At 48.7% G+C, this 60,948-nt stretch overlaps 1 long non-coding RNA gene across 2 annotated transcripts; it reads right to left on the bottom strand.

The window, feature by feature from the left end:
* Positions 1 to 14,175: 14,175 nt before the first annotated feature.
* On the bottom strand, positions 14,176 to 54,495 carry LOC134947922 (uncharacterized). Of its 2 annotated transcripts, XR_010182859.1 has the most exons (4): positions 54,283 to 54,495; positions 46,529 to 46,607; positions 45,881 to 45,916; positions 14,176 to 14,650 (listed from the first exon to the last, which is right to left on the bottom strand). It is a non-coding gene; the product is annotated as an uncharacterized LOC134947922 (long non-coding RNA). The 2 variants fall into 2 exon arrangements; XR_010182860.1 differs by lacking the exon at positions 45,881 to 45,916.
* Positions 54,496 to 60,948: the final 6,453 nt, after the last annotated feature.

The following is a 60,948-nucleotide window of genomic DNA, read 5'->3' as shown; positions in this document are numbered from 1 at the left end:
ACATAAAATTTGTACGCACATTTATTCTTTAACATCTTTAAATTGTTTTGGAGGCAGAAAATGTTGATGGAGCTGCACATACATGTTTGCAGGAAGTAACCAGAACACTTGATTTTTTTTCTAATCATTACTCTTTCTAGATTCCAATCATTCTCATATCCTGCAGCCAATCCAAATTACAATGTGATTGTTCACTATTTTACCTTTCTTCTCTATACAACATTACAAGAATAAGACAATTGAGTTGCGTAAAAAACTTTTAATATGTTGGCATTGAATTGAGATAATTCATTGCCAAAATGACTGTCATTATTATTGGGACATGTTTGTGTGTGTTAAAAAATATTAATACTGTTATTACACGATGCATAAACAAAAAAAAAATTATTTAACACAAAAAAATGTGTATAATAATTTATATTTGTGGCAAACTGTGTATTTACTTACAAATCAGCAAGTTTACTGCAGCAAACATTACGAAATAAATTATTTTTGATGAGAGTAAGTTTGTGTCCCTTAAATATGATGGAGCATCACACATAGGGACACATGTATTCCTCAAGGCTAACATATTATATGTTGAGGAGTGTTTATTTAGAACACAGGTTCTCAAACTCGGCCATCAGGACCCCACACAGTGCATGTTTTGCAGGTCTCCTCTCAGAATCACAAGTGACATAATTAACTCCACCTATGAACCTTTTAAAATGTGTCTGAGTAATTCATACACCTGTGCTTCTACTGGGTTACCTGCAAAACATGCACTGTGTGGGGTCCTGAGGGCCGGGTTTGAGAACTTGTGCATTAGGACGTTACACACAATCATAAAGTAAAATAGTAAATAAATTACTATGTGGATTATGTGTGCTTGTAATAAATTTTAAGTGCAAGTTTAGGAACAGTTATCCAGACTTAATGCATGCCACTCATAATCTGTTGTTTTGTTTTTTAAAATAAAAACAATACACAAGCGACATTTGTTTTGCATAAAGCGAGGGTATGTTTGTATGTCTCAAGAAGACAGACACATTCTGAGTAATGGCTTTTACAAAAAAATGGCCAAACATCTATTTATGATTACACAACAAATGAAAAAAGCAAAGCAAACTTACCTTAGAAATAGCGAGTGATGAGCTCTTGCCTAACCTGCCTCCCTACATCTGTACTCCAAGTATCACCAGATGTCTCTAATTCCTCTGCTTGCTGGCTGCTTTCTTCATCCTCCTCCTCAACATGTGGCAGATGCTGTTGCAAACACATGTTATGAAGAAAGCAGCAGCAGAACACAATTTAAGTCACCTTCGAGGGACTATACAACAAAAGCCCACCAGACTTATCCAGACACCGAAACCTAGATTTCAGCACACCAAAACATCTTTCTATCACATTCCGCGTGGACTTATGTGCATGATTGTAATTGTGTTCAGCAGGGGTATCAGGTTGGGACAATGGAGTTAGAAGCCAAGAGAAACAGCCATATCCTCCATCACCTAAAAGACAGATATAGTAACGTGATTCATGTTTAGATACAGCAACACATAAGTAACACTGTGGGACAGATGTATTAACCTGTAGAAGGCATAAGGCGTGATAAACCAGTGATATGTGCAAGGTAATAAAGGCAGCGGACAATCTGTTCCTAAATAATCATTTACATATTGGAGCTGATTGGCTGGTGCCTTTATCACCTTGCACATATCAGTGGTTTCTCACTTCCTTATGCCTTCTACAGGTTAATACATCTGCCCCTGTATTTGGACAAAGTATACACAGGCCTACACATATCAAATTACATACCAAGCAGCCATCCATCTGGCATTTGTCCGTCCTCAAACTTGTCAAAGAGGGATGACTGACTGAGGATGAAGGAGTCATGGCAGCCCCCAGGGTAACCAGCAACAACACTCATTATTTTGAGATTTGCATCACAAACTTCCCGCACATTTGTGGAGTGCTCTAGATGTCTATTTGTGTAGATGTGCTGCCTGCCCCTAGGTGGTCTCAGCTCAATGTGTGTGCAATCTATGGCTCCAAGCACATTGGGCATGCAAGCCAGCTCATCGAAATCTACCCTGATGGCATGCCACTGAGACTCCTGGGTAGGGAAGCAGATTGAGGCATCGATGTGGGGCTGCAAAACAGCCAGCACCTGTGTGTATATTTGATAGAAAATTATACATGAGATTTTAGCACAGAACTGGCCACCAAGTAATTAAATCCAAGCAAAAACAGAGTGGGTAGTTAGGTATACATCACCTGGGTTAAGATTCTGGAAAATGAGGGCTGTGAGATTCCTATGACATCCCCAGACACAGCCTGAAAGCTGCCAGTAGCCAGAAAGTGCAACACAGCCAGGAGTTTGTGCAGGCCTGAGACAGAGCAAGAGCGTGCTGTCTCAGGGTCTAGGCCCAGTTTGACAAGGTCATACAGACGGAAAATGTTGTTACGATTTAGACGGAGCATCTGTATGACCTTATCATCGGACAATGCGTTCAAGTTTAAACGCCCCCTAAAAAAATGAGGCCTGCGCAGCCTCCGCGGAACCTGTACAATCTGCTGACCATGTTCAGTTTCTTGGCCCTGGTTACTTACAGGCTGATGTCTGAGTCTGAGGAATCCCACAGCAAACAAAATATCACTGGCCCACAGTCCTGCTGCCATTTCTGAGTGTAGGTGGAGTGAAATGGGCCTAAGATCCTTTTATAGGCATCCTAAATGAGGTGTGAGTGATTTTTTTTTGCAACACATGTAAACACGCCTGAAAAAGCAGGTCTATTTTTTTGCCGCTTTTTTTAACGAATCGCAAAAAAATACGACCGCATTTGAGCACTCAGAAACTAACACCCAAATACGAATGAATAGTGAATTACCGTATTCTATGAAATAACAGCCGCGTTTGACCGATGGTCTATTCATTTGTATTTCTGAACGTTGTCATTCAAACCATTACGAATAGTCCAAACACTGCCGAGATTTGTGCTTAATGAATTCCCGGATTGGGACTTAGAAAAAAAAACACAAATCGGACAAACTCGGATTTTTAGTAAATACTGGCCCTGGTCGGGTGTAAAAGAATTGCCCAAACTCCATCTGGTCAACATACAGAGAATGGTGGAGGATTATTTTTAATGGCAACATATAAATAGTCCCTTTGACTACCGGCAGGAAAAAAAATTGGAACCCTTGTACAAGCTCGCTTTGCATTACTTAAGATGCCCACCCTCCAGTGTGTGCTCAAAAAAGAATTTTTAGCACAGCTGGGAATCTTGTCAGCGATTGGTGTTGGAGGCTACTTCCTCAAAATATGGTAAAGACGATGTTCATCAAAATGAACTCCAATTTACATGAGGAAGACCTTTACCGGCAATTACATGAAAGTATAGAGACTTTGATGTAATTCATCCCCACTGTAATGGTGGATTCCAGTGGGGATGAATTAATATTGTGTGAGGATGATGTAAACGCTGATGAGGTGAGGATGATGATGATGACATTTTGCCACTAGAGATCATTGACAACAGTGTTTGCTTAGCTGCCTTAAGCACATTGGTAGCTTGTTTCCCCCCCCCAAACAAACCAAGCACTTCAGCCACAAAAGTGGCAGTCCTTGTCGCTGAAGTGTTTGATTTGTTAAACTGTGCATGTCCTTTTTAATATCCAACATAAGGGTGGGTAGGAGGGCCCAAGGACAATTCCATCTTGCATCACTTTTCTTTTCTGCCACTGCTGGGTGGCAATATTTCATATATGTGCTATAAACTGCCATGTGTTTGTGCCACTGCTCTGTCGTTTAGTAACCAGCCAGCTTGCTGCTGCGTTTGGCCTAAACTGGATGAAAACAATATCGTGAGCTGTGAGGTGGTCAAAATTGACTGGAAATTAATGTTATTGAGATTAGTAATACTGTAGGAACAAAAAAAAGAATAAGTTATGTGACTTTAGCCACTTTTATCAAATTTGGCAAAAATAAAACACAGGTAATACAGATACAATTCCAAACATGGGGGTTGGTGCACATCTTCAGTTTTTGATGTGGAAGCCTTTGTTATGAACCACAAGCAGTGGTTCATTCCTGTTTGCTTTCTGTTCATGAATTGTATGTTATCTTTCTGTTTGCATGCCAGGATTTCTCTTGTACTTGTTTAGAAGACTCTTGTTGGCCACCTGTGGTGAGTCTGTGTAACTGCAGCCTGTTTTCTATGTGTTAAGTCTCACCTGTCAGATAATTTGGTCATTATGTGGTGAGTCTGTATACTGCAGTCTGGCTCTTGTCTGTGTAGCTTCACTTGCCAGTATTTTGGCCATTACCTTGTGCCTGGCTTCCAGCCATCCTGATTGGGGTGTGCTTCCCTTATTACCCAGCTAGCCCTGCAGTCCAGCACCGGTGATAGAAGTTTGTTGTTGTACCTGTATGTTCCAGTTCTTGGTTAGCTTCCTGCAAGCTTGTTCCTGGTCCCTGTCAGCAGCTTCCCATGGGGCATATCTTCCTGCCTCTGGTGTGTTCCTGCATCCAGCTTGTGTACTCCAGTGTCCTGTGTCCAGTTTCCTGAGTCCTGTCTGAGGAATCGTTTCCTGCCGTCCTCCGAGTTGCCTTCCAGTAAAGTGGTCTGGTATCCGAAGCTTCTGGGTTCCGGTCGTTTCCTGCACACACCTGTCATGGTGTCATTAGTAGTGGCTTTGACGCACTTTATGGCTGAAGCCATATTGTCTTTATCTATTTTTGGTTCTGTAATTTTTGCAGAGGTTTCCGCATTGCTGTCCTCGCCTTATTATGATGGGTTTATATTTGGCAGTTAGGTTGCATTACTTGATTTGCTGTTGTTCCAGGTGGCCGAGCCGCACATAAACTACTTTGTTATTTTTTTGTATCCTTCTCTGTTTTAGTTGTGTCAGTCTTAGTTAGTTTTCCCCTTGTTCTCCATGGTCTCGGTTAAAGCCTTGTCTCCTATTAAGACGGGGGGGGGGGGGGGCATCGAAGTCTGGGCGGACCTAATTCGCCCATTCAAATGTGGCTGCCGTGGGCACAAGCAACCGTAGTCTTGCAGGCATTAATCGACCACTGGGAAGGACAACGGAGTTACGGATTTTTGTTAGGGGAAGCTGCGTATCGCAGCTTCACGTATCTGTACTCGGAACCCTTCTATTGCCACCCAATCTCTTGAGTTCCAAGTACGTTGAACATAACATTATCAATGGCCATACAACAAAAAAACAAAACTACACAGAGTAGTTTTCTTTTTTGGTAGAATCCAGTCCAGTCCAGAATCCAGTCCTTTCTTGTCCAGTCCAGAATCCAGTCCTGTCTTGTCCAGTCCAGAATCCAGTCCTGTCTTGTACAGTCCAGAATCCAGTTCTGTCTTGTACAGTCCAGAATCCAGTCCTATCTTGTCAAGTCCAGAGTCCTGTCTTGTCTTGTCCAGTTCAGAATCCAGCTTCGTCTTGTTCAGTTCAGAATCCAGGCTTGTCTTGTCCAGTCCAGTCTGTCTAGGCTGGAATCCACCTGTGCCAACTACGAAAGCCTTGCAGGCATCTCAGCCCTAAACTCTGCTTTCAGTGCCTTGAAATTTGAGCGGCTGGAAGTTTTGCAGCAATCCTTAAAGCAACTGCAAAACGTTCTGACCAAAATTTTGCTTATCCTGCCCGAATTTGTTGAGAGTTCATCTATCTCTAAAGAGACTCTTGCTCACAATATTGTGACAAGAGAATCCTCAGATTTGGTGGGAGAGAAAAGGTTTAAAAGTTTTCTGCAGCCCAAGCTCTCAGAATAGGAGCATCGGCATCACAGAAACTTAAATTTATGCCTATATTGTGGGGTTTCAGGCCAGTTTCTGCATACCTGTGATTTGTGCAGGCCAAAATGTGGCGACAAGTCCTGCCCTCTGGCCGAGTTGAGTCAGGATTCAAGACCTATTCCTTTCTCAACTGTGGTAGAGGTACTTGTCACAAAACCCACACAAAAAAACACTCTGTCCTATAATTGGGGTCCTTGGGCTAGGGAGCCCCATTATAGATTCAGGAATTAAAGGGGAATGTTTTTCTCATCTTTTCCCTTTCCTGTTAAATCAGAGTTGCAACCCCAGTAGGGGAATCTCAGGGTCTAGGAGCGGTGCCCAATGCTCAGGGTCTAGGAGTGGTGCCCGATGCTCAGGGTCCAGGAGCAGTGCCCGATGCTCAAGGTCCAGGAGCAGTGCCCGATGCTCAAGGTCCAGGAGCAGTGCCCGATGCTCAGGGTCCAAGAGCAGTGCCCGATGCTCAGGGTCCAAGAGCAGTGCCCGATGCTCAGGGTCCAGGAGGGGCATCGGATATATGACTCATTGTCAGTCCCAGAGGTGGTCTCAGATGCTGTTACCCCAGGTAGGGACATGAAAGTCGCAACCCCAGAAAGAGTATCTAAAGCCATAGCTTCAGAAGGGAACTCGAGAAGCAAAACCCCAGAAGGGATCTTTGAAGCAGTATCCCCAGGTGGGTTCTTGAGAGGCACAGCCCCAGGAGGGGTTCTAGATATTGCTTCCCCAGGAAAGGACTCAAGAGGCATAGCTTTAGTGGAGGTTCTGAAGGTCATAGCTTCAGCAAAAGTCCCGGAGGCCATAACCCCGGTAGAAGTCTCGATAATTATTGACCCAGAGAGGGAGTCCGATGGTCCGGTCCCATAGAGGGAGTCCGATGGTCCGGTCCCAGAGAGGGAGTCCGATGGTCCGGTCCCAGAGAAGGAGTCCGATGGTCCGGTCCCAGAGAGGGAGTCCGATGGTCCGGTCCCAGAGAGGGAGTCCGATGGTCCGGTCCCAGAGAGGGAGTACGATGGTCCAATCCCAGAGAAGGAGTCTGATGGTCCGGTCCCAGAGAGGGAGTCCAATGGTCCGGTCCCAGAGAGGGAGTCTGATGGTGCGGTCCCAGAGAGGGAGTCCGATGGTCCAGTCCCAGAGAGGGAGTCCGATGGTCCAGTCCCAGAGAGGGAGTCCGATGGTCTGGTCCCAGAGAGGGAGTCTCTGTGAGAAAGTCAGACGATCCGGTCCCAGCGAGAGAGTCCGGAGATTCGGTCCCAGCGAGAGAGTCCGAGGTGCCGACCCCAGTGGAAGAGTCCGAGGTGCCGACCCCAGGAAGAGACTCGAAGGCCACTGCCCCAGAGGGGTTCCCGGAGGCCACTGCCCCAGAGGGGTTTCCGGAGGCCACTGTCCCAGAGGGGTTTCCGGAGCTCACTACCCCAGAGAGGGTCCCGAAGGCCACAGCCTCGAGTAAGGTCGGTAGTGACCTGGTCCCAGCAATGCACTCCAGTCAGCCAGATGGGAATGATGCGGATCCTGATGCTTTTTATGATATCTCTAAATCTATAGTCTTTAATGGGGACTTAGCCCAATTTCTTGAGCTCATCAAACACTATGTTACCATTATGAAGTCTAGACCATCTTTGGGCATCACTTCGGAGAACTTTGTGCTCTATCTGATTTATTCCTTTAGAGGAGAGCCTTTTGAATGGGCATCCAACTTAATTAAAACCGAAGATCCCATTATTCAGGATGCCCGGGCATTCAGTGATGCTGTCATTAAGAAATATGGTCAGAAAGAGATTAGTTCAGGATCCTCTAAGTCACCTGTCTTATCTGCTGAAAGTCCACCGAATATTATAAAATCGGCACAAAAATCTCAGCCTATTGTATTGACTGCGGGATGTGCTTTTCTGTCTTCTTCTTGCAGCACTTCTGAAAGTTCAGCCCCAAAGGTTAGAAAACCAATCTCGGGATTGAACCCAGCCTTGCTAGACGGTACCATCAACTCAGACAATGTTGGGGGAATTACCTTGGTCAGACCTCAAAAACCATGTAAAAAAAAGAAGAAGAGAAAGAAATAATTGCTGACTCTTGCCTTGTTTAAAAAATAAAATAAAAAATTAAAATTCCTGTCTTGTGTCCAGTGGCCACCGTCAAAGGGAGGGGGAAGCTTGTTTTTGTCTTCTTGCCATTGTCTGTTTATACAAGTGTGTCAGGTTTTTTTAAATGTATCCCTTGTTTTGGAAAACATGGATTTTGGGGTCCTTTGACCCCTCCTCAAGAGGAGGGGGGGTACTGTTATGAGCCGCTGCAGTGGCTCATTCCCCATTGCAATCTGTTTATGTATTTTATGTTATACTTCTGTTTCTGTTCCCCTTGGCTTTTATGGGGTGTCCGGAGTCCACCTTTAAGGAGGGAGTACTGTTATGAACCACAAGCAGTGGTTCATTCCTGTTTGCTTTCTGTTCATGAATTTTATGTTATATTTCTGTTTGCATGCCAGGATTTCTCTTGTACTTGTTTAGAAGACTCTTGTTGGCCGCCTGTGGTGAGTCTGTTTAACTGCAGCCTGTTTTCTATGTGTTAAGCCTCACCTGTCAGATAATTTGGTCATTAGGGGTCATTCCGAGTCGTTCGTTGCATAGTGATCAGTGAAAAAAAGGCTAATCTGCGCATGCGTATGCACCGCAATGCGCACGCGCGTCGTATGGGTAAAAAGTTATTTGTGGTTTTGCACTGGTTCTAGTGACGATTACAAACGCACAGCTGATCGCACGGAGATTGACATGAAGTGGGCGTTTCTGGGTGTCAACTGACTGTTTTCAGGGAGTGCTTAGAAAACGCAGGCATGGCAGAAAAAATGCAGGTGTGGCTGGGCGTTCGCTGGGTGGGTGTGTGACGTCAAAAGCCATCCCTCCGTCATTAGAATCAACACACAAGAAGAGTAACTACAGGGTTGGTCTTGTTTTGCACAAAATTATTTTGCAGCTCTGCTGTACAAATGTTCTCACTTCTGCAAAGCGAAAATACACTCCCCAGTCGGCGGCGACAATGCGTTTGCACGGCTGGTAAAAACAGCTAGCGAGCGATCATCTCAGAATGAGGGCCTTTATGTGGTGAGTCTGTATACTGCAGTCTGGCTCTTGTCTGTGTAGCCTCACCTGCCAGTATTTTGGCCATTACCTTGTGCCTGGCTTCAAGCCATCCTGATTGGGGCGTGCTTCCCTTATTACCAGGTACCCTGCAGTCCATCGCCAGTGATAGAAGTTTGTTGTTGTACCTGTATGTTCCAGTTCTTGGTTAGCTTCCTGCAAGCTTGTTCCTGGTCCCTGTCAGCGGCTTCCTGTGGAGCCTGTCTTCCTGCCTCTGGTGTGTTCCTGCGTCCAGCTTGTGTACTCCAGTGTCCTGTGTCCAGTTTCCTGAGTCCTGTTTGAGGGATCGTTTCCTGCTGTCCTCCGAGTTGCCTTCCAGTAAAGTGGTCTGGTATCCGAAGCTTCTGGGTTCCGGTCGTTTCCTGCACACACCTGTCTCGGTGTCATTAGTAGTGGCTTTGACGCACTTTATGGCTGAAGCCGTATTGTCTTTATCTATTTTTGGTTCTGTAATTTTTTGCGGAGGTTTCCGCATTGCTGTCCTCGCCTTATTACGACGGGTTCGTATTTGGCAGTTAGGTTGCATTACTTGATTCGCTGTTGTTCCAGGTGGCCGCTCCGCAAATAAACTACTTTGTTATTTTTTTGTATCATTCTCTGTTTTAAAAGAAGAAGAGAAAGAAATAATTGCTGACTCTTGCCTTGTTGTTTAAAAAATAAAATAAAAAATTAAAATTCCTGTCTTGTGTCCAGTGGCCACCGTCAAAGGGAGGGGGAAGTGGTGGTGGTGGGGGGGGGGGGGGGCACTGTTACAAGCTGTTGCCACAGCTTGTTTTTGTCTTCTTGCCATTGTCTGTTTATACAAGTGTGTCAGGTTTTTTTAAATGTATCCCTTGTTTTGGAAAACATGGATTTTGGGGTCCTTTGACCCCTCCTCAAGAGGAGGGGGGGTACTGTTATGAGCCGCTGCAGTGGCTCATTCCCCATTGCAATCTGTTTATGTATTTTATGTTATACTTCTGTTTCTGTTCCCCTTGGCTTTTATGGGGTGTCCGGAGTCCACCTTTAAGGAGGGAGTACTGTTATGAACCACAAGCAGTGGTTCATTCCTGTTTGCTTTCTGTTCATGAATTTTATGTTATATTTCTGTTTGCATGCCAGGATTTCTCTTGTACTTGTTTAGAAGACTCTTGTTGGCCGCCTGTGGTGAGTCTGTTTAACTGCAGCCTGTTTTCTATGTGTTAAGCCTCACCTGTCAGATAATTTGGTCATTAGGGGTCATTCCGAGTCGTTCGTTGCATAGTGATCAGTGAAAAAAAGGCTAATCTGTGCATGCGTATGCCCCGCAATGCGCACGCGCGTCGTATGGGTAAGAAGTTATTTGTGGTTTTGCACTGCTTCTAGTGACAAATACAAACGCACAGCTGATCGCACAGAGATTGACATGAAGTGGGCGTTTCTGGGTGTCAACTGTTTTCAGGGAGTGCTTAGAAAACGCAGGCATGGCAGAAAAAACGCAGGTGTGGCTGGGCGTTCGCTGGGTGGGTGTGTGACGTCAAAAGCCATCCCTCCGTCATTAGAATCAACACACAAGAAGAGTAACTACAGGGCTGGTCTTGTTTTGCACAAAATGATTTTGCAGGAGCTCTGCTGTACAAACGTTCGCACTTCTGCAAAGCAAAAATACACTCCCCAGTGGGCGGCGACAATGCGTTTGCACGGCTGCTAAAAACAGCTAGCGAGCGATCATCTCAGAATGAGGGCCTTTATGTGGTGAGTCTGTATACTGCAGTCTGGCTCTTGTCTGTGTAGCCTCACCTGCCAGTAATTTGGCCATTACCTTGTGCCTGGCTTCAAGCCATCCTGATTGGGGCGTGCTTCCCTTATTACCCAGCTACCCTGCAGTCCAGCGCCAGTGATAGAAGTTTGTTGTTGTACCTGTATGTTCCAGTTCTTGGTTAGCTTCCTGCAAGCTTGTTCTTGGTCCCTGTCAGCAGCTTCCTGTGGAGCCTGTCTTCCTGCCTCTGGTGTGTTCCTGCGTCCAGCTTGTGTACTTAAGTGTCCTGTGTCCAGTTTCCTGAGTCCTGTTTGAGGGATCGTTTCCTGCTGTCCTCCGAGTTGCCTTCCAGTAAAGTGGTCTGGTATCCAAAGCTTCTGGGTTCCGGTCGTTTCCTGCGCACACCTGTCGTGGTATCATTAGTAGTGGCTTTGACGCACTTTATGGCTGAAGCCGTATTGTCTTTATCTCTTTTTGGTTCTGTAATTTTTGCGGAGGTTTCCGCATTGCTGTCCTCGCCTTATTACGACGGGTTCGTATTTGACAGTTAGGTTGCATTACTTGATTTGCTGTTGTTCCAGGTGGCCGCGCCGCACATAAACTACTTTGTTATTTTTTTGTATCATTCTCTGTTTTAGTCAGGTCAGTCTTAGTTAGTTTTCCCCTTGTTTTCCTTTGTCTCAGTTAACGCCTTGTCTCCTATTAAGACCGGGGGGCATCGGAGTCTGGGCGGTCCTAATTCGCCCATTCAAACGTGGCTGCCATGGGCACAAGAAACCATAGTCTTGTAGGCATTAATCGACCACTGGGAAGAACAACGGAGTCAGGGATTTTTGTTAGGGGAAGCTGCGTATCTCAGTTCTATCGCAGCTTCACGTATCTGTACTCGGAACCCTTCTATTGCCACCCAATCTCTTGGGTTCCAAGTACATTGAACATAACAGCCTTTTGGGATGTTCATCATCTTCAACATCCTCAAGACTGTCACTAAATCCTTTGTGCCATTCAAACAGATGTGTATGTGACACGCAACCTGCCCATGAGCCTCGGTTAGCATATGGAAAGATTTTGTGGGAATATTGTTAAATTTAACAAAAAAATCTTAAGTTAACACATTGCTCTACTTTTGAACTAAGCATTTTTACGATGCACAGGAGAAACAACTTCTACGAACGCTGTGTGACAGCAAACTACGCTATCTGTGCGGGAAGAGTTAAACTTGCAAAACCATCTTGGGATAGTCCAAGGTCAATGTTCGCCCACTCCCTTTTAACTCACGCAGTATGGCTTATTTTTTTTATAAGTACAGTCTCGTTACTTAATAGCCACACCTCATGCATATGCAAAATGTTCATCTATCCTGTTGGTCTCTAAATAATTTGCATAATGACTTATGCAGTATGTAATAAGGGCTGGCTGTAGAGCTTGTGGCGCCCAGGGCAAAAGTTTCCTTTGCCCCCCCTCCCCCCCTCTGACAGGGAAGGTATAGTTAGTGCGCACCTAATGAGCACATAAAAAATAGGGGCGTGGCTTCATAGGAAAGGAGCGTGGCCACAGAATAGTACCAATTTACATTACACCGCACAGTAGTGTCCGTCAGTCACATTACACCACACATTAGTGTCTGTCAGTCACATTACACCACACAGTAGTACCCCTTATACCATGTTAGAGCCCCTTACACACATTACACCACAGTAGAGCAGAGCCCCTTATACACGTTATGCCAGGTAGCCCCTTGCACACATTGTACCAGGTAGCCCCCTATACACATTGTACCAGGTAGCCCCTTATACACATTGCACTTATTAAGTGCCCCCTATGCAATGCCCTTATTAGTAGTGCCCCCAGTAGTAATGCCCCCAGTGTAGATATGCCCACAGTGTAGATATGCCCCCAGTGTAGCTATGCCCCTGTGTAGCTATGCCCCCAGTAGAGATGGCCCCCATAGTGATGCTACCTGTAGAGATGCCCCCAGTAGAGATGGTCTCAATAGAGATGTCCCCAGTAGTGATGCCCTCTGTAGTGATGACCCTGTGGAGATGCCCCCTGTAGAGATGACCTCAGTAGAGTGGGCCCCAGTAGAGATGCCCCCTGTAGTGATGTGCCCTCTAGAGATGCCCCCTGTAATGATGTCCCCAGTAGTGATGTCCCCAGTAGAGATGCCCCCTGTAGTGACGTCGCCAGTGGAGATGCCCCTTGTAGTGGTATCCCCAGTGGAGATGCCCCCTGTAGTGATGCTCCCTTCAGTGATGCCCTCTGTAGAGACGCCACCTGTAGTTACGCCCCCAACAGAGACGCCCCCAGTAGAGACGCCCCCTGTAGTGATGTCCCCAGTAGAGATACCCCCTAGTAGCATCACTTACACACACACACACACACACACACACACACACACACACACACACACACACACACACACACACATACAAAAAAACAACAACACAATACTCACCAGCCCCGCTCCTGTTTCCAGACCACTGCTGCCCTCTGCCTGGCGCCCGCTCCGGCCACCGGCGACTGCCGCTGAGTCGAAGGTGTCGGCTGCAGCGGGTGCCCACAGAGCCCATGGTGCCATGACTCAGGCCACAGCGCTCAGGGCACCTGACCAGCCTGCCCGTGCCTAGAACCGCTCCTGTGTAATATTACTTTTTACTTTTTGCGTAGTATAAATCGCACAATTGTTCTGCAGAAGCAGTGCCGCCACCTTTTATTTTCAAAGTTTTATACAACGTTTAGTTGACTGAATTTGTATGATCATGGGGGAACGGAGTGTGAGGATTAAGAGGCTGCAAGTTAATTCTATTCCTTTAACTCCTCTACAGCTGTATGTGACCAGAAGACTAGATATCGTGAGAATGAAGCTGGATCATGAGGGTTTTTCTTGTGCAGTAGGAAAGCTGTGGTACTTTGAGTGTGTTATCTAAGAACTGTAAATTCTTTCCACAAATGATAAGTAATTATCGCTGTATCACAGATTCAACATTATCTTACTTAGGCTGAAACCAGATCACAAAATATATTTACAAAACAGAGGGAAGAGAGAGAATGGTGGGAATTCAACTGGGTGCAGGTTTTAGCGAGGTAAAACCCTTGCATACCTTTCGCCAAATTGTGGATTAATGTGGGTATGCACATTCCCGATACCCGCAGTATTCAATTAAAAAAAATGTTTGCAGGGTTTTCAGTGCTGAAAACCCAGCAGCGCAAGTTTAAAAAAAATTAGACTCACCCCTTCGGTGGGCTCTGAGGCTCCTGGTAGTCTCCCCTCCATCTTTGCACTTGACAAGGGGCTGCTGGGAGGCTCCGGGCACTGCTGGGAGGTACGAGGGATGCCTCGGGGGGGGGGATACACTACAGTGGTGGGGTGGTCACGCACACTCATGCAGACCACACTCACTCATACACACTCACACACACTACATGGGGTTACATAGGAAACAATTTGGACATAAGTAACACATTGAATAATGAGACCACTACATCAGGTGTGTGTGTAAATTGATGCAATATTGCTCTACACAGTGGTGAATTTCACACTTACTAATTGCACTTCAATGTATATACTAAAAATACCACAACATATTGCACATTAAAAAGCAGTGCTCGAAGCTGATCTGTGCAACAGATATGGATTTAAAATCATGTATACAGTTTTTATTGAAAAATAAAAAAAAGGAAAAAAAACAGGTTTCTGTGTAATACATTGTATACTGTGTAACACCGGTATACTGTGTAACACCGGCTTCTCTGGCTGGGACTCTGGACCCAGGGTCCGCATGTCCAATGTGGTGTCTAATGTGCATGACCAATAATATGCTTATGTGGTGTTGTCAGGGTCTTCACTGGCCAGCACTTGCGACGATGGCGGTCTCGCTTGACTGCGTTTTGGCGTTGCTGCCTGTTATGATGCTCTCATTGAGGACAAGGCAATAGGGTTCAACAGGGGGGTGGGGGGGTTTGAGTTTCCAAAAACAGCATTGCAGACAGAACGCAGGTGGATTCAGACAGAAAATCTGCAGGATTAGAAAGAAACACGTTATCAGTCTTAGTAGCATTACCAGTCCAGTCTCAAGATAAATATGAGAATGTATAATGTAAACCAACAGACACTAAGTCATTAAGTGACAGTCAGGAAGTAGGGGGCCCGTGTGCAGTCTCTGTCCGGGCCCCCTCTTCTCCGGCAGAGCAGTAGACTTTGGGCACTAGGGTCACAGCATGGCATTTCCTCCCCCACATTAGAGGAGTGGCATGACATTTCCACCCCACCCACATTACTGCAGCAGCACAGCAGTCCCCACCACTTCCTTCATCAGAGCAGCGGAGCAGCATGGCATTCCCCGCTCCTGCCGCAGCATCAGAGCAGCAGCTGATGGAGGGCGGACAGATAGGCGGGTCGGGAAGAATGGGTGGTGGGGGGGAGCTTTGGATGTTCGGCGGACGATATCATTGTGTTTGTGGGGGGAGGGGGAGTCGCTGCTTCCTTCCATGTAGTAAAAAATACAGATTTGCACAGAAGTGTGCATGTGCAATACGTGCATCTTTTGTGCTGTACCCTAAAAAGAATGTATGATGGCTTATTGTTTTATAGAAGTAATACTGTTAATGCCTAATATCGAATGTGTTTTATTGCTAACTTAAATTGAATAGAAATGCAATAAATGTTTAAAAACATGTGACAAAAGTGAATGTGACACATACCTCGAGTGCAGCAGCTGTATGTGCTGTTTCTGCCAACTGACTTACACAGTGATGGAAGTTGTGAGTGGTGGTACCAGGTGCCAGGGCCGGATCTAGGGGGGGGCGAAGTGGGCGACCTCCCCCCCTGACACAGTCATAGCCACGCCCACTTTTGAGCAGAAGAGAGCTCTCCTGGGAGAGCCTGAGGCAGAACGATGTGCTGCAGCTTATACCACAGCAGCACAGAGGAGCCAGGAGAGCAAGGGTTACAGAACATTTGCCCCTCACTTGCTGGTGTGTGGGTACTAGGGCTAATAAATACAATTACCCCATAGCACAGTCACATGTACATAGAACAATCACAAAGATCTATCTCAGTCTTACTCAAAAAGTTCAGTCAGAATTGAGAGAGGAGGAGTTAGGATTGCAGATGGGAGGAGTTGGGACTGTAGAAGGAGGAGTCAAGATTGAACAGTAAACCGTCCCCCCTAAAGAAAAGTCTAGATCCGTCCCTGCCAGGTGCATAAATATAATGTGGGCCCCCCTGGTCCACACCAACCCAAGTTCACAATATGCCACGGCAGTGGGTGACAGAGAGAGCGGGAGGGTGACAGTGTAAGGCAGGGGAGGCAGAGGGTGACAACAGGAGGCAGAGGGTGACAGCTGAATGCACTGGGAGGCAGGGGGTGACGGGGAGGCAGTGGGTGACAGGGAGAGGCAGTGTATGACAGTGGTACAAGCACAATGGGCCTAATTCAGACCCGATCGCTGCTGTGCCTTTTTGCGCAGCGGGCGATTGGGTCTGAACTGCACATGGTATGCACCGTAATGTGCAGGCGTGTCGGTCTGCAGCAACGGGGAGCATCGGGCAGCGACGGGATGGTGCGAGAAAAACGATCGCAAGGTGACTGACAGGAAGAAGCCGTTTGTGGGTGGCAACTGACTGTTTTTAAGGAGTGTTCGGAGAAATGCAGGAGGGACCAGGCGTTTGAAGGGAGGGTTTCTGACATCAGTGCCGGGGGCGATCATTGCAGTGGCTGAGTAAGTCCTGGGCTGTGCAGAGACTGCACAAACTTTTGTTTTTTGCAGCTCTCTGCACATGCGATCGCACCCCTGCACAGCGATTTTCCCCTCCGCCTGTAGGCGGCGATTACCTGATCGCAGAGATGCAAAAAACGCACCCTAGCAATCAGGTCTGAATTAGGCCCAATGTTCCATACCTCCCAACTGTCCTGATTTTCGCGGGACTGTCTGGCTGTCCCACCCACGGGCCGCAGTGTCCCACGGTGGGGGGCGGCTGTTGGGAGGCTCCTCTCAGCGGTGAATAGACACTGTGCGCATGTGCATAGCGTCTATTCAATGACGACAAAAGGACTGGGGGCATGCCAGCAGCTCACGGAGCGCTGGTCATGCCCCCTTTAGTGACGGTAAATGGGGGCATGACTCGCGATAGCGGCACTGCCACGAGGCCGTGCCCCCTTTCATTTAAGTCACGCCCCCTTTTTCAGGCACGTGGGAGTCCCTCTTCTGGGTCCTACAATTTTGGTAGGTATGATGTTCTGTATGGTGTGGAGAACAGGAGGCATGTACCTTGGTGGAGTAGGGACACAGCAACCTCTGCTCTGTCTGTGACAGGAACCCCGCCCCTTGTGCTTTCCACAGTTTGGCATTGGTCAGGCAGACTCTGACAGCGCCAGTTACACCAGTTGTGGCTGCCTTTAATTCCCAGACAGCAGTGAATCAGAACAGATGTATAGGTGTCATGTATAGGAGGCAGAATGTGGCTGTGATCATTAGCGCGGATAGGTGGCAAGACTCTATCAGTTCAGCACACACTTGGTCAGTCCTACCTCTCCCTAAGGTAATGAGCAGGTCCCTCAGGCACTGTGCCATTCATCTGGCATTGCTCAAAAAGGTCTACTAGGGAGGATTCGGGGGATAATACATTGATGGTCTGGGCCCTTATTCCTCAGCAGCCCCGATGCAATGCACCTGCTGCACCAATGGAAGGTCTACCTCTGGACTCACATCTCAAGATGTTTTCCACTTTGTGTATGGATGTCACCGCACACCACATAGAAGTCTGCAGCTGGTAACTTAGCCATGTGACTGTACCGTATTCCGCTGTGATGTCCGCAGCTGAATGGTGATTAGAACTGAATCCCATCCCCTATGTGCGGTACATTTTTTCTTATCGTGATCACAAATTTATAGTCTGGTCCTACAGATAAGATGGCATCTGCCCAGGGCACGTGATGGAAACAAGGAACAGATTGCTTTTGCTGTAGTGGGTGTTGTGTGTTTCCTGTGATCACATCAATATATCCAGAGTATATAAAGGACGAGCTAAGTTGTGATCACAACTCAATATCAGAGAGTCTGCTGACAGCACAGGTGAGAGGGTCTGAGGGACAGACTCATCTGATTCTTACCGCTGGTTTCTATGTAAGACCATATAATAATTGGTTACAGACTCTTAGTAATGTATGTCTCATATTGCAGATCTGGTCTGTCGCTCACAGGATACAAGAACTGATACGGAAGGTATGTAGGGAAAAGCTTAATTGGCGGGCACTAGTAAAACTGTGTATAATTACAAACAAGTGGTCTATTTACTAAGCCTTGTACGGAGATAAAGTGGACGGAGACAAAAGAACCAGCCAATCAGCTCTTAACTGCAATGTTATAGGCTGCGTTTGATAAATGACAGGAGCTGATTGGCTGGTACTTTATCTCCAGCCAATGCTTAGTAAATAGACCCACAAGTTTGAAAAAGAATTCTTGCAATATTCCGCCCAGTGCTCTCTTATCTGGGAAAATTGTGCGTCGTGGCGCTCCTCCACCAAGTGGTGTCTGTTGTACAAAATACCTCGGATGGCCTCCATCATGTTTGCTGGAGCGGTCTGTGTCCAGACTACAGTCCCGTTGTCAAGACGCACAGTTTTCCAAGAACCGATGGAACGGTTAGCAACATCGGAAAGATAAGCCTGTGATACACAAGTTCTATGGGAGCACATTGTAATTGCAGAAAAGAAAACTTGTTGTATACAGATGTGTCCAGATACGTCTTTGACTCGATGAATGTGAATCGCGAGAGTTCAGGGAAGAGTGTACGCTTGCACCTGTGTCCCATATGCACTGAATGTGAAGCCCATGGGAGCGAGGTGCGAGTGTACGCAGCCTGGTGTTTCATATTGGAGCATATGCCCTTGAGTACGCATTGCAGTAACAATGTCTCTGTAAATTTTTACGTATAAAAGCCTTTTTCTGATGGATCTACAGCACTGCTAGATCTTCTATCAAATATCTGGAAGAATTGCTGCATTTGAGATAAGCCTTTTACATTCATATCTAAGGTACGAGTCTATTTAGCTTTGATATATAACTTTATAGTCTGTGGTTACAGTAACACACTATGGCCACCAACACGGTTATGTCTTTCCAGGCGTACTATGTAATCAGTCACGGATATGCTACAGATGTATATACCTTGTTTGCGTAATCATATTTAGTGTGTTTATGGAGTATGGAAATATTTAATGTCAGCGGCATAGCGTCACCTCAGTCGTCCGGAGGCAAAGGTATAGGTTTCAGCTTCTCATCTACCCTCATCCTTCTGTTCTCTCTTCCTGTCGATTCCACTGTTGGTGTTGTTTACACTTTTAGGTGCAGTTGCCAGCATTTAGACGCCGCGGTAACGGCACTTCGCAGCTAATTGGATTGACCCCACAAAGTGAGGGGGGGACAGCAAGAGAGAGAAAGGGGGAGGGGTTAGCAAGCAGGAAAGACACTACCTGTTACAGACTACAGCACAGGTCTCTGATAGGGACGGGCACTTCACGGCATTAGGCCCCACCTACTTCCCCATCTTCATGGCAAGTATCCTTAGGAATTGCAAACTTACAGGGAATTTCCTCTAAATGATAACAGAGAGTCAGAAGCAGTGCCAGATTAATGTTGACATGGGCCTGGAGCTGAAATTTATGAAGGGCCTATTGTATGCCGTTACAGGGGGTGGGACAATTGCTGCCGCGAAATGACTGATGTGGGAGTGTGACCAGTACTGGGGGTGTGTGGTCTACAGAGGATGTGGTCTGTGCTGTGGGTGTGGCTATCTCTATGGAGGGCATAGCTGGTGCACACCTTCAACTACTTTATTGTAGAGCTTTATAGCCACTGTATTAAATTAATAAGTTAACTGCCTTCTTAGCTGCTGTCTTTTTAGAAAAATAAAGAGCTGCATTGGAAATACTGGACAAGTGCAGTAAGGTTTAACTTCCTGTATTTCAGATGTGCATGCGTGAGCTGGTTTGGGCTCTCAGTTTTACTTTTTAATTAAACACATATAAACATCCATTTTATGGTGTATGTAATATATGTGCTGGATGGTTCCCCTAGGGATTGGCAGTTCAGCGTGTCTCATAGCCGCTGTTTGATACCCAAGACTCGGCTAGTAAAGGATTTGGCTTTACTCTCTGTTTAACCCCCCTCCCCAACTCCTGTGAAACCTGTAATGTTTGGTCAGCTATAAATTACAAAAAATTTCAGTGACCACCATATAATACAGAGTGCATCACAGTGAGTGCCATATAATACAGAGAACATATGATACAAAGAACTCTAACGATCACCACAAAAAATGCAGGTCATCACAGCAAGAAACTATGTATGGCCCCTTGATTGGGATAAATCAGATAGCAAGCTGCAGGCAGAGCTATAAGGTTACATACTATTTACCGGCGGGTGGGATGCCAGCTGTCAAGATCCTGGCAGTGGCATCCCGCCCGCCATAATGCCGGCAGCAGAACGAACACAATTACTCCCCTTGCGGGCTCACTGCACTCATCACGCTGCGGGCTTGGTGGCTCGTGCAGGTTCTGTTCTCACTCTAAGGGTGTCGTGGACACCCACGAGTGGGAATAGCTCCTGTGCCCCAGTGTTTTCCAGCTGTTGAGATTCCGGCTGTCTGATTCCAGCGTCGGTATCCTGATCACCGAGATCCCGTCAGCCGTCAAATTGATTGCATCCTGATCTATTTATATAAAGAGATATCAAGTAGCAGTGTTAACTGTAACACGCAGAGACCTCTAGATACTGTACTAACTTTATTTGCGTAATTTATGACCCACAAAAGATGTGCACAACTACACATAACGTTTTCCCAGATGTGCCTGTTATAGTTGTGCACTCCACTGCATTCCATAAGTGTGGCCCATAAAAGAAATATCTTTCCTGTCCTAATGTTCTGCTCCCCTCTAACAGTGCCTCAATAGTACTACTAGATGTTGACATCAGGCACCTCTTTCTAGGGCCTAAGCCACAGCAACCATTGACAGCAACTGCAGAACACTTCACAAAGTTCACACCACCAGAGCTAGATTAAGGGTGGACACAGGGGGTACATTCCCCCAGGCTCCTCTATCACAGGGCCTCCCCATGCCCCTGTCGTCCACCACCAACTGCTTTTATACAGCAATGCAGCATGTTTGTTTTATAATTAAATGGAAAAAAAGCACTGGAGTTTAGATAGACGCTGAAGGGTACCGCACCCACGGGAGTAACTATAGTTGCTAATGAGACTCGGCCCCCTCCTTGGCCCTCCTCCCTAGGCAACACCAAGCTCATAGCACAGTCTGTTTCAGCCCTACACGGCCATGTTTACATGGCCGCCGTGGCCCATGGAGGGAAACAAATGTCCAGGAGCCTGCCCAGCGTAGTAGTGTGCTACAATATTTTTTTATTTTTATTTTTATTTTTAAATAAAAGCACTGATGGCTGCAATGTGTACCATTCAGAGGAGGGGGAGAGCAGCACTGCTTGCTGTGTTACGCCCATCACAGTCACACATGGGAGCTCAGAGACACCCGGAGTTGCTATGCGCCCCCACAGTTTACTGCATGAGCTGCATTTTCGGGTAGGCTAAATCTAGTGCAATTAATTCCATGGGCACTGATGTAATATGCTGACAGTTAACCAAATATATAATTTGGTCAGCATACCAGCATTCGGGAAGCTGACAGTTGGAATCCCGACACTGGTCAGAAGACCAACACCAGGATCCCAACATCGATCACAATGCCGGCACTGGAATCCTGACTGCCGGAATCCCGATTGTATGCCAGGGAGGGTTAGGCTGTGGGGGGGTTAGGTTTAGGCACTACAGGGTGGGTAAGGGTTAGGCTGTGGGGTGGAAGGGTTAGGGTTAGGCACTAAGGGGGGAGAGTTAGGCTGCAGGAGGGGGTTAGGATTAGGTTGTAGGGAGTGAGGGTTAGGCTGCGTGGGAGAGTTTAGGGGGTAGAGGGTGAGGGTTAGAACCTAGCAAGTGGCGGGATTCTGTGCGTTGGGATGTCACTGTCGGTATTTTGACAGCCGGCATCCTAACCACCAAGATCCCGATAACATCCCACAGAGCCCAAACTAGAAATGTTGTCGTTCTGTGCCAGAAGGAGCACTGATGCCCCTCACATTACTAGGGACAGTGCACGTCTACCCAAAAAGGGGTGTGGTCACACAATAGTAATATTAAACACAACAGTGCAACCTTATTCACATTCCACTGCACAGTAGAGACCCTTATAAACATTACACACCACATAGTAGTACCCTTTGTACACATTGTGCCACACAACAATGATGAATTGGTAGAGAGAGATGGATGTAGGCGGCGGGCACAGTATAAAGAAACACACAGCAGGGGATGTGGGGGCAGTAGTGATTGGGAACAGCAGGAGATGGGGGTAGTAGTGCAGGGGATAGGAGGAGATTAAGGAGACAGTAATGAAGGGAACAGCAGGAAATAAAGGGGACAGCAGTGATGGGAAAATCAGGAGATGGGGGTCAGTAGTGCAATGGATGAAGGGGGCAGTAGTGATGGGAACAGCAGGAGATGGGGTAGTAGTGCAGGGGATAGGAGTGGATGTAGGGGGCAGTAGTGATGGGAACAGCAGGAGACGGGGTAGTAGTGCAGGGGATAGGAGTGGATGTAGGGGGCAGTAGTGATGGGAACAGCAGGAGATGGGGTAGTAGTGCAGGAGATAGGAGGGGATGTAGGGGGCAGTAGTGATGGGAACAGTAGGAGATGGGGTAGTAGTGCAGGAGATAGGAGTGGATGTAGGGGGCAGTAGTGATGGGAACAGTAGGAGATAGGGTAGTAGTGCAGGAGATAGGAGTGGATGTAGGGGGCAGTAGTGATGGGAACAGTAGGAGATGGGGGTAGTAGTGCAGGAGATAGGAGTGGATGTAGGGGGCAGTAGTGATGGGAACAGTAGGAGATGGGGGTAGTAGTGCAGGGGGCAGGAGGGGATGTAGGGGGCAGTAGTGATGGGAACAGCAGGAGACGGGGTAGTAGTGCAGGGGATAGAAGTGGATGTAGGGGGCAGTAGTGATGGGAACAGCAGGAGACGGGGTAGTAGTGCAGGAGATAGGAGTGGATGTAGGGGGCAGTAGTGATGGGAACAGTAGGAGATGGGGTAGTAGTGCAGGAGATAGGAGGGGATGTAGGGGGCAGTAGTGATGGGAACAGCAGGAGACGGGGTAGTAGTGCAGGGGATAGGAGTGGATGTAGGGGGCAGTAGTGATGGGAACAGCAGGAGACGGGGTAGTAGAGCAGGGGATAGGAGTGGATGTAGGGGGCAGTAGTGATGGGAACAGTAGGAGATGGGGTAGTAGTGCAGGGGATAGGAGTGGATGTAGGGGGCAGTAGTGATGGGAACAGTAGGAGATGGGGGTAGTAGTGCAGGGGGCAGGAGGGGAGTAGGGGGCAGTAGTGATGGGAACAGTAGGAGATGGGTGGGGACAGCTGCGCAGGGGGCAGGAGGGAATGAAGGGGGCAGTAGTGATGGGAACAGCAGGAGACGGGGTAGTAGTGCAGGGGATAGGAGTGGATGTAGGGGGCAGTAGTGATGGGAACAGCAGGAGACGGGGTAGTAGTGCAGGGGATAGGAGTGGATGTAGGGGGCAGTAGTGATGGGAACAGTAGGAGATGGGGTAGTAGTGCAGGGGATAGGAGTGGATGTAGGGGGAAGTAGTGATGGGAACAGTAGGAGATGGGGTAGTAGTGCAGGAGATAGGAGTGGATGTAGGGGGCAGTAGTGATGGGAACAGTAGGAGATGGGGTAGTAGTGCAGGAGATAGGAGTGGATGTAGGGGGCAGTAGTGATGGGAACAGTAGGAGATGGGGTAGTAGTGTAGGGGATAGGAGTGGATGTAGGGGGCAGTAGTGATGGGAACAGTAGGAGATGGGGTAGTAGTGCAGGAGATAGGAGTGGATGTAGGGGGCAGTAGTGATGGGAACAGTAGGAGATGGGGTAGTAGTGTAGGAGACAGGAGTGGATGTAGGGGGCAGTAGTGATGGGAACAGTAGGAGATGGGGTAGTAGTGCAGGGAATAGGAGTGGATGTAGGGGGCAGTAGTGATGGGAACAGTAGGAGATGGGGTAGTAGTGCAGGGGATAGGAGTGGATGTAGGGGGCAGTAGTGATGGGAACAGTAGGAGATGGGGTAGTAGTGCAGGAGATAGGAGTGGATGTAGGGGGCAGTAGTGATGGGAACAGTAGGAGATGGGGTAGTAGTGCAGGGGATAGGAGTGGATGTAGGGGGCAGTAGTGATGGGAACAGTAGGAGATGGGGTAGTAGTGCAGGAGATAGGAGTGGATGTAGGGGGCAGTAGTGATGGGAACAGTAGGAGATGGGGGTAGTAGTGCAGGGGATAGGAGTGGATGTAGGGGGCAGTAGTGATGGGAACAGTAGGAGATGGGGTAGAGGTGTAGGAGACAGGAGTGGATGTAGGGGGCAGTAGTGATGGGAACAGTAGGAGATGGGGTAGTAGTGCAAGAGATAGGAGTGGATGTAGGGGGCAGTAGTGATGGGAACAGTAGGAGATGGGGTAGTAGTCTAGGAGATAGGAGTGGATGTAGGGGGCAGTAGTGATGGGAACAGTAGGAGATGGGGTAGTAGTGCAGGAGATAGGAGTGGATGTAGGGGGCAGTAGTGATGGGAACAGTAGGAGATGGGGGTAGTAGTGCAGGGGATAGGAGTGGATGTAGGGGGCAGTAGTGATGGGAACAGCAGGAGATGGGGGTAGTAGTGCAGGAGATAGGAGTGGATGTAGGGGGCAGTAGTGATGGGAACAGTAGGAGATGGGGTAGTAGTGCAGGAGACAGGAGTGGATGTAGGGGGCAGTAGTGATGGGAACAGTAGGAGATGGGGTAGTAGTGCAGGAGATAGGAGTGGATGTAGGGGGCAGTAGTGATGGGAACAGTAGGAGATGGGGTAGAGGTGTAGGAGACAGGAGTGGATGTAGGGGGCAGTAGTGATGGGAACAGTAGGAGATGGGGTAGTAGTGCAAGAGATAGGAGTGGATGTAGGGGGCAGTAGTGATGGGAACAGTAGGAGATGGGGGTAGTAGTGCAGGGGATAGGAGTGGATGTAGGGGGCAGTAGTGATGGGAACAGTAGGAGATGGGGTAGTAGTGCAGGAGATAGGAGTGGATGTAGGGGGCAGTAGTGATGGGAACAGCAGGAGACGGGGTAGTTGTGCAGGGGATAGGAGTGGATGTAGGGGGCAGTAGTGATGGGAACAGTAGGATATGGGGGTAGTAGTGCAGGGGGCAGGAGGGGATGTAGGGGGCAGTAGTGATGGGAACAGTAGGAGATGGGGGTAGTAGTGCAGGGGATAGGAGGGGATGTAGGGGGCAGTAGTGATGGGAACAGTAGGAGATGGGGGGCCAGCTGCGCAGGGGGCAGGAGGGGATGAAGGGGGCAGTAGTGATGGGAACAGCAGGAGATGGGGGTAGTAGTGCAGGGGATAGGAGTGGATGTAGGGGGCAGTAGTGATGGGAACAGTAGGAGATGGGGGTAGTAGTGCAGGGGATAGGAGTGGATGTAGGGGGCAGTAGTGATGGGAACAGTAGGAGATGGGGGTAGTAGTGCAGGGAGCAGGAGGGGATGTAGGAGGCAGTAGTGATGGGAACAGTAGGAGATGGGTGGGGACAGCTGCGCAGGGGGCAGGAGGGAATGAAGGGTGCAGTAGTGATGGGAACAGTAGGAGATGGGGTAGTAGTGCAGGGGATAGGAGTAGATGTAGGGGGCAGTAGTGATGGGAACAGTAGGAGATGGGGTAGTAGTGCAGGAGATAGGAGTGGATGTAGGGGGCAGTAGTGATGGGAACAGTAGGAGATGGGGTAGTAGTGTAGGAGGTAGGAGTGGATGTAGGGGGCAGTAGTGATGGGAACAGTAGGAGATGGGGTAGTAGTGCAGGAGATAGGAGGGGATGTAGGGGGCAGTAGTGATGGGAACAGTAGGAGATGGGGTAGTAGTGTAGGAGATAGGAGTGGATGTAGGGGGCAGTAGTGATGGGAACAGTAGGAGATGGGGTAGTAGTGCAGGAGACAGGAGTGGATGTAGGGGGCAGTAGTGATGGGAACAGTAGGAGATGGGGTAGTAGTGCAGGAGATAGGAGTGGATGTAGGGGGCAGTAGTGATGGGAACAGTAGGAGATGGGGTAGTAGTGCAGGAGACAGGAGTGGATGTAGGGGGCAGTAGTGATGGGAACAGTAGGAGATGGGGGTAGTAGTGCAGGGGATAGGAGTGGATGTAGGGGGCAGTAGTGATGGGAACAGTAGGAGATGGGGTAGTAGTGCAGGAGATAGGAGTGGATGTAGGGGGCAGTAGTGATGGGAACATCAGGAGACGGGGTAGTAGTGCAGGGGATAGGAGTGGATGTAGGGGGCAGTAGTGATGGGAACAGTAGGAGATGGGGGTAGTAGTGCAGGGGGCAGGAGGGGATGTAGGGGGCAGTAGTGATGGGAACAGTAGGAGATGGGGGTAGTAGTGCAGGGGATAGGAGGGGATGTAGGGGGCAGTAGTGATGGGAACAGTAGGAGATGGGGGGCCAGCTGCGCAGGGGGCAGGAGGGAATGAAGGGGGCAGTAGTGATGGGAACAGCAGGAGATGGGGGTAGTAGTGCAGGGGACAGGAGGGGATGTAGGGGGCAGTAGTGATGGGAACAGTAGGAGATGGGGGTAGTAGTGCAGGGGACAGGAGGGGATGTAGGGGGCAGTAGTGATGGGAACAGTAGGAGATGGGGTAGTAGTGCAGGAGATAGGAGTGGATGTAGGGGGCAGTAGTGATGGGAACAGTAGGAGATGGGGTAGTAGTGCAGGAGACAGGAGTGGATGTAGGGGGCAGTAGTGATGGGAACAGTAGGAGATGGGGGTAGTAGTGCAGGGGATAGGAGTGGATGTAGGGGGCAGTAGTGATGGGAACAGTAGGAGATGGGGTAGTAGTGCAGGAGATAGGAGTGGATGTAGGGGGCAGTAGTGATGGGAACATCAGGAGACGGGGTAGTAGTGCAGGGGATAGGAGTGGATGTAGGGGGCAGTAGTGATGGGAACAGTAGGAGATGGGGGTAGTAGTGCAGGGGGCAGGAGGGGATGTAGGGGGCAGTAGTGATGGGAACAGTAGGAGATGGGGGTAGTAGTGCAGGGGACAGGAGGGGATGTAGGGGGCAGTAGTGATGGGAACAGTAGGAGATGGGGGGCCAGCTGCGCAGGGGGCAGGAGGGAATGAAGGGGGCAATAGTGATGGGAACAGCAGGAGATGGGGGTAGTAGTGCAGGAGATAGGAGGGGATGTAGGGGGCAGTAGTGATGGGAACAGCAGGAGATGGGGGTAGTAGTGCAGGGGATAGGAGGGGATGTAGGGGGCAGTAGTGATGGGAACAGTAGGAGATGGGGGGCCAGCTGCGCAGGGGGCAGGAGGGGATGAAGGGGCCAGTAGTGATGGGAACAGCAGGAGATGGGGGGCCAGCTGCGCAGGGGGCAGGAGGGGATGAAGGGGGCAGTAGTGATGGGAACAGCAGCTGATGTGGGACAGTAGCAGATTCTCCTGACTTCTGTATAGTTTATCCCTGGTCTGGTTAATTTATGAGGCCCCCTTGTGGGGTTCAGAGTTGGAAATGCTGCTCAATACAGGAAAGCTTTCTGCAAGCAGCACTGCCTGGAGCCAGCGAGCAGACTCTGGTGCTGCCCGCTCCCAGTGCAGTAGTAACTGCACTACTGTCACTCCTGTCAGTGCGACTGATGTCCTCTATTTGATTAGAGTACCTGCTTTCCAGCTGATCACTCCTTACTTCCCCTGCTTCGTGGGTCCCAATGGACATCAGGAGTGCATGGAGATGCTGTGCTGCTCCCCACTCCCTGTTTGTGGGCCCAGCAAAACTGACATTGTGGCAGAGGCTGCCAGTTCCACCCCCAGACGCCCTGCTAGTTACAGTCCTGCATATATATATATATTTTTTTTTTAAAGTGATAGGAGCTCCCTTGTGTAAGTGCTCAAGGCCCTTAATTCAGCTCCAAATACTGTTTGCAGGAATATTTAAATCGCTGGAACGACAGTACTGACAGCAGCTGAATTGGCCGGATTTCACACGACCTGAGGGGAGAAAGCTGTGCTGCTGACTCAGTTCACTGTCCAGGGGGTGGAGCTAATCCTACCTGTGGGTGGATCTGCAGGCTTCTCGGGAGGAAAGGGAGGTGGCTCCAGGATCAGTGTGGAAGAAGTGAGGCAGGGGGCGGAGCTTACTATGATCCGGGGGCGGAGCTTATTATGATCGGGGACAGAGCCTTGGTACACATGTAAGCGCGGAGCTTCGAGAGTGCACATGATCCTGCAGGCCACCCAGGGGGCAGAGCTTGGCACGACCCTGGGTCTGAGGCAGAGCTTCAGGTAACAAGAGGGCATGGGGGCGGACCCTTGGTCGGCGCGGGTGGGAGGGACTGGAAGGCGAATGCTGTTGATGAGTGATGAGATGACAGGAGAAAAGTATTTCTCCTGTCATCACTGGCTGGCTACACTGCTGATCCTGTGGGCCTATTTTCAGTGGGGGGCCTGGAGCTGCAGCTCCATCCGCCCCATTGTTAATCCGGCCCTGGTCAGAAGCACATGCGGGCGGAGGAGGGGGTGTTTCTCAGTACCCAGAACCGCAACCTTAACAGAACATGACTGGAGCCCCATCCCCCAAAGCAGTGTGTATGGGGAGGGTGTAGAGCCAATATAATGCAGTTCTTTTAACTGTGTTATACTGGTTCTGCCCCCTCCCAATTGACCAGTGAATAAAGGTAGTACATCTTGAGGGGGTGGGGCCTAATGATGCAAAGTACCTGGTCATATCCCTCTTCAAGACCTGCTGCTTCATCTTTCCTCTAAAAAGAAGTATAATTGTGAATAGGGCGGCCAATCTCGGGATCATCGGGATCCCGGGATTTAGGCCAAAAATAGGTCGCAATTCAATCCCAGGACTGGCAGCTCCAATCCTGGGGATTGAGGGATCAGGTGGCCCTTTAATGCCGGGCAGCGTTGAGCATCTTAAGGATGCTGAACGCTGCCCGGCTCCCTGCGCAGCCGCAGTGTGACCTCTGAATACTGCATGGCTCCCTCCTCCCCCTGTGCAGCGTGACCTATAATTCTGAGGTCATGCTGCACAGTCACCAGCAGCCGTCACCCGCCGCTACCGAGACCAATGGTACCCACCGCCTCCTCCTGCAGACAACACAGCGCAGTCACCAGCCCATCACCCACTGCCGCTAAGATCGATGGTACCCGCCGACTCCTCCTTCAGACAACACAGCGCAGTCACAAAAAGCACGTCACCCACCGCCGCTGAGATCGATGGTACCCGCCGCCTCCTCCTGCAGACAACACAGCTCAGTCACCAGCAGCACGTCACCCGCCGCCACTGAGACTGATGGTACCTGCTGCCTCCTCCTGCAGACAACACATCTCAGTCACCAGCAGCACGTCACCCGCCGCCACTGAGACCGATGGTACCCGCTGCTTTCTCCTGCAGACAACACAGCACAGTCACTAGCAACCTGTCACCCGCTGCCACCGAGACCGATGGTACCCACCGCCTCCTCCTGCAGACAACACAGCACAGTCACCAGCAACCCGTCACCCGCCGCCACTGAGAACGATGGTACCCACCGCCTCCTCCTGCCAACAACACAGCACCCTCATGAAGTTTTTACACCCACCCGCCCTTGCAGTTTGGTAAGTTGATTTATGTCTGCGGGGTGGGTGGGGAGAAGTGGAGACACAGTTAAGAAAGCCAATCCCGGGTATCCCAGTATTGACCATTTTTCAATACCGATACCTGCAGACAATGGGCCAGTGAAAAAATTATGAATATGCTCTCTCTCTCTCTCTCTCTCTCTCTCTCTCTCTCTCTATATATATATATATATATATATATATATATTTATTTATACTAGCTGGAGTTCCCGGCGTTGGCCCGGGATTTTAAGAATGTCTGTTTACCAAAGTAAATGTAAATATTAAACACCCAGTATAAATAACATTGTAGATAGCTGAATACCCGTGCTTCGCTACGGGATGAGGATGGTAAATTAGAATGATAGTTCGTTAATTTATGTTGGTTGGAGATCTAGTATATAGGCATATCTTGCTTCCCTGACGCACTTTGTGTAGTGGCCGGACCCCTTTTTGTTCCCCCAAGGGACCCTGCTCTTCCCACTATACAACTCTCAGTCTGTGGCTTCCTGCTGCCTCCATTCCCCTCCTCACATCATGTCAGAGCCCCTGTGAAATTATTGATTTATTTACAGTTTCTTATATAGCATAGCACATTATGTATCCCCTGATATACTCTGTGCTGCTGGGGGACCGTGCTACTTCCACTATATAACTCTTAGTGTGTGGGTTTGTGCTACCTGCATTCCCCTCCTCACATCATGTCACTGGCCCTGTCACATGCAGCCCTGTCATGATATAGTCTGTGCTGCTGGCCCACCCCTGCACGCCTTTGAACATACGCAGGCCGGTAGATAACAGATCCAGAAATGCAGGGCAGTATAGAGGGCATACAGAAATGGGGTCCGGTAAAGAAAAGATAGAGAGGCGTAGGGGGGGAGAAAGGGAATGTACAGAAACGCTGTGCGATCGGTAAAGTATAGAGAGAGTCAGGGTGGTAGGGAGAGGATTAAGAGAGGCAAGGCGGTAGACAGAAAATACCATTGCAAGAGGCTACGACCCGTTAACCCCTGCACGGGCTTCAGCTGTGCTATAATTGTTATTATATGGAGTATTACCTGCAAAAATTTTTATGCTAGTGGGTAAATATTGCAAGGGGGAAGGGCGTGCGATTGTCAAGGGGGTGTAGCCCTTTGTGAGGGCGTGAAGAGTGGCCGCAGGGCACAATGAATAACAGTGTAGTATATACTGCTAGTGTATGCAGCGCAGCTTATACACACAGTGGTCACAGATATCAGAGCCGCATATACACACAATGGACACAGGTAGCAGCGCAGCTTATACACACAGTGGCCACAGGTAACGGAGCAGCGTATCCACACAGTGGCCAGAGGTAGGAGCGCAGCTCTTACACACAATACCCACAGGTAGCAGAGCCGCTTATACACACAATACCCACAGGTAGCAGAGCCGCTTATACACACAATACCCACAGGTAGCAGAGCCGCGTATACACTCAGTGCCCACAGGTAGCATAGCCGCTTATACACACAGTGCCCACAGGTTGCAGAGACGTTTATACACAACGTGCCCACAGGTAGCAAAGCAGTTTATACACACAATGACCACAGGTAGCAGTGGTGCAGGTGGGGGCGGGGTGCCAGGGGTGGGGGGCGTGGGGGAGTGCAGATGGGGTCTGTAGATGCTGCTAGTGGTGGAAGGGCAGGTGCGGGGGGCTGTGGATGAAGGAGGGGGTCTGGAGGTGCTGTGCGTGGGGGTGGGGCGATGTAGTGGGGGTGTGGTTGGGTGATGGGTTCTAGAAGTGATGCGGGTGGAGGAGGGGTGGCTGCAGGGGAGCCGTGGATGGGGTCCGGAGGTGCTGTGGGTGGTGGTCCAGAGGTGCTGCGGGTGGGGTGGAGCATGTGGGGGTGTAGCGGGGGGGGGAAAGAGGTGGGTATGGGGGTGGGGGAGGTGCGGGGGTGCCGCAGGTGGGAAAGGGGCAGGGGGAGCTGCGGGTGAGGGTGCTACGGGTGGGGGAGGGGTGTGTGCCATGGGTGGGGGGCAGATGTGGTGGATGCTGTGGGTGTCGCAGGTGGTGGAGGGGCTGGTGGGGTGGAGGGTGTGAGGGTGTAGCGAGGTGGGTATGGGGGTGGGGGAGGTGCGGGAGTGCCGCGGGTGGGGGAGGGGCTGGAGTGCAGCGAGCAGGGGAGGGGTCGAGAGTGCAGCGGGTGGGGGAGGGGCATGTGCCGTGGATGGGGAGCAGATGTGGTGGATGCTGTGGGTGGGGGAGAGGCGAGTGGGGTGGAGTGTGTGGGGGGGGGGGAGAGGTGAGTATGGGGGTGGTGCGGGGGTGCCGCGGGTGGGGGATGGGTTGGTGGGGTGCTGCGGTTGTGGGTGCTATGGGTGGGCGAGGGGGCGGGAGTGCCATGGGTGGGGAAGGGGCATGTGCCTCGGGTGGGGGGCGGATGTGGGTGCCGTGGGTGGGTGGGGGGCTCGGGCGGGGGAGGTGCATGTGCCACGGGTGGGGGGCGGATGTGGTGGATGCTGCGGATAGGGTGGTGAGTGGGGGGGAGAGGTGGGTATGGGGGTGGGGGAGGGGTGGGTCGGGTGGAGGGTGTAGCGGGGGGGAGAGGTGGGTATGTGGATGGGATGGGGGAGGTGCGGGGGTTTTGCGGGTTGTTGGTGCTACGGGTGGGGGAGGGGTCCGTAATGCCGCGGGTGGGGTGTGTGCCGTGGGTGAGGGATGGATGTGGTGGGTGCCGTGGCTGGGGGAGGGGCGGGGGGGCCGCGGGTGGGGGAGGGAGTGCGGCAGGTGGGGGAGGGGTGGGGGTGATGCAGGGGGGAGTGCCACGGGTGGATGTGATGGATGCTGCGGGTGGGAGGGGGGCGGGGGCGGGGTGGCGCGGGTGGGGGAGGGGCATGTGCTGCGGGTGGGGGGAGGATGTGGGGGATGCTGTGGGTGCCGCGGGTGGGGTGGAGGGTGCGGGGGGGAGAGGTGGGTATGGGGGTGGGGTGGGGGAGGTGCGGGGGTGCCGCGGGTGGAGGAGGGGTGGGTGTGGTTGAGGGTGCGGGGGTGTAGAAGGTGGGGGAGGTATGGGGATGCCGCGGGTGGGGGAGGGTTTTTTTGTAGGTTGTGGGTGCTACGGGTGGGGAAGGGGGCGGGAGTGCCGCGGGTGGGGGACGGATGTGGTGGGTGCTGTGGGTGCTGCGGGTGGGGGAGGGGGCGGGAGTGCCGCAGGTGGGGGAGTGGCGTGTGCCGCAGGTGGGGTGGATGCTGTAGGTGGCGCGGGTGGGAGGGTGCGGGGTGGCGCGGGGCGCGTGCCGCGGGTGGGTGGCGGATGTTGTGGATGCTGTGGGTGTCGCGGGTGGGAGGGGGGCGGGTGCGGCAGTCAGTGGTCGTCCACGGCATTCTCCTCCGGACTGTGCAGCAGCCGCAAGACTGAGGCGGTTAGTGCGAGTCCCGCTTACAGTCATGCTGCAGTGTCCCGCCCCCTCACCCACCCATAGCACCCACACCCGCAGCACCCCCGACCCTCTCCCACCCGCACCACTGTCACCTTTTACATTGGTTCAGCATCCAGCAGGGCCGTAACTACGTGTGCGCCGCACTGGAGAGGAGAGAGCAGCGCCGGGCATCGGACAAGGAGGGAGGGGGACTGGAGCCGCAGCAGCGCTATTTCATTGGTAGTAAGCGCCGCTGCAGCTGTCCCCTCTCCTTCCGTATTGGCTGCCCGGCGCTGCTGTGGATGCTGGGATGCGGTTCCTTCATCCCAGCATCCACAGCAGCGCCGGGCAGCCAATACGGAAGGAGAGGGGACAGCTGCAGCGGCGCTTACTACCAATGAAATAGCGCTGCTGCGGCTCCAGTACCCCTCCCTCCTCCTCCTTGTCCGATGCCTGCACCGAGGGAGCTGCCAGCACGAGGAGCCTGTCAGCGGGGGATGGTAAGTATCTCTCTCTCTCTCTCTCTCAGGGGGACACCGTCTGCCATAATGTGTAAAAAGGGGGCCTGGCTGCCGCAATGTGTAAAAAGGGGGACTGGCTGCCGTAATGTGTAAAAAGGGGGACTGGCTGCCGTAATGTGTAAAAAGGGGGACTGGCTGCCGTAATGTGTAAAAAGGAGGACTGGCTGCCGTAATGTGTAAAAAGGGGGAGTGGCTGCCGTAATGTGTAAAAAGGGGGACTGGCTGCCGCAATGTGTAAAAAGGGGTACACCGTCTGCCGTAATATGTAAAAAGGGGGCCTGGCTGCCGCAATGTGTAAAAAGGGGAGTGGCTGCCGCACGTGTAAAAAGGGGGACGCTGGCTGCTGCAATATGTATAAAGGGGGAGACCGTCTGCCATAATGTGTACAAATGGGGACGCTGTCTGCTGTAATGTGTAAAAAGGGGACGCTGTCTGTTGTAATGTTAAAAAAGGGGACGCTGTCTGCTGTGATGTGTAAAAAAGGCGGACGCTGTCTGCCGTAATGTGTAAAAAAGGGGACGCTTTCTGCCGTAATGTGTAAAAAGGGGGACTGTCTGCTGTAATGTGTAAAAAGGGGGACGCTGTCTGCTGCAATGTATAAAAGGGGCTCTACCTGGTGTAGTGGCGCTACTGTGCAGCGTAATCTGAATAATGGAGACTACTGTGCACCGTAGTATGAATTGCTATTATTTTGTGGTCACGCCCCTTCCCCATAAAGCCATGCCCCTATATATTTTTCACGCGCCTGCGGCTCGCACTGCCCCTGTCTTACATGGGGGGGGCGCCAATGTTGTTTCTTGCACACAGCTCTAAAATGCCTAGTTACGGCACTGGCATCCAGACATTACCCGCCGCGATATCACCCACTCTATCCATTACATTAGCCATCTCGGGGCTCTCAGGCTGGCAGCCCAGGGGCTGTGTTGCTGGGTCAGGTCCTCTGGGAATCTGGGTGCGGCTGTGGGGAGGAGGCTCCGGGGCTCAGAGAGTATGCGGCACAGGGAGGGCTATGAAATCCTTACACTGTGCCGCTTTCATACACATCTATGCCGGTGGCCGCAGCAGCTTTTGTTCCACCTGCCCGCGGCTAGGGAGTGGGGATTGTTGATGCCGGAAGGGGCAGGCGAACTGGCATCAGAACATAGGACGCGGCAGTAAAAGGATTTTTTCCCCTTATCTACAGAGCAGAGACTTGCTGCAGATGCAGTGGCATACCCTCCAGCTGTACCTTTTTTCTATGGTCTGTACTGATTTTTGGCTCTCCAAACTTCCATTAAAAGCATAGGAAAAGGGGCGTGGCCCTTTACCCGTGGTCACGCCACTTTTCTAATTTGTACCGATTTTTATGTGTAAAATGTTGGAGGGTATGCAATTAGGCAGCTTGACAAGTAAATGTGTACAACTTGGAGTGCTGTCAGATGGCCTATCTGGAAAACAAGATGTGCCTTGGTTGTGTTAGCGAACACAAATAGACATGTCCTGTATGGCTTAGTCCAATAAAGGACTCAGGGGGATATGTACTAAGCAGTGATAAAAGTGTAGAAGTGAGCCAGTGGAGAAGTTGCCCATGGCAACCAATCAGCTGCTCTGTATATTTTTAAAGTATGCAAATTATAAATGTTACGTCAATGCTGATTGGTTGCCATGGGCAACTTCTCCACTGGCTCACTTCTTCCCTTTTTTTCCACTGCTTAGTACATGTTCCCCTTAGGCACAGATTGGCCTCAAGACAGGTAACTTACGCTGAATGGGTCCAACACTGTCTCTAGGAGTAAAGAACCTTTAATGGCACCACTTTAATGGATATAGGGCCTAATTCAGTAAGGATAGTAAATTCTGCTTATTAGCAGAATTTACTATCCTTTGGAGCACATGCTGGGGGCCACCCATCGCTGGGCAAGGCCGCCCAGCATGCTAAACGGAGCCTCCCCCAGTTGAACAAGCAGAAATTGCAATCGCATGTGACGTCACGCAGCCGCCGTGATCACGCCTCTGTTTGGCTGCCTCCACACCCCATTTGCGCTGCTCTGCCACCCCGCAACGCTCCATCTCCTCCCTGGAAACGGAGCATTGCCCGCCTCCTCCCACCCCACGACTGCTTCTGCCTGATTGACAGGTAGAGGCGATCGCATTTTCTGCATTTCCCCCCCACAGAAAGTGCGGGCGCATGCTCAGGAAGGGTGCTGCGCATGCGCCCGCATCTTTTTCTCAAAAATTCCTTTTGTATCGCACACTGCGATCCAACCTGAATTAGGCCCATAGCACGTAGCAATGTCTCAGAATTGGCATACAATTCAGACAGAGGGCCTAATTCAGAGCTGATCGCAGCAGTAAATTTGTTAGCAGTTTGGAAAAACCAGGGGGTCATTCCGAGTTGTTCGCTCGTTGCCGATTTTTGCTATGCTGCGATTTGTTGCTAATTGCGCATGCGCAAGGCACGCAGGGCGCATGTGCTTAGTTATTTAACTAAAAACTTAGCAGTTTTGCTGTTGTCTGTGCGGCGCTTTTCAGTCGCACTGCTGATAGGTGAGTGATTGACAGGAAAGGGGCGTTTCTGGGTGGTAACTGAGCGTTTTCCGGGAGTGTGCTAAAAAACGCAGGTGTGTCACGGAAAACCGCGGGAGTGTCTGGAGAAACGGGGGAGTGGCTGGCCGAACGCAGGGCGTGTTTGTGACGTCAAACCAGGAACTAAACGGACTGAGCTGATCGCAATCTGTGAGTAGGTCTGGAGCTACTCAGAAACTGCAAAGAATTATTTAGTAGCAATTCTGCTAATCTTTTGTTCGCAATTCTGCTAAACTAAGATACACTCCCAGAGGGCGGCGGCCTAGCGTGTGCAATGCTGCTAAAAGCAGCTAGCGAGCGAACAACTCGGAATGAGGGCCCATGTGCACTGCAGGGTGGGGGCAGATATAACGTGCAGAAAGAGTAATGGTGCCCATACACTTGTGAGATTATCGGTACTATCCTTCGATTTCGACCACATCTGTGAGAGAAATCGGGGGATTGTATGCACATTTAAGGTAACTTTTGACGCGATGCGTGGGAACGCTGGTTGAATATCGCGTCTCAAGATATTATGTGCTGCACATAATATTTCTCGCATCGCAGTGCGATCGCATGTGGTTTTAAACCCACATGAGATATATCGCACTGCGATGTGCGATGGGCACCCTCCAGAGGCCGCTCCCACTCGGCGGTGACGTGCCCATCAAGTGATTACCATGCGATCTATCGCATGATCACATGGTAACCACTTTGGCAGTTCAGGTGCGATTTGATTGCACCTGAACTGCCGGTGCGATGCCCCGCGATGTCGCGTCGAGGGGCATTGCACAAGTATATGGCCAGCATTAGATTTGGGTGGCTTATTTTGTTTCTGTGCAGGGTAAATACAGGCTGCTTTATTTTTACACTGCAATTTAGATTTCAGTTTGAACACACCCCACCCAAATCTAACTCTCTCTGCACATGTTACATCTGCCCCCCCTGCAGTGCACATAGGGGGTCATTCCGACCCGATCGCTCGCTGTAGTTTGTCGCAGCACAGCGATCGGGTCGGAACTGCGCATGCGCCGGCACCGCAGTGCGCCGGCGCATGGCAGTCGTCGTTGCCTAGCGATCGCCTCTGAGACAGAGGCGGACGCTGGGCGGGAGGAGGCTGGATGGCGGCGTTAAGCCGCCGTTTAGGGGGAGCGGTCCGGCCAATGCAGGCGTGGCCGGAACGTTGGGGGGGTGGGCCACGGCAGCTGCATGACGTCTCAAGCAGCCGCTGCGGCCAGTGGCAGCGACGAACGACTCCCGGCCAGCCGGTCCTGGTTGTAAAAATACGGGGGGAAAAATGACAGGGGATCCCCCATATTTTTAGAACCAGCACCGGGCTCTGCATCCGGTCCGGGTGCCAAAAATACGGGGGACAAAAGACGTAGGGGCCCCCCGTATTTTTGGAACCAGCACCGGGCTCCACTAGCTGGGGAGATAATGCCACAGCCGGGGGACACTTTTATATCGGTCCCTGCGGCCGTGGCATTAAAACCCCAACTAGTCACCACTGGCCGGGGTACCCTGGAGGAGTGGGGACCCCTTCAATCAAGGGGTCCCCCCCTCCAGCCACCCAAGGGCCAGGGGTGAAGCCTGAGGCTGTCCCCCCCATCCAAGGGGGTCAGCCCCCCATCCACAGCCCTTGGATGGGGGGGGACAGCCTCGGGCTTCACCCCTGGCCCTTGGGTGGCTGGAGGGGGGGACCCCTTGATTGAAGGGGTTCCCACTCCTCCAGGGTACCCTGGCCAGAGGTGACTAGTTGGGGTTTTAATGCCACGGCCGCAGGGACCGATATAACAGTGTCCCCAGGCTGTGGCATTATCTCCCCAGCTAGTGGAGCCCGGTGCTGGTTCCAAAAATAACGGGGACCCCTATGTCTTTTGTCCCCCGTATTTTTGGCACCAGGACAGAACGCAGAGCCCGGTGCTGGTTCTAAAAATACGGGGGATCCCCTGTAATTCCCCCCCCCCCCGTATTTTTACAACCAGGACCGGCTCAAAGAGCCCGAGGCTGGTTATGCTTAGGAGGGGGGACCCCACGCATTTTTTTTCAGGTTTTTAACCCATTCCATAAAAATAAAATATATATTTTAAAAAATATATAAATAATACTTGTGCCTCCTAAATAGACAAACCAAGTACCTAATCCCTTCTAATATAAATAGATATGCTATTAGCAATAAAAAAAACACAAAAAAAACATGTTTTTAAAAATGTTTATTACATTCCGCCAGCAAAGTGAGGCGGATTGAAAATGACGAATTTACTGTCGAAAAGCACTGTTGTCGAATTTACATTCTTCAATTGAATATACTTTTGTCGAAAAGCCGCATTTGTACCATTGCAGAAATGTCGAATTTGCCAAATGTCGAATTTCAAAAAGACGAATTTGAAAAGTCTGTTTTTTGGGCGAAAAGTACTGTATTGCATTGTCGATTTTTTTTTTGGCGAAAAAGTCCAGTTTTTCGACATTTTCGGGAATTCGACCGCAATTGCATATACCCCATAGTGACTTGTGCAATCACACAAAGTAAATAAAGTGCCAAGTGCAAATAGAACAAAGGTGCAACCTTATAGCTCAAAAATTGTCAAGACAGGTCGTGCTTTTCACTGTAAGCACCCAAGAAGTGATCAAAAAATTAAATATATATATGCGGGGGCGGACTAGCCCTGTGCTGGGCTTCCCTCCTCATGTCTGAGTGTCTGATCACAGTTACGATCACCTCGGAATGACCCCCATTGTTCAAAGTAGTACATGCAGATTAAAAATGATAAATTATATCATTGCACAGCGGGATAACCATAAATCTAATACACATTGTAATCTAATTAATATGTTAAATTCCTAATGATATAAAAAGAAAAAAGTTAGTTTAAGATTTTTTAACTACAAAATGTAGATCTGGCACATCATACCACAATGCAAATACTCAGCACAACATAACACCTTGCCCCCACTAAAACGTGTCACAGTGCACATTATATGAGAACAATATATGAAAACAGTTGATAATTCGAAACAAAGTTAAACAGTAGATAAAAAGTTGCATAAAATGGATAGATAAAAGGTAATAATAATAGTAAGGTGAACCAGGGGATATAGTAAATAAATAATGTCAAAGTAGTTAATATCATTTTTTATTATAAGAATGGTGCAATCTCATAATAATCATTTAGGCCACATGGAGTTAATGTATTCAATTGGTAAATCCAGTACATTTTCCTCTTAGCTAATGTGTAATCACGGTCAACTCCTCTATCACCTAAGGTCACATGCTCTATTGCCTTAAAGGTAAGGTGATCCGCATTGGCGCATTCCCTCCATGAAATTTATTGAAATGACGTGGTACTGAGTGGTTCTCCATTTTGTTCTTTATGTCTCTCACATGTTCCTGGATCTTGATGCGCATTGGCCTTTTCGTCTTTCCAATGTATTTATATCCACAGGTGCACTCTAATAAATAAACCACATATGTAGTGGAGCAATTTATAGTGTCTTTAATTTGATAAGGTACAGATGAATCTTGATTCCAGAACTGTTTTGTTTCTTTATTCGCATATTTACAAATACAGCAGTGGGGTATATTTACTAAAATTCGTATTTTTCCGAATGAGGTTAAAGTTCAATCACGAATGACATCGAAAGTGTAAAATTGCAACTTTTTGAATTTATTACGACTAATTTACTAAGCTGTCGTATTCTGCATTTTCGTATTTACCGATGTCGATGTCATTCGTATTTTTTGGCAGTGTTTTACGTGAGTGAATTGTAAAACACTGCCGACTTTAACACAATGAATCTCGGCCGGATCTGTGAGATCCGTTCTGGGCTTCATTGTGCACCTTTCGTAAAAAATAAAACATTGTTAAAATTAAAAAAAAAAAAAATGCGTGGGGTCCCCCCTCCTAAGCAAAACCAGCCTCGGGCTCTTTGAGCCGGTCCTGGTTGAAAAAATATGGGTAAAAAAATTGACCGGGGTTCCCCCATATTTAATCAGCCAGCACCGGGCTCTGCGCCTGGTCCCAAAAAATACGGGGGACAATAAGCTAAGGGTCCCCCGTATTTCTGAAACCAGCACCGGGCTCCACTAGCCAGATACATAATGCCACAGCCGGGGGACACTTTTATATTGGTCCCTGCGGCCCTGGCATTACATACCCAACTAGTCACCCCTGGCCAGGGTACCCTGGAGGAGTGGGGGCCCCTTCAATCAAGGGGTCCCCCCCCTCCAGCCACCCAAGGGCCAGGGGTGAAGCCCGAGGCTGTCCCCCACCCCCCCATCCAAGGGCGGCGGATGGGGGGCTGATAGCCTTTTTGACAAAATTTGAATATTGTTTTTAGTAGCAGTACTACAAGTCCCAGCAAGCCTCCCCCGCAAGCTGGTACTTGGAGAACCACAAGTACCAGCATGCGGTGGAAAACCGGGCCCGCTGGTACCTGTAGTACTACTACTAAAAAAATACCCCAATAAAAACAGAAGACACACACCTTGAAAGTAAAAGTTTAATTCATACATCCACAACTCCAAACATACATACTTACCTATGTTCACACGAGGGTCGGTCCTCTTCTCCATGTAGAATCCATGGGGTACCTGTTGGAAAAATTATACTCACATAATTCAGTGTAGATCGGTCCTCTTCTGTTCTATTTGTAATCCACGTACTTTGCAAAATAAAAAAACGGACACCCGACCACGCACTGAAAGGGGCCCCATGTTTTCACATGGGACCCCTTTCCCCGACTACCAGGAACACCCTTGACTTCTGTCTAAGAGGGTTCCTTCAGCCAATCAGGGAGCGCCACGTCGTGGCACCCTCCTGATTGGCTGTGTGCTCCTGTAGTGTATGTCAGGCAGCACACGGCAGTGATACAATGTAGCGCCTATGCGCTCCATTGTAACCAATGGTGGGAACTTTGTGGTCAGCGGTTGACCGAAAGTAACCTCACCGCTGACCACAAAGTTCCCACCATTGGTTACAATGGAGCGCATAGGCGCTACATTGTATCACTGCCGTGTGCTGCCTGACATACACTACAGGAGCACACAGCCAATCAGGAGGGTGCCACGACGTGGCGCTCCCTGATTGGCTGAAGGAACCCTCTTAGACAGAAGTCAGGGGGGGTTCCTGGCAGTCGGGGAAAGGGGTCCCATGTGAAAACATGGGGCCCCTTTCAGTGCGTGGTCGGGTGTCCGTTTTTTTATTTTGCAAAGTACGTGGATTACAAATAGAACAGAAGAGGACCGATCTACACTGGATTATGTGAGTATAATTTTTCCAACAGGTACCCCATGGATTCTACATGGAGAAGAGGACCGACCCTCGTGTGAACATAGGTAAGTATGTATGTTTGGAGGTGTGGATGTATGAATTAAACTTTTACTTTCAAGGTGTGTGTCTTCTGTTTTTATTGGGGTATTTTTTTAGTAGTAGTACTACAGGTACCAGCGGGCCCGGTTTTCCACCGCATGCTGGTACTTATGGTTCTCCAAGTACCAGCTTGCGGGGGAGGCTTGCTGGGACTTGTAGTACTGCTACTAAAAACAATATTCAAATTTTGTAAAAAAGGTTATCAGCCCCCCATCCGCCGCCCTTGGATGGGGGGGACAGCCTCGGGCTTCACCCCTGGCCCTTCGGTGGCTGGAGGGGGGGGACCCCTTGATTGAAGGGGCCTCCACTCCTCCAGGGTACCCCGGCCAGGGGTGACTAGTTGGGTATGTAATGCCAGGGCCGCAGGGACCAATATAAAAGTGTCCCCCGGCTGTGGCATTATGTATCTGGCTAGTGGAGCCCGGTGCTGGTTTCAGAAATACGGGGGACCCCTACGCTTTTTGTCCCCCGTATTTTTGGAACCAGGACCAGGCGCAGAGCCCGGTGCTGGTTAATTAAATATGGGGGATCCCCGGTCAATTTTCCCCCCATATTTTTTCAACCAGGACCGGCTCAATGAGCCCGGGGCTGGTTTTGCTTAGGAGGGGGGACCCTACGCATTTTTTTTTTGGCAAATTTAACACTTTCCCACCCCTTCCCACTGATAAACATGCATGAATCTCATGGATCCGTGCATGCCTATCAGAACACGGTAAAAAAAAGCAGGTCTGTTTTATTTTAGCACTTTTTCACGATTGGTATTTTTTCACGGCAGTGTTTGGCTATTGTCAGCAGTGTTTGTGAATTACACTTTTTAGTAAATTACCGAGTTCTACCAAATTACAGGCGTATTTGACCGATGGTGTATTCATTCGTATTTTTTTTCTTGGACTTCCAAAAAAATACGAATGCCCTCATCACTGCCGTGATTTGAGTTTAGTTAATTCCCGAGATAACACTTTGAAGAAAAAACACCATCTCGGTCAAAATCGGGACCTTAGTAAATATACCCCAGTAGTGACTGGTAAAATCCTTTAATTTCCATCCAGGTATCTTTTTTTCCCCCGAAGACAGTGGTTTTATCATAGTAGGTGCTAAAATCTCTTCAAATTCCTCGCCCTCCTATGAATTGCTCCGCTACATATGTGGTTTATTTATTAGACCTAAAACAACTCTTTCTGGCGTATAGAGACCTGACCTCAGACTAATTATCATTGGCTGCTGCTTCCTCTCGCCCTTTCTGGTGGAGCTGCCATGCAGAAAGGGGGAGGCGCTGAGGAACAGGGCCAGGGATGGACATAGTTTACACAGGCACAGGAGTGTGTGAGTGCCCCCCCCCTCCCCCGCCCCATTCCTAAGTGTTCTAGTTGCCAGGGGGAGAGGGAGGGTTAGTTTCTTAGGAGTCCACATTGGTGGTACTAAGGAGTGAGGGACCTGCAGTGAGGGTTCTGTCTGTGACCCGACAGCAGGTAGCCTTTTAGGGTCCTGTCCTCATCTGGTGGAGCTGTGGGAAGGGGGAGGCGCTGGGGAACAGACCTGGGGGCAGACAGCGCTTACACAGGCACAGGAGTGTGTGGGCAGCCATGGACCAGTACTCGGAAAATGTAAGGGGGCAGCTGGAGAGTTCATGGTCACCGCCCCTGCCTCATTCATTAGTTCTCTAGTTGTCGGGGAGGGGGGAGTTTCCTAGGAGTCCACATTGGTGGTGCTGGGGAGCGGGTACCTACATCGAGGGTTCTTGGACCTGGCAGAAGGGCTGAGAGGAAGGAGGAGAGGCAGAGTACTTATCTCTGCGACCTCTTAGAATCTGCACCCAGGGCGCATGTCCCCTTAGCCCCCCCTAGTTGCGGCCATGTATACAAGAAATAATGATTTTACATGAAAAAAATTGTGTTAGTAGTGTTCTCTGTCCTTCTCCCATGTCACTCTGAGCAATATAGAATCCGTAAGCTGGTGCTGTCTGTTTTTGCCTAGTCCTATTTTATTACTATTGAGTTCCTAATTGTACAGCACAATGGGGCCTGATTCCGGTTTGTTAGCAAAGCAAAAAAGCATGCAAAAGAGTTAAGGTGCATACACACATGCCGAGAAAATTAGCGACGTCACTCATTTTCACCCTTCCTGAGTGTCAGTTTCTCGGCAAGTGTGTATGCTGCTGCCGCCGGCTCACAATGTTCTAGTTACGCCCCTGCCTGCACAGAAACAATATAACATCCCCAAATCTAACTCTCTCTGCACATATTACATCTGCCCCACCTGCAGTGCAGAATGGTTTTGCCTAGTTGTGCACTTTTTTGCTTTGCTAACAAACCTGAGTCAGGCCAAGTGTTGTGTATTGGAACAATATAAGTAAATCATGAAAATAATATTGACAGTTAACATTGGAAACAATGTAACTTTGCAGTAGTTCTGCTTTTGCTGAATATAGATGGCGCTTCCATGTAATATATTATAGTAATTAGTAACATCCACGCAGCACTTTACTATGAGGCATAATACAGATCTACATTGTAGAATCTATCATCTGCACAGCTCCATTGTAAAGGGGGTCAGGGAGAAAAGGGGCCTTTCTTCTGCAATAGTCTGAAGACTCTGACCCTTGATGCTCACCTTTGTGCCTTCTTGTGGTAGTGGCGCCCAGGGTGACTGGAAAGATCACACCCACCCGAGGTTAGAGGAAATAGAAAGATTGCTCCGTATGGTCTGATGTAAGTAAGAATTTTCATGTGCTCAATATCTGCATAAACAGGGTCACAGACTGGAATATGGATAATGTATACTTTGCACACATTGGGACCTCATGAATGCACACAGAGGTTTCTGAGTTGGGATCAAAGCAAAAACAAAGTAACTGTGCACCTGGAGGGGGCTGCCAGGTAGGCTATGCGGGGGTTGCGGCACGGCAAGGTGGGGGACGTGATGATGCGCAGTGGTCCCGGCCCGACAATAAAATGCAGCTGATACTGGTATTGTAAAGCTGGGGATGAGGCCACAATGATCGATTCAGCATTTACAATGTCATTGTCCTCCTGAATTGCCCACTTCACTCGAGAAGTAGGCGGTCATGGACATGCGGCTGTGGGATACTTGCTCACTGTTCTGTGCATTCAGGAGAGCCACCTGAGATTCAGGAGCCCTCTGGACCTCCCTGGAGAGTAGACACGTATGGTATAAATGTTGCACCTAAATGAGAAGGTTTAAAGCAATGTGTGTTATTGGTAGAAATGTGCGGGTCCGGATTTACCAGGTTATTAACGCCAAATGAACACAAGTTTGAAAGTATCTGTTTTTTTCCTATCGGCTATCCAAAACACTTGACATCTGGAGTCAATAAGATACCTTTTTGAAATACGGGTAAATCCAAACCCGCACATCTCTAGTAATTGGTTTCCTTTAGTTGATATATTTAATAGGTTTCTATAGAGGCTCCATCCAACCTGGATTTACCAAGCTCTGGAATACAAAGATTTCCAGAGCTTGACCTCAGACCTAATGTCATCCCTCACCGCTGGCTCCACTGACGTATGTACCGGTTGACGTCCACTAGCGGTTTTAAGTGTGGGCTAGCAGGGTGGCCTCCCGGGGAGCTGCTGCCCGAGGGTGAGGCCGCAGTCACCCCGCATCTGCCCACTGTCCGCACCATGCTGGGATGTCCTCTTCCTGATACTCGACATTTGGGGGCATGGCCTCATGGGTAGGGGGCATGGCCTTGTGGAGGAGCTGCAATTGCAGGCAATGTCCCATTTTCTCAGCTGTGGGGGGCATGCCGAGCGCTCTGTGAGCTGTTGGCATGCCCCATGTCCCTTTCTCCTGGTGAACAGTCTGTTCAGTGCTGCTGTGCAGCAGGTGAGAGAGGAATAGTTGGTAGGTATACATCATTCCTACTGTGAAACACAGTGGTGGATCAATAATGTTTTGGGGATGTGTGAGCTACAAAGGCACTGGAAACTTGGTCAAAATTGATGGCAAGATGAATGCAGCATGTTATCAGAAAATACTGGAGGAAAATTTGCACTCATCAGCCCGGAAGCTGCGCATGGGACGCACTTGGACGTTCCAACATGACAATGATCCAAAACACAAGGCCAGGTCGACCTGTCATTGGCTACAGCAGAATAAAGTGAAGGTTCTGGAGTGGCCATCTCAGTCTCCTGACCTCAATATCATTGAGCCACTCTGGGGAGATCTCAAACGTGCAGTTCATGCAAGACAGGCCAAGAATTTACAGGAACTGGAGGCTTTTTGCCAGAAGAATGGGCAGCTTTACCATCTGAGAAAATAAAGAGCCTCATCCACAACTACCACAAAAGACTTCAAGCTGTCATTGATGTTAAAGGGGGCAATACACGGTATTAAGAACTGGGGTATGTAAACTTTTGATCAGGGTAATTTGGGTAGTTTCTGTTGTCATTATGATTTAAAAAGAGTAAACACAGTTGTTTGACAATAAATGGCTTCACCCAACCACTAACCATGAGTGAAAGAAAAGTTTGTGAGTTATCATTCATATTCTCAGACAAATGGCCAGAAAATCACAAATCTGCTAGGGTATGTAAACTTATGAGCAGAACTGTATATGGCTATTGGCTATACCCCCTTTTCGACACAGGAGATCCGGAGTTTGCACCATGTGTCACCAGACCCGGTGATGCCTCTGGGTGTGGCTCCCTTATTTGAATTTTGGACTGTGCTGCAGACTCACCTCTAGAGTTGACACTGATTGCTTCTTGTTGGTACACTGCAAGAAAGACAGTACAGGGACCTAAATGCAATATTAGTGACCAATCTTTTATGTGAAAATGTTTCCGGATGTGTTGCTAAAATAATCAGTATTTTCCATAATAAAAGTACATATTCTTGTAGGTAAGATGGTGTATTTCATGCACAGTCATTCCTATAGCAGAGGAGATTACAAATGTATTTGTTCCCTTTAATGCTAGTAGACGTGATTTCTCCTAGCTGACAATCTGAGCTGAATGGAGATCTGTTAGTGTGGCTCATATAAAGTTAGGGCAATTACCTGTAGGCCATCTCTGGAGATATGTATACTGCATCAGAATAATTACAGTATATGATGTTATATAGATAGCCTGGTGCACAATAGATTACGGGATAAATGTATGAAGCAGTGATAAGAGAGGAGAAGTGAGCCAGTGGAGAAGTTGCCCATGACAACCAATCAGCTGCTCTTATTAATTTTATATTATACAAATTATAAAATGTTAATTCAATGCTGATTGGTTGCCATGGGCAACTTCTCCTCTCTTATCACTGCTTCATACATTTACCCCTATGTTCTGTATTACGCTCGGGCTGTAACCCCCTTGCTGTATCTCTTTACAGATCACACCTGCCAGGATGCTGTCAGCTTCATCACTCATCATATTCGGGATCCTCCTCAGTCTCCCCCATCCGTCCATGTGTCAGACCTGGGATAAATTTAAGAGAGAGCACATTACAAACGTATCGGACTGTGATATTGCCATGAGTAAAACAGTAGTACGCCCTAATGAGATCAAATGCATTAATAATACCTTCATTTATTCATCTGCTGCAGATGTTACGGCAAATGTTAGGGCTATCTGTAGTGATGTCCAGGACAATGAAAATAAACTAAGTGAGAAAATGTTCAATCTCTTCAGATGTAAACCAAACAGCAATAATCCTGCACGCTGTGAGTATGATCATAGACGTTCCAAAGGTAATATATGTGTAACATGTAAGGGGGAACTACCTATATACTTAGTTGGAGAAAGAACTTGCTGAGATCTGTCTTCTAACCTTTTCTGAATAAGACATAACGGGGTCTATGTATCAAAAATGCGATAATTTTCATATTTTTTATCGTCAGTTATCGGGTATTTTTCCCGTTTTTTATCGTCCCCCCCCCCCCCCCCACATATTTATAAATTTTCTTTAATAGAAAATGTGATTGCGATAAACGTCCAAAAATGTGATAATTATTGCTCTACTTTTCTGTCATTTTATTGCATTTTTTATCGCATTTCGAAAAAAAGGAAATGAAATGCGCATGCTCTGTTCCAGAGCCGGACATGCACAGTGAGTTCCTTGGTGGCGTTCAGCACATACCTGACCTACATCCTTTGGCATTTCTATAATGGGTGCAATGGGTGCGGTGCACACGGGCTCCTGGGTCCATGGGGGTGGGCCACACCGCACCCATTTTAATACTTACTTTTCCGGAGTCCAGCACCGGGAGCTGTGATCACGCCGGAACTCGCAGCCAAAATGGCTGCTATGCATGTGCGGTAGCCAAATTGATCTTCGGATCATGGCGGGTGCCATGTTTCCGGCACAATGCCGGAGTCTACAGTGCCGTGCAGAGGAGGGGGCCCACCCGGAGGTGCACATGGGCCCCCTCTTCTGTAGAAATGCTCCTGGTTACAGCAGTAAAGAATAGCTAGTTTACTATGGGACACTTATTAGAAAACTGAAAGGGGAGGGAACTTTTACAAAGTCAATTTGATTGGTTATTGCATGACTGTAATAAACAGTTACTAAGATGAATTTCCACTGGCCTCTAGTAGTGTATGCTGTTTACCTCCAACAAAACTATTCAGAGTCTCAAAACACACACACACACACACACACACACACACACACACACACACACACACACACACTGCATACAATATATATGTATTTGAGAGAATTTTTATATGTATATAATATAAATCTCAAGCAAACAGAAAATATTGGTACATTTTTAGACTACTTCAATATATGTATATATATATATATATATAACTACCAATGTCTTTCCTTGAAAAAACGAGGCGGCACTCCCAGGTACTTCCAATCAACGTGATATATTCAATTAGAACAGCATAACGGTTGGTCAACGTTTCAAAGCCCGCAGGCTTTTTCGTCAGGACGTGAACAGTGAAATAGGAAGGAACTATGTTCCTTCCTATTTTCACTGTTCACGTCCTGACGAAAAAGCCTGCGGGCTTTGAAACGTTGACCAACCGTTATGCTGTTCTAATTGAATATATCACATTGATTGGAAGTACCTGGGAGTGCCGCCTTGTTTTTTCAAGGAAAGACATTGGTAGTTATGAAATTTAATAGGATGGCACCCTGAGTTGAATTTTGTGAGTCCGGAGTGCCAAGCTATATTGCAAAATATATATATATATATATATATATATAAATAACACTGGAACCCCGGCACTCCGGTCTGATGCAAATCCCGCTCCGGTGCCTTCCCTTCAGGGCTTGAAAACCTCTGAACAGCATATGATACCTTGGAGAGGGCGGCACTCAAAGACTTGGCAAAAGGATGTGAATAAACAAACACACAGAATATATGTAAAAAATGCGAAAAGTATCAAAAATCTAAATTTATCTAATTTTATTATGCAAAAAACTGTTGATACATAGAGCCCCACAAGTGATACCTTATATAACACACACTGGTGCAGAAAGGCTTGGACTGGCCCACAGGGGTACAGGGGAAACCACTGGTGAGCCCCACTGTCTGGGGGCCCACCTCCTGCTCCAAGGATCAGGTTCCAGACTGTGCACTTGAATTATACATTATACATGTTACCTTATACTGTACTATGGTGTATTGTCTACAGTGCATTGCTTTTATTAATCTGTTATTAATCTGGTACATTATCATGCATGCAGCAGCTGAATTTACTGTATATATTTATGAAGGGGCCCAGACGTTGCACTCTCTAATGGTTAGTCAAACCAATGAGGTGGCAGGCCACACCCCCTCTGCAGATGGACCACACCCCTAAACATGGGCCCCTACCACTGCATCTCCCCGGTGGGCCCTACATGCCCCAGTCCGACACTGGGTGCAGATGTATTAAGCCTGGAGAAGTGATAAATGAGTGATAAACCAGTGATAAGTACAAGGTGATAACACACCAACCAATCAGCTCCAATATGTAAATTTACAGTTAGGAGCTGATTGGCTGGTGCATTATCACCTTGCACTTATCACCGCTTTATCACTTCTCCAGGCTTAATACATCTGCCCATAACAAAATATAGATCTTTCATTGTATAAAACATAGCGAGCGGCAGACCCTTCTCTGTATAACACACAGGCAGAGACTCCCTTTTGTATAACACACATGCGGAGATCCCCATCTGTATAACACACAGGCAGAGACTACCAGTGATGGATTTTACCTATGGCCTGTAGGACTGCACTAAAATCTGCCACTTCAGTGAGATCAGCTGAGCCAGTTGCAGTCTGTGTGACAGGGATGGTATTGACCATCGATGATACAAAATCCTTGATGGTCTATGGCTGATGTTGAATACTTTTGCCATCAATGGGGGAGAATCCGATGGTTTCTCACCATCGATGGTAAAGAACAACCAGACAGATTTTATTTTCCCTACAATGTGTCAGGACATGAAGCACAGTTCCACCCCCGACACCCACAAAGCCCCGTCCCATTCACTGATTGGCCCACAGCCCCCTCCATAGTAAAGCAGGAGTGACGATCGGTGAATGAAACCATTGATTGTTCCTTAACAGATGGTTTTATACCATCGATGTTAGCCATCAATGGCAACTATTGATGGATAACCCACCGATGGCCATCCCTACAGTGTGATCGCACTAGCTCAGTGGATTCACTGTGACTGGCAATGACTTCTTATTGGAAGTTCTACTTGCATTGCAACTCACCCGCAGGACAGGCAGTTTCATTGGGAGGTGTTTCTTCCCTCTGGGACTGCCAGACCGGGCTGCGATTAGTAGAGAGCTGGCTTCCGGCAGGAAACCACTTCCTGCCTGATCGTCAACCCAATTTGGCTTCTATGGGCTGCAGCCGATGCAGTCCATAGAAGCCAGTGGTTTGCGCATACTCAAGCCGCGCTTGTGCACATGCGCCAGTCCCAACACCTGCCACATCCATTGACTGACCGGGGGCCCGGCAATCTCCTCTCCTCTCCAGCATGGGCAGCGGCAGCCCTCCTGCCCAAAAAAGGTAGGAGCTGCCGCTGAGCATAACACAGACATTTACTGATATTACTGCTTTATGTATGTGCTGCATTTAATGCTTCCCATAACACGTGACTGTATGCTATATACTCAGTGTCTGTATGCAGCAATTACATGACAAGCACTGCTTATCAATCTTCTGTTATTAATAAATATTCATACTGATGATTCCAGTAGTCACATTGCCGTATGTTATATTATCCAACTCCAAATACAACATCTCCATCATGTCAGAGTCCGTTATGGAAAAACATTAGCGCAACATGGAAATGGGTATGGGACTCATGGTCGACAGTGTCTAGGTTGACACCTATCGGTCGACAGTGGCTAGGTTGACACTAGAAATAGGTCGACATGAACAAGGTCGATATGAGTTTTTCCATGTTTTTCTGGTGACGTTTTCTTTGTAGAGTGACCGGAAACCCCAATTAGTGCACCGTGTCCCCTCGCATGTCTCACTGCGCTCCGCACAGGTTACCATTTCCAGTCGTAGTCCATATGGGCAGTACGGCTGGTGTAATGGTTAGCATTACTGCCTCACAGCACTGAGGTCATGGGTTCAATTCCCACCATGGCCCTAACTGTGTGGAGTTTGTATATTCTCCCTGTACTTGCGTGGGTTTCCTCCGGGTACTCCGGTTTCCTCCCACAATCCAAAAATATACTGGTAGGTTAATTGGCTCCCAACAAAAACTAACCCTAGCGTGAATGTGTGCTTGTGTACATGTGGTAGGGAATATAGATTGTAAGCTCCACTGGGGCAGGGACTGATGTGAATGGCCAAATATCCTCTGTAAAGCGCTGCGGAATATGTGTGCGCTATATAAATAACTGGTACTAAATAAATACATAAATAAATATGGATCGTAAAGTATGAAAAAGTAAAAAAAAAGGATTTTAAAAAAAAAAACCTTGCGTCTGCCTTTTTGCATGTCGACCTTGTTCACGTCGACCTAATGGTCGGGTTGACCTATTTCTAGTGTCGACATATTCACTGTCGACCAATGGGTGTCGACCTAAGTGGTGGCGACCCTGAGTCCGGATACCATGAAAATGGCGTCACCATGGCGTCGGTGTGTTGTTCTGGGCTCTGAAGTAAATTCCCTCACAGGCTGCCCCAGTAATCCCATGTGTTCCTGAGAATAGCTGCCCTCTGTGTCACACACCTGGAGGCCAGTTGGGTCTATGTGAATATTCCACGTGATGCGCTATCAGGAAGTGCGATGGCTCCAGTTGCTAGTAGTGATGCAGGAAGTGTTTGGGTAAACAGAAATTATTTGGTGGTGTTGGACAATGATATGTAAAAAATAGCCATGGTACATAGGGAAACTAATTCTACAATGTAAGTACAGGACTGATATTAATAAGTCGTTGGTGATTTTAGTCTTAAAAATAAAATAGATAAAAAAAAAACATTATTTAATAAAGATACTGTGATGCAATAATAAAGGGGAGCATTCACCAGGAAAATCCCTATAGTCTGCACCCACATCTATTAAATATATTATTTACTTTTATTAAGGATCTATTCCGGCCTTCCAATTGTTCAAAGAGGGTGTAGTTTGTTATGCCGGCGGCCGGGATCACGGCGCTTAGCATACCGGCGCCGGGATCCCGACCTCTGGCATACCGACAGTTGGGCGAGAACAAATGAGCCCCTCGCGGGCTCGCTGTACGGTGGCGCACAACGCTATTTATTCTCCCTCCAGGGGGGTCATGGACTCCCAAGAGGGAGAATATTTGTCGTATGCCGGGTGTCGGGATTCCGGCGCTGCTATCCTGAGCTCCAGGATCCCAACAGCCGTCATACTGAATACCACCCGTCCAAAGGTGATGAAAATATTGGCCCTCATTCCGAGTTGTTCGCTCGGTATTTTTCATCGCATCGCAATGAAAATCCGCTTAGTACGCATGCGCAATGTTCGCACTGCGACTGCGCCAAGTAACTTTGCTATGTAGAAAGTAATTTTACTCACGGCTTTTTCATCGCTCCGGCGATCGTAATGTGATTGACTGGAAATGGGTGTTACTGGGCGGAAACACGGCGTTTCAGGGGCGTGTGGTTGAAAACGCTACCGTTTCCGGAAAAAACGCAGGAGTGGCCGGAGAAACGGTGGGAGTGCCTGGGCGAACGCTGGGTGTGTTTGTGATGTCAACCAGGAACGACAAGCACTGAACTGATCGCACAGGCAGAGTAAGTCTGAAGCTACTCTGAAACTGCTAAGTAGTTAGTAATCGCAATATTGCGAATACATCGGTCGCAATTTTAAGAAGCTAAGATTCACTCCCAGTAGGCGTAGGCTTAGCGTGTGTAACTCTGCTAAATTCGCCTTGCGACCGATCAACTCGGAATGAGGGCCATAATCTGCACCTTATCAGTATAAATGAAGGAAAGTGTGTTGCTCAGATCAGGAATGTAACTAGAAAGCCCAATAGATAATGATGACATAGTGGAGCACCTGCTCTGCAATTGCTCTCAAAAGAAGAGAAGGAGTACCAGTGTCTCATTTCCTCATAGAATGGGTAATAGAAGTCATTGAGACCCCTGAGGTGACAGGTCATTTATTTATGCTGGTAGAAAACAGCGTCTCCTTATTGTGGGCACTAAGGCCCATGGAGGTCTGTCCGCCAATCTGATGTGCTGCTGCAACATGTGACTGCAGCCAGTGTCAGACTGGGGCATGAAGGGCCTACCAGAGAAAGTCAATGGTGGGGGCCCACTCAAGGGGCGTGACCAGTTATTGGGTGCATGTGGTCATCACCTGGCGTGAACATCCTACAAAAGGGACGGCATAATATTATCATACCATTCAACGACAAATACTAAAAACTTCTTGGCCCATCATACACACACTTACACATTAGAGCTACATTTTGTTGGGAGCCAACTATCCTACCAGTCAGTATATTTTTGGATTGTGGGAGGAAACCAGAGTATCCAGCTGAAACCCACGCAAGAAAACTCAACACAGTTAGGGCCATGGCACAGGTGCTTTAAGAGAGGAGGGTGGCCGTGTGCAGTCTCAGATTGGGCCCGCTCCTTTCCGGCGGTGCAGTAGACTCTGGCAGAGTCTACTGTGCATGCGCAGGTCTCCTGGAACATGGTACCTCCTGGGGACATCTCTATTGTGCATGTGCGAATCAACAGAATATAGCCATAGCGGATATTTTCCAAGTGATTTTAGCCGCTTGGCAGCAAGCGCAGGGCCGACGGAGAGGTAAGTATAGTTAAATGGGTGCAGGGTGTGCGGTGTGTAGACCGCCCTGGACCCAGGAGCCCTTGCGCACCAGTACAGGTGACATACAGAGGGGTGAGGCAGAGCCTTTCCTGTCATGCTAACGTGTAAACTAGAGTTTTGACTGTTTAAGGTATATGAAAAATATAAAGAAACAGAATAAACTCTGGAGTAAAAGTCTATGACAGGTGAAGCAGTGCCCCCCCCCCCCCCCGCCTGTCGGACGAAAGGGGGCAGTTGGGGGGGGCAGTTGGGAGGCTCCTGATCACTCGCTGCTCTGCTCAGTTGAGAGCAGAGCAGCGGTGAATTGACGCTGTGCGCATGCGCACAGCGTCTATTCCACTGAGCTAGAGGGAGAGGGGGCATGCCAGCAGCTCACAGAGCGCTGGCCATGCCCCCTCAGTGATGAAAATGGGGGCGTGGTTCGTGACCGCAGACCCTTCCACACAGGCCACGCCCCCTTTTCGGGGCGCGGGCGCGCTACGCGTGCCAAGATGTCCCTCCCTCCTCTGCTTCAATGTTGGGAGGTATGGTTAAAGCATACCACCCAACATGAACTTCTGAACACCCCTCTTACTGTATGATTGCTATCACCTGTGCTGAACACACCTTTCTTATCTATTAACTTGTTCAAAACAGGTGCCAACAATCGTACATTAAGAGAAAAGGCCAGAAGCAGAGCATTGTGTCCCTCCTGGAGAGGGTCATGTTGGGAGGTATGCTTAAAGTATTCTGACGTAGGCCATACAGGTATGCCTGCAGTCATTTGAGCTACTGTGACAGCAATACCCACAATGCATTTCTGCAAGGAAAGTCTCCCATGTTGTCAGTGTCACAAAATGTCCCCGATTCCGCTGCTGCTGGGTTACTCACCTGTCACCTTTTTACTGATTTCGGCTCCTCAGCAAGCATGTCACATCTGTCAATATCCTGCAGGTCAGGATTTCCTGCTTTGCTGAGTCTCCTGCCTGGGAAGTCTGCTCAGCATACACACTGCAACACATTCAGTTTGAGCATGGGACTGGGACACTAATTGCTGAAACTCCCTCCAAGCTGATTATGCACCTGAGGGTTCTTCTGTCTGCCTTTGCAGATTCCTGATTGCAGCAGTGCTATAAGGGCCTAGGCCAGAGGTTCTCAAACTCGGTCCTCGGGGGCACACACAGTGCATGTTTTGCAGGTCTCCTCACAGAATCGCAAGTGAAATAATTAGCTCCACCTGTGGACCTTTTAAAATGTGTCAGTGAGTAATTAATACACCTGTGCACCTGCTGGGTTACCTGCAAAACATGCACTGTGTGTTTCCCCGAGGACCGAGTTTGAGAACCTCTGGCCTAGGCCCTCATTCCGAGTTGTTCGCTCGTTGACGATTTTCTCTATTTTGCGATTAGTCGCTTACTGCGCATGCGCAATGTTCGCAGAGCGCATGCGCTTAGTTATTTTACTCAACAGCTAGGTATTTTACTCACGGCATTACGAGGAATTTTCTTCGTTCTGGTGATCGGAGTGTGATTGACAGGAAGTGGGTGTTTCTGGGCGGAAACTGGCCGTTTTATGGGTGTGTGTGAAAAAAACGCTGCCGTTTCTGTGAAAAACGCGGGAGTGGCTGGAGAAACGGGGGAGTGTCTGGGCGAACGCTGGGTGTGTTTGTGACGTCAAACCAGGAACGAAACTGACTGAACTGATCGCAGTGGCAGAGTAAGTCCCGAGCTACTCAGAAACTGCTAAGAAATTTCTATTCGCAATTTTGAGAATCTTTCGTTCGCAATTCTGCTAAGCTAAGATTCACTCCCAGGAGGCGGCGGCTTAGCGTGTGCAATGCTGCTAAAAGCAGCTTGCGAGCGAACAACTCGGAATGAGGGCCCTAATTCAGATCTGATCACAGCAGCAAATTTGTTAGCTAATGGACAAAACCATGTGCACTGAAGCAGAGGTGGATTTAGACACACCGATTTGGGGCCCCCCTTCCTCAAACAATCCTCAGTGTGCCTCCCCCACCAATTGTAACAGACAGGCCCTGCTGCGCCCAGTCAGTGTATGCTCCCCAATTTCCCCTTAGCCAATTAGAGCAGGCGGATGGTAGTTGTACTAGTGTATTGATTATTAGCGCACACATATTCTGCAGCGCTTTACAGAGAACATTTGCCCATTCACATCAGTCCCTTCCTCAGTGGAATTTACAATCTATTTTCTCTACCACATGTACACACATTCACACGACGGTTAATTTGTTGCGAGTCAATCAACCTATCAGTATATTTTTGGATTGTGGGAGGAAACCGGAGTACCCGGAGGAAATTCATGCAAGTACGGGGGGGGGGATATACAATCTCCACACAGTTAGGGCCATGGTGGCCCATGACCTGAGTGCTGTGAGGCAGTAATGCTAACAATTACACCGCCCATGCTGCCCTTAAAATCACACCTGGCAGCTATCTAGTCACTGACAGCTTGCCGGGAGTATTCAGCCACTGCACGGTATCCAGTTCGCTAACTTAATTGTCAGACCTCATATAATGGAGTCACACTAAAAGCACTGATCTATAGTCACTACAGTCACAGTCACTGAGGGGTGCAATACTGGATATTATAAGGGATGGGGGACCTGCTAACAGGAGATGGGTAATGTGCTAGTGTGTGTGTGTGTGTGTGTGTGTGTGTGTGTGTGTGTGTGTGTGTGTGTGTGTGTGTGTGTGGGGTGGGGGTGGGGGGGGTTGGGGCACTGATATATAATGCAGGCACCCATACCTTATAATACGTATTATTACACCCAATTACATAGTGTTGACTGCATTATAGTGCCCCTCCCCCCTTACTGATTGTATCAGCCTAGCAGGTCCCCCATCCCTTATAATACCCATTATTACACCCCTCAGTCAGTGTGACGGTATTGATTATATATCAGTGCACCACTGATTGTAGCAGGCATCTCCCATACACTGTAGTCTTTTAAATACAGTATTATAGCATATTGATATACATGTATCACCAGTCAGTGTGTGCCTCCTACCCAGCCATGATTGTCTAAGATGTTAGACACTGTACTTAAAATAACACTGTCTAAACCCCCCCCCCCCCCCATCATCCCCCTCTCACGCCTTATTGGAATTTGAAGTAGGTGGATGTTATATAAAATGTAAAATATACTGTATAAAATACACTGGAAGAACTCATGTTTTTTTCTGTGCACATCGTGGCTCTTCTCTCTAAGCATCTGATGTCATGCACACGTATGGCATGATTGGTCATGCACACAGTACTGCAGGACTGGAGACACAGGCATGTGCTGGAGCCGGCACTCAACAGCTGTATAATTACTAGAGATGAGCGGGTTCGGTTTCTCTGAATCCGAACCCGCCCGAACTTCATGTTTTTTTACACGGGTCCGAGCGTCTCGGATCTTCCCGCCTTGCTCGGTTAACCCGAGCGCGCCCGAACGTCATCATCACGCTGTCGGATTCTCGCGAGGCTCGGATTCTATCGCGAGACTCGGATTCTATATAAGGAGCCGCGCGTCGCGGCCATTTTCACACGTGCATTGAGATTGATAGGGAGAGGACGTGGCTGGCGTCCTCTCCGTTTAGAAATTAAAATAGATAGGAGAGTGAGAGTGAGACACTTCATTTACTTACTGGAGCTTAGGAGGAGTTATACTAGTGACTGATGACCAGTGACCTGACCACCAGTGCAGTTTTATAATTTATTATTATTTAATAATCCGTTCTGTTCTTGTTCTCTGCCTGAAAAAAACGATACACAGTGACTCAGTCACACTCACATACCATATCTGTGCTCAGCCCAGTGTGCTGCATCATCTATGTATAATATCTGACTGTGCTCACACAGTTTAATTGTGGGGGAGACTGGGGAGCAGTTATAGGTTATAGCAGGAGCCAGGAGTACATATTAAACAGTGCACACTTTTGCTGCCAGAGTGCCACTGCCAGTGTGACTGACCACTGACCACTGTGACCAGTGACCTGACCACACTGACCACCAGTATAGTATATTGTGATTGTCTGCCTGAAAAAGTACACTCGTCGTGCGACTTGTGTGGTGTTTTTTTATTCTATAAAAATTAAAAAACTCATTCTGCTGACAGACAGTGTCCAGCAGGTCCGTCATTATATAATATATACCTGTCCGGCTGCAGTAGTGATATATATATATATTTTATATCATTATTTATCATCCAGTCTATACTAGCAGCAGACACAGTACGGTAGTTCACGGCTGTAGCTACCTCTGTGTCGGCACTCGGCAGTCCATCCATAATTGTATACCACCTACCCGTGGTTTTTTTTTTCTTTCTTCTTTATACATACTACATCTCATTATCATCCAGTCTATATTAGCAGCAGACACAGTACAGTACGGTAGTCCACGGCTGTAGCTACCTCTGTGTCGGCACTCGGCAGTCCATCCATAATTGTATACCACCTACCCGTGGTTTTTTCTTTCTTTCTTCTTTATACATACTACATCTCATTATCATCCAGTCTATATTAGCAGCAGACACAGTACAGTACGGTAGTCCACGGCTGTAGCTACCTCTGTGTCGGCACTCGGCAGTCCATCCATAATTGTATACCACCTACCCGTGGTTTTTTCTTTCTTTCTTCTTTATACATACTACATCTCATTATCATCCAGTCTATATTAGCAGCAGACACAGTACAGTACGGTAGTCCACGGCTGTAGCTATCTCTGTGTCGGCCCTCGGCAGTCCATCCATAATTGTATACCACCTACCCGTGGTTTTTTTTTTCTTTCTTCTTTATACATACTACATCTCATTATCAACCAGTCTATATTAGCAGCAGACACAGTACGGTAGTTCACGGCTGTAGCTACCTCTGTGTCGGCACTCGGCAGTCCATCCATAATTGTATACCACCTACCCGTGTTTTTTTTTTCCTTTCTTCTTTATACATACTACATCTCATTATCAACCAGTCTATATTAGCAGCAGACACAGTACAGTATGGTAGTCCACGGCTGTAGCTACCTCTGTGTCGGCACTCGGCAGTCCATCCATAATTGTATACCACCTACCCGTGGTTTTTTTTTTCTTTCTTCTTTATACATACTACATCTCATTATCATCCAGTCTATATTAGCAGCAGACACAGTACAGTACGGTAGTCCACGGCTGTAGCTACCTCTGTGTCGGCACTTGGCAGTCCATCCATAATTGTATACCACCTACCCGTGGTTTTTTTTTCTTTCTTCTTTATACATACTACATCTCATTATCATCCAGTCTATATTAGCAGCAGACACAGTACAGTACGGTAGTCCACGGCTGTAGCTACCTCTGTGTCGGCACTCGGCAGTCCATCCATAATTGTATACCACCTACCCGTGGTTTTTTTTTCTTTCTTCTTTATACATACTACATCTCATTATCATCCAGTCTATATTAGCAGCAGACACAGTACAGTACGGTAGTCCACGGCTGTAGCTATCTCTGTGTCGGCACTCGGCAGTCCATCCATAATTGTATACCACCTACCCGTGTTTTTTTTTTCTTTCTTCTTTATACATACTACATCTCATTATCATCCAGTCTATATTAGCAGCAGACACAGTACAGTACGGTAGTCCACGGCTGTAGCTACCTCTGTGTCGGCACTCGGCAGTCCATCCATAATTGTATACCACCTACCCGTGGTTTTTTTTTCTTTCTTCTTTATACATACTACATCTCATTATCATCCAGTCTATATTAGCAGCAGACACAGTACAGTACGGTAGTCCACGGCTGTAGCTATCTCTGTGTCGGCACTCGGCAGTCCATCCATAATTGTATACCACCTACCCGTGGTTTTTTTTTCTTTCTTCTTTATACATACTACATCTCATTATCATCCAGTCTATATTAGCAGCAGACACAGTACAGTACGGTAGTCCACGGCTGTAGCTACCTCTGTGTCGGCACTCGGCAGTCCATCCATAATTGTATACTAGTATCCATCCATCTCCATTGTTTACCTGAGGTGCCTTTTAGTTGTGCCTATTAAAATATGGAGAACAAAAATGTTGAGGTTCCAAAATTAGGGAAAGATCAAGATCCACTTCCACCTCGTGCTGAAGCTGCTGCCACTAGTCATGGCCGAGACGATGAAATGCCAGCAACGTCGTCTGCCAAGGCCGATGCCCAATGTCATAGTACAGAGCATGTCAAATCCAAAACACCAAATATCAGTAAAAAAAGGACTCCAAAACCTAAGATAAAATTGTCGGAGGAGAAGCGTAAACTTGCCAATATGCCATTTACCACACGGAGTGGCAAGGAACGGCTGAGGCCCTGGCCTATGTTCATGGCTAGTGGTTCAGCTTCACATGAGGATGGAAGCACTCAGCCTCTCGCTAGAAAACTGAAAAGACTCAAGCTGGCAAAAGCACCGCAAAGAACTGTGCGTTCTTCGAAATCCCAAATCCACAAGGAGAGTCCAATTGTGTCGGTTGCGATGCCTGACCTTCCCAACACTGGACGTGAAGAGCATGCGCCTTCCACCATTTGCACGCCCCCTGCAAGTGCTGGAAGGAGCACCCGCAGTCCAGTTCCTGATAGTCAGATTGAAGATGTCAGTGTTGAAGTACACCAGGATGAGGAGGATATGGGTGTTGCTGGCGCTGGGGAGGAAATTGACCAGGAGGATTCTGATGGTGAGGTGGTTTGTTTAAGTCAGGCACCCGGGGAGACACCTGTTGTCCGTGGGAGGAATATGGCCACTGACATGCCTGGTGAAAATACCAAAAAAATCAGCTCTTCGGTGTGGAAGTATTTCAACAGAAATGCGGACAACAGGTGTCAAGCCGTGTGTTGCCTTTGTCAAGCTGTAATAAGTAGGGGTAAGGACGTTAACCACCTCGGAACATCCTCCCTTATACGTCACCTGCAGCGCATTCATAATAAGTCAGTGACAAGTTCAAAAACTTTGGGCGACAGCGGAAGCAGTCCACTGACCAGTAAATCCCTTCCTCTTGTAACCAAGCTCACGCAAACCACCCCACCAACTCCCTCAGTGTCAATTTCCTCCTTCCCCAGGAATGCCAATAGTCCTGCAGGCCATGTCACTGGCAATTCTGACGAGTCCTCTCCTGCCTGGGATTCCTCCGATGCATCCTTGCGTGTAACGCCTACTGCTGCTGGCGCTGCTGTTGTTGCTGCTGGGAGTCGATGGTCATCCCAGAGGGGAAGTCGTAAGCCCACTTGTACTACTTCCAGTAAGCAATTGACTGTTCAACAGTCCTTTGCGAGGAAGATGAAATATCACAGCAGTCATCCTACTGCAAAGCGGATAACTGAGGCCTTGGCATCCTGGGTGGTGAGAAACGTGGTTCCGGTATCCATCATTACTGCAGAGCCAACTAGAGACTTGTTGGAGGTACTGTGTCCCTGGTACCAAATACCATCTAGGTTCCATTTCTCTAGGCAGGCGATACCGAAAATGTACACAGACCTCAGAAAAAGAGTCACCAGTGTCCTAAAAAATGCAGCTGTACCCAATGTCCACTTAACCACGGACATGT

Source organism: Pseudophryne corroboree, chromosome 8 (genome assembly GCF_028390025.1).
Source record: "Pseudophryne corroboree isolate aPseCor3 chromosome 8, aPseCor3.hap2, whole genome shotgun sequence".
NCBI classification, from domain to species: Eukaryota; Metazoa; Chordata; class Amphibia; order Anura; family Myobatrachidae; genus Pseudophryne; species Pseudophryne corroboree.
Note: the sequence above shows the minus strand (reverse complement) of the source record. Positions and strands in the feature narration are given on the sequence as shown.